Genomic DNA, 72,089 nt, shown 5'->3' on the forward strand with positions numbered 1-72,089 from the left:
AAATTTGAAGAAGATTCCAAAACTATGGTCAATTGTGGAATGAGAATGTTTTGGCCTAAAACTGGTATGTCCCTTGACTCCTTTTCTTTCTATTGCTTCCCAACTGCTAATCCTACATTCAATCATGCTTCCAAATAGCTTCCCAATGAGGAGGTTAACCATAATAGTACAATAATTTGTTGGATTTTTTATATCATGACTTTTGTAAAGAGGAATCACAACAATTTTTGTCCATGTTGAGCATTGTAATTGCACGATGATAATGACAGAAATTTGGGAGAATTTCTCTCTTGAAAAGTCAATAAAATATGAACTCCAAGGTTTTGGGAGGCTATTTTTCAACGGACTAGGTACCTCAATTAAAGATAATTGTTTATGTTCATGGAGGACTATAAAGAAAATTGCAAAGAGATAAGGTAACAAGAGAATAAAAAATTTGTTGAAAATGAAATCTAAATGGACATAAGACACAATGACAATGTGTCTCCAAAATAAATCTTCAAAGGGGATGGTAGGAAACTAACAAAATTTGGAGCAACACAACCATAATCTCATTGATGCAATAATCAACAAAAATTTATAAGATATTATAATTTTTAACAACTCAATAAATAATGCAACCATAGAAGTGCACAAACATGAATTTTTTTGCTATGAACGTACGTGTAAAAATTCACTTCTCTAATTTGTCACTATAGAGGTATTATGTAGTTAATCATGATAAACTCCAAAAACTAAAATTGCACAAGCATTCCAAAACAATAAGACTATTAGCTCCTTTATTATTTATGAATGGTTTGTTCACAAAGAGAACACACATTCCAAAAATAATCACTACACAAAATGTGAGCACCGATACCATACTTTATTGCATAAAAAATGTCAGCCTCAAATACAATTACATCCTTAAATTTAAAGTGAATCCTCTCCTTCATGTAAACTTTAGAGCTAGGATTTTTCCCATACAAAGAGTATTCTAAAAATATTAAAATAAATCTAAATATATACAAACTGACTCCTAATATGGTTTTAAATAGGTTTACACACTATTTTTTATCAATTAAATGGTGCATGGGCCTTTACATGACTCAAAACTATAAAGAGAAGAAGAAGATAGAAGGGAGACATCTCCAAGTGGTAGCTAGAGCTTAAGAGTCTTCCAAAAAAAAACTTGACCTCTTCCATGCATACCTAAACATTTACCACTGCTAAGCTCAAAATATATCATTTTGATGCATGAAAATGCCAATTTTAGAAATTGGCAATTAACTAGCGATACAATTGTAAGTTGTTGGAAATCGTTGCACATGTGGATCTATAGAGGTGTGCATGTGCACATGTGTGGAGGTGCGAAGCTCAAAAATGTGAACTACTTGCAAGAAAAAATATGGATGTGTGTACATGCACACCTGCACCCATGTGAAGGTGCAAAGTTGCACACATTGCGCACGTGCCTCAAATGCCTAAAAATCAAAGTTCCATATTTTAAAATAGTTTTTGGGTTTTTATTAGTTGGGGTTTTGAAGTATTCATTCATATTTATTTGTGCATGTGTGGAGGTTGAAAGCTACAAAATTGTGAAGGTGAAAAGTTGTGAATATGTGAAGTTGCGCACATTGCAGATGTGTGCACATGCACCAAATACCCAAAAATTAAAGTTTTAATATTTGAAAAAGGTTGCTAGGTTTTTCTTAGAATGGGTCTTTGAGCACTCTCGTGTATTTGTTTTTGCACATGTGGAGGTGCAAAGCTGCATAGGTATGAAAGTGCCAAGATGGGAAGATGCAAAGTTATGCATGTGCACACGTGCACTGAATGCTCAAAATTAAACTTCTTACATTTGAAAACAGTTTATGTGTTTTGCTAAGTTGTGGCCTTCAAATAGTTGTGTGTATTTATTTGCACACATGTGGAGGTGTGAAGCTACAAAATTGTAAAGGCTCCAAGCTCTAAAGATGCAAAGTTGCATATGTTGCACATGTTTACACGTACATCGAATGCTCAAAAATCAAGTTCTTATATTTGAAATGGTTTCTAGGTTTTGCTCAGATGGCGTCTCGGTGCACTCTTGCATATTTAATTATGTATATTGTAATGATTTATGCCCTTCTTATAGTTTGACATTGGCATGGGCTTGAGCTTCTTACACTTCTTTGATCTAAGCTTTTGAAGATGTGTGTTGAATCATTCCAAAGGTGCAGAGTTGAGGGCATGTGGAGATGCTTGGACCCAAATTGGAAAAACTTTTCCTAAGTCAAAATCTTCAATTTTCAGCATCTAGGTTTTCTTGCTCTTCGACCATAATGATGTTCAGATGGGCTACTTTGAACTTTTCTATAGTTGTTTCTCCTTCCAAGGGTTTAGGCTTATCTTTGCTTTTGTCACTATAGAGGATGGGGAAACCATCATAATTTGCATAAAAAAACATTGTTAGTGTTTCCTTCAAAATTTCATGCACAAAAGAACTCCAAAAGACCCCTTAAGACCTACTAGTGAGACCCGAATAGTCAACTAGAATAAAAACAAAAAAAAAAACAAAGGGGAAACTGCACAGGTGCATACCTATGTAGGTGCACGAGTGTGCATCATGCTTAGGGGAAAGAACACAAATATGGACATAGGGAGAAGTACACATGTTGCACATGTGCACAAATGTGTAACATGTGCGGGTGGAAGTAACCCATAAATGACTTAGGAAAAATAGGAAAAAACTCAAAAATTGAAAGACTCAAAAGGGAAACAAAGAAAAGCAAACCTAGCCTAGTAACTATCAAGATTATGTGGAAGAAACCATCATCTGACTTACCAAAAGGATATAAGGGTACAAGACAAGGATGCAAAAATAAAAATAAAGAAGGGGAGGGATCCCCATTTGTGAGATAAAAAATGGGGCATGTGTTGTGGAACCACAATAACCCAATTTTTTAGGGAAACATCTTGAGTGACATTATTGAAGATACACTTGATATGAGGTACAAGGAATTCAATGCCCCATTGATACAAATTCATGAGTGGGAAGTGAATGAAAATGAATGAATTACAATCTATTAATACAAAGCAATCATATTTAGTTCTGGTTTGGAATTGTCACTTATTATTCTCTTGTTTAGGAGATTGGATTAAAACTTTTTAGCCCCTGCAACACAAAAAGTATCCATATATATATAGGTGAGAATCATTTGTATTATTATTCTATTGTGCTTTGTCTATGTCATTTTGGTGTTTCTTTTCTTTTGTTGAGTACAATGTGGCAAGCCTTAGCTAGATCAATGGAATAATTTAAAGGAACATTATTGTTGGTGTAAATACATATTTACTATTTACACTTTACTTAAGTTTAATTAGGTTAATGCATTATTTTATTATTTGTTTTGTGAGACACTTAGGCATTTGTGTACTTTCATGAGTTGTCATGTTGACAACACAAAAGTAAGCAACTCTAATTTAGCACATGGTGTCTACAACATTGCAGTTTGCATCATTAACTAAGTTGTCATTTAGACAACACAGTTATTCGCACTCCTAATTTAGCACATGGTGTCTACAACATTATTTTTCATGCTACACCTTTGTAGGCTTAGCCTCACATCATCACACTTACTCCTGTACTTAATGGAGGATAACCTACACCTGGTGGACATTTGCCTAGTTGTATGACTTATCATGTTGTTGATTCCAATGCATTCTAGAAGCATTCCAGAGGCCTTTATTTATAGGCACTCCTAGTGTACTTTCACATTGAATTGAATACATATTGTTATTCAGATCATACTCTTTCTAGTCTACTGTTGTGTTTGTGTTTGAGTTCCTTGATCTTGGGTGATTTTTTCCCCAAGGAAAATTCTTACAATTATATTAGATGATGTACAAGAAAATTTTAACATTACTAGGTTTCAAATATGTTATGGGCATTGATTGTAAATTGTAATGTTTGAATTTTTGAACTAAGTGGTTGTATGAAGGGATATTTATTTGTGTGCTAAGCTTTCTTAGCAACCTATATTTACTTTCATCCATTTTTTTTGTGGCAGTGATGCAATGATATCCAAAAGTTTACATAGATAAACTCCTTTGAGCCAGTTGGAAAAAATAATTTCTTCTAAAGGATTCTTGCAAATATTATAAAGTTTCTCTTTATTTGATGGCAATGTCCTTCCTCTCTTCATGCTCTCTCTGTGGTGCAGATTTTGGATCAAATGTTTCTATTTCCTTTACAATGAGGGGATCTTAACTTATGCAAGAGTCTTCAGGTTGGTATTTGAGTTCCAATCCATTAGGATGACAAGCACTAGTGATTTTGCATAAAAATCCATATCATGTAGCAATGTCTTTGTCTTCAAGTAAATTGTCTATTTATTCTCTAGCAGCTTTTAGTTCTTCCATGTTGAATGGAAATGTTATTGGTAATGAAGTTCAATTAGTTGGAGTAGTTTTCTCAAGCCAGTTTAAGCTAGTAAGGCAAGGAATTAGAGATAAGCAATAGAATAATTTGTTTTCTAGTCAAGTGATCAAGTCCTACACTGCCAATAAGAAAAGACCCTCTAGATTTTTTGTAGGCAAGAATTTTGACCTTAAAAATGTCATTGAAGCTCAACAATTCAATGGGGATATTTTAAGTGCAATTTTGAGGTGGCAGAACAAACAAAAAAGATTGAGAAAGATCCAACTAGGAAAAAATTGCAAGGTTACTTGATGGCGACTTCATTTTATGAGCCCTCAACAAGAATTAAACTTTCATTTGAGTCTACTATGAAATGACTCGATGGAGAATTTTTCACAATAGAAAATTCTTGAGAATTTTCTTTTATGGCAAAATGGGAGACTTTATAGGGCATTGATTCTGTATATGTGGATTAAATATCAAGCTATATCGGCTTTGTATTTTTTTGTTTGTGGGATTCTCTTATTTTTCCCTTGGTGGATACAATAATGTTAGAGTAATAAATTATTTTCTTATTAATTGATCATATTGATTTAATTATCAAGTCACTTGTTATCTCTAGTTTACCTAAGCTAAACTTTGAGCATATAATAATTATTATTTTATTAATTATTATCATGCAACCTAGGTTAGATTCTTGTTAGGGTTTTGATCTCCTTCATAAGGATTGATCTCTCTTTGTAATATGTTCATCCACTTTTGATAATAGCAATATCTCTTTTTTCTAATCAAGAATGTCTCATCTATGGATCTAGAAATTCCATCCTCCATAGCTTTTGCTTCTCTCTTTTTGTGACAAGTGTTTGCATACAGGTGATTCTTAGGAGTTGTGGGGTTGATCTTCATCAACTTCAATATGGTATCAAAGCTCCAGATCTTCATGCTCATGTTCTATTTATGAGAGGTTTAGCTTATCTTTCAAATTTGTGTTTTTTCTTATAGAGGGTTTCATTTTTCATATATATTTTTCAATTGGATGGGGAGTGGGGAGGATCACCTTTTTTTTGGTGCACTTTGAGCCCAAACAAACCTCATCATTGAGCTTAGAGTGCCCAAAAACCCTTATTTTCATATAAAATTTATCCAATTTGAACATAGTTAGAATTAGAGGCAAACAAATTTGCTCCCAGATTGAGCACATTTCCCAAGATGATGATTTTATATTTTTGGCACGAAAATAAAGGTTTTTGGTGTGGAAATCTAGATTTTTTAACACAAAAAAAGAGATTTTTTGGTACACAAATCATGATTTTTTGGCACATAAATCAATATTTTTTAGCATGTAAATCAATATTTTTTGCACAAAAATTGAGGCAACCTATGCACGTTGGCATGAAAATCAAGGCACATTTGCACAAAAACTAAGACACTTTGGCACATAAACCAATATAGTTTGGCATAGAACTCGAAGTATTTTAGTACGGAAGTCAATGCATGCTGGCACAGAAACTGAGGCGCTTCACCTCTGCTTGCCCTTTCAGGTCTTTTTTGACCTACCTATGGTTTTTTGGCCATAACTTGCTCATTCTGACTCCATTTTTTGCAAATGAGATATCATCAGAATGTTGATTCTAAGCCCATTGTGATGGTATTGTTTATTTTGAATTTTGATGTTGTTTGGTTGCCATTTTATGTAGTAAAATTTAGAGGTTCTATTTTGCACTTTGAGAGACATATCTTGAGAGATTCTATTTTCCAAATTATGCTCTAGGCATATCCCATTCATTTTTTTGCTTTCTTACATTCTAGTGGATATCTTGGTTGTTTCAAGTTGGAGATCAATTTTGTTGCTTCAGATGATTTTTCATGGGTTGCATTATCTCTTGTATCAGCCTTATGTCTCTTTTGATGTTTGTTGACATCCTTTAGTAGTATTTTTATAAACACACTGAGATAAAGTGCTACTCTATTGTATGTTTGGATCTTGCACATCTTTGTGTTTGGTTGTACTTGCACTACATTAGAAAGTGCCTTGGGGGGTTTCATGTTGGCCATATTCACCATCTTCATTTCTCAAGTGAATTTTTCTTCCATGACATTAGCCTCATGATGTGTCGATGACATGTGTCATTATAGGTGTTTGCACTTTTTTTTCACTCTCAATGTTCCTGGTTCTTCTTTCTAAAGGAGATATTACATTCAATTTTAGTGTTAATGCCTTACCTCTCATCATTATAGGGGGGTTATGTTGATTCTATTATTTTTTTGGTTTGATGGAACAAGCTATGTATTCAGTATTTGATCCCATATACTAGGCGATGTATTGGTTGGATACCTATGCATTTCAATGAGATGGATCATTTACCATATAGACATTCTTTCATTCCTATTTTTGGAGGCCATAAAGATAGCTTCCATCTTTGATTGATCAACTCTTTAGACTTAGTCTTCTCTACCTAGTCATGTTCTATATAGTGAAGGTTCTTCAGATCAACATTTTGGTAGTGTTTGAAGCTTCATGCTTTAGTGGTGTTCTTCATGATCATATTTTTTTCTTATCTTCTGGGACATTCCTAGTTTGGAGTCTTCTTCAGTCCTTCACTAGTTCTTTCAGTATTATTTCCATCTCTTTTTGGAGTAGGATTTTTCCTATGTGGTTTTCTCTATTTCTCCTCTTTTCAAAGATTGAACTATGCTTGGGTACCTCATCAAGCCTTGTTGTCGAGACCCAAGTTTACTTTCAGTAGTAGTTTATAGATTTTTAGTTACTCCCTAAGTTTATCTTAAGGGGTGATGTTAGAGTAATAAATTTTTTTTCTTATTAATTAAATCATATTGATTTAATTATTAAGTCACTTATTATCTCTAGTTTACTTAAGATAAACTTTGGGCATATAATAATTAATTCTTTTATTAGTTATAAAACTCATGCAAAAATGACAGTCAGAGCAAACTTAAAAAATGTGAAACATATGAAAAATTTGAATAGAACTATTTACTCGTTTAACAAGCAACAAGGCAGATACTTCTAGTCTTCCAAGAAACTGGCATATTTGGCAAATAGATTAAACCCTAGCTCTCAATTATTATACAAACAATCATAGCCTCATCCTCTGGCATCTCACAATGCCCTAGTAGGGAAGCAAACAAACATGGGAGACAATGCATCAACCCTCTGTCCCTCAATCTCACACATTCTGCAAATTTACGGTATGCAGTGAAGACGACAAACCCCTTTTTGGCCCTAATTGAGCACAATGAACTGGAGCATCCTAATATACCATAGAAAAATTACAAACATCAGATCATTAATAAAAAGCCATGTGCTACCATTCAAGAGATATTGGCAAAATCAATAGAGAGGTTAGGGTTTTAGCCAGAGGTAAAATACAATGCAATTAATAGAGCCAGAGCTAAATTGGAAATGAATTAGGTCACTTTGCTCCAAGTCTCCCTAGCTCATAAAAAGGAAAGTAAGCTTCTTTCAATTCCTCAAACCATTAAAATAGATAATTTCCCCAAATTCGTGTGCATTTCTGCCCAAAAAGGCTTTCGACCTAATATCATCTACTCCACTTCAAGTTTAGACAAAAAAATTCTCTTTTTTAACCATACTAAATATGTAGACCAAGATAGATTACCCCTGTACTCTCAGTAGATAGGATTCCTATATGAACCCCATGCGATTTCCCTCAATACCTGTGAAGCACATCTCCGGAAGAAGGAGAATTCAAACTTTAAACCACCACATAACCTTCCTAACACATATGCCCCCCCTCACCACAAGAATATTATCCTCAAGATTCCTATACATTCCTCCCTTCAACCCCCCATAGCTACTCACCCCAATATTAAACTTAAAAAAATTGAGGAACAGATCCTGATTATTAGCAATCAGGATAATGAAGATCACTGGCAAGACTATCAGAATGTCAGTGTTTTTGCATATTAGAATGGACCAAAATAAGAGATGATCAATCTCATTAATTGGCTAAAGAAATTTTGTAAAAAATAGTTAAGTATATCTCACCATTCTAATAGATTAGCATATATACATTGTACTGATGAATATGTTAAAGAAGATTTCCACTTTGTCTCTAGTTGTTATTTTAAAGGTTATGTTGTTAATTCTTTGAATGGATTCCAGATTGTAAGGAAGAATAGTTAAACTTCCCCATACCAACCTGGATTTCTATTCAATCTCTACCTACTGAACTTATGCATGTAGAGATTCTTAGGAAAATAGGTTTCTTAATTGGAAATTTGATAGGAATAGATAGTTCTTATAAATACTGCAATAATATTAAATTAATGATCAACTTTGAAATTAAAAATCTTGAATTCAAACATATTAAGTTAATAACAGACAGATCAATATATAACTTAAACTACTATAGATTTGAAGGTAAATCTATGAAATAATCAGATTAAATAATGAGAGAAATATTACATTTAAAACTTATCAACCAACACCAGATCTTATAGATACCTTCCCTATGATGAATATAATAAACAAAAAGGAATATCAGGAGAAGTTCTTAAATGAGAAAGACCTTTTGGAGCCTATTTAGGATACAAAAGGAAAAATAGATTCAGAAGTGGAGGATGGTGAAATGAGAAAAGAAAAAACAACATTTCTAACTTCAACTATAGAGATTTAAAACATTATCACACCAATCTCCAAGAAATATTAGAAGAAATAAATAGAGATACTACAAGCTACAATGAAAAAAGAAACCCAAAGAAAAGAAAAGAAAAAGTTTCCAATATCAAATAACGGTAAAGAAATTACTCAATTATCAAAAATGAAAGAATGTAAAGGCACTAGTTCACAAATGAAAGTTGCTCTTACCGGTGAAGATCAAAGTTCCAAAGAAATTACTAGAAGAGAATAAGATAAAACAAAACCTAATATTCCTAGCATAAGGATGCAGAGTGCAGTCAAGAGCAACAAAAGGCTAAACAAGAAACAAAAGATAGCATAGAAATAAAAGAAAATAAAAGAACTAAGTGGGAAAGAAAAACTGTTAGAAAAGGAATTCAGGTCTCAGGACAAAATGCTCTCAGTAAATAACAATAGTACTCTTGAAGAAATAGAAAACAAACTTCTTTTCTCTGATGAATCTCTAGAGTGAAGAAATGTTAAGTATATAAAGGAAATAATGGAAACTTCGCTGCAAAAAAAAGAAGAGTCTATGAAGGAGATCATAGAATCCAAAAGAGAGGCAATAAATATGTTCACTAAATTTTGGCAAACATCAACCACAATACAAGACTCTCTTATTAATAATCTTAGTGAGTACAATGCAAGTGAGAAGGATCAAAGTAAGATGAAAGGAAATTTAACACAAGATTTTCATGATTTTATGAATAATAACCCAACAAAGAATGAAGATTTGGAAATGTTTAATTCAAATGAGGTAGAGAAAGAGAGCTTGGAACTATTAACTGATGAATTAATCCAAGTATTTAACTCTAACATTATCGATAAAAGCAGTGACTTATAGAAAGAGGAATTGATGCAACAAGTTTTGAAGCTAGGTAGAGATAACTACACCTTTGATGATTTAAGAAGAGATATGTTAATCATTGAGGAAGAAGATAAGCTAAGTAACAAGACAAGAAGATGGTACAGATATGGACAGAGTATGGAGAATATCAGATTTAGTAGATAATATACAAATAGAAGCTCAGACAATCCTTGCAGAACAAATAATGAAAGAATTAGAAAAAGAAGAAAAAGCTGAGAAAGAAAGAAAACAATATAATAGTGCAACAAATGCATAGGATAACATAGAGAAATTGGGTATTTTGATGAATCAAGAAGGGATAAATACCCCTAAATATGGCAGACTGAAAGATAAAAGAGGAAGGAATTCTCTTAAAGAACTCAAAGAAGCAGATGGTCAGGCAAAAGAATAGAAAAAGATCAGTCAGTTACTCAAACCAGGGAAGGGGAAGAACCTTCCCAAGGCAACATGAAGATTACTACCTGGAATGCTAGGGGTTTAAATGCTCCTAGCAAGAAACGCTTACTAAAGCAAAACTTTTTTTAAAAAAAATCTAAAATTATTATATTACAAGAAACAAAACTAAATAAGGAAGAAGGAATTAAGCTAGAAAAGAAATTAGGTAGTTGGAACATTAACCTACAAGAATGTAGAGGAGCTTCAGGGGGATTAGGTATGATTTGGAATCCTAGGAAAGTAACTCTAAATGTATTAAAATCAAATAATTCGTGGATGAGCAGCAAAATTAAAAGCATAAAGACTAACTTAAAATTAATTTTAATAAATTTTATGGACCTACCCATAACATAGATAAAAAACTTTTATGGGAAGAAATATGTCTATTTATTAAAAATCATAGCAATGAACACATTCTAATAGGTAGAGATTTTAATACTATCATGAACATAGATGAAAAATTTAGAGGCATCCAACAAATCTCCCAAGCATCTATGGACTTTAAAAAATGGATAGACCTTAACAACCTATCTAATATTCCTATTAATAATGGTAAGTATACATGGAACAATAGAAGGAAAGATTTTTCATTTATCGCTGAGAAACTAGATAAATTCTTTCTTAAAGGATAACTAAGAGAATTAGCTTTAGATATACAATCCTTAATTCTACCTATAGTAGGAACAAACCACTACCCTGTTAGAATTGAATTTATTGAACCTACAAAACCTTTCAGAAATCCTTTTGAATGTGAAAAAATGTGGTACTTAGACAATTTTTTTATGGAGCTTATTAAAGTATGGTGGACTAAGGCAAATTTAAAGGTTACAAAATGTACATATTTGTCTCTAAGATGAAAATGATTAAAGAAAATATACTTAAGTGGAATAAAGAACAATTCAACAATGTATTTAAAGAAAAAATAGACAACGAAGAAAGCTTTAAAAAATTAAACATAGAAGTAATTAAAGAAGGAATGAATAATGAGAAATTTTCTCTAGAAAGAGAACTACTCGCCAAATAGGAAAACATTCTAGCAAAGGAAGAAGTCTTTTGGAGACAAAAATCAAGAGAAAAATGGCTAGAAGAAGGAGATCGAAATACAAAAAAAAATCATAACAACACTTTGTATAACAGAGCTAAAAGCAAAATTATAAAAATCAAAGACTCAACAGGTACTGATACTGAAAATCCAAATAGCATAACAAATATTTTTGTAGGTAATTTCAATAATTTATTAAATAATTTTGGCAGTTCGAATATGATAGCTCAATAAAAAATGTTAGAAGCTATCCCAAAAGTGGTTACTACATAAGATAATAAAGTATTAAGTACACCCATATCTCTAGAAGAAGCCAGATATGTGATATTCAACATGAACCTAGACCAATCTCGTGGTCCAGATGGATTCTAGGCTTTCTTCTACCAAAATTGTTGGGATATTATCAAAATTGATCTTTGGAAAGCCATTGAAGCATCAAGAAATGGTAGATCATTACTATCAAAAATCAATAATACCTTTCTTACCTTGATACCCAAAAAAGATGACCTGAAAATCCAGGGGATTTTAGACCTGTAGCTCTTTGCAACACCATATATAAAATCATATCTAAAATTTTAGCTGACTAATTGAAGCCGATTCTCCCTAAGCTCATCTCAGAAGAACAAATGAGTTTTGTACCAGGAAGATTGATTCTAGATGGGATTATTATTATTCAAGAAATGTTGCAATCAACCAATAAGAATAAAATGGAAAGCATGTTCATGAAACTGGATATTCAGAAAGCATATGACATGGTTGATTGGAGGTTTCTATGCAAAACCTTAGAAGCCACTGGATTCTCGCACCAATGGATTAATCTTATCTATCAATGCATCTCAACAACTAAAATATTAGTTCTTATTAATAGTACTCTTGAAGGCTTCTTTGACACATCAAGAGGTATAAGACAAGGAGATCCTCTATCACCTTTCCTATACATCATGGTAGAAGCCTCTAGTAGAGCAATAACCAAAGCTCAAACTGAAGGCAGAATCAAAGAAATTATGGTAACAAAAAATGTCCCTTATATTACTCACCAACAGTATGCAGATGATACCATTCTTCTAGGAGAAAGTACAATAGAAGAGTCCCTAAATCTCAAGTCTATTATTCAATAATATATGGAAGCATCAGGACAAGGAGTGAATGCTGAAAAATTAGAATTTTTTTCATTACTACGAAACTTGAAATAGAAAAACTGATTTGTAATATTATGGGATATAAAAGAGGCACATTCCCATGTAAATACTTAGGGTTAGAGCTAGAAAAAGGTAGTAAAACAAACAAGGGATGGCATATAATCCTTGAAAGAATGGATAAAAAGATAGGAGGTTGGAAAGATAAATGGCTCACAAAAGCTAGTAAAGTCACAAAGATCAAAGCAATCTTATCTACCCTCACAACCTATCCACTTTCTTGCTTACCTCTAACTAAAATTATTGACAAGAAGCTAGAAGCAAAAATCAAAAGTTTCTTATGGAATGACACAGATGAACAGAAAAAATTGGCACTTATAAAATGGGAAAACATATGTAAACCAAAGGAACTAGGGGGTCTAGGTATCAAAAACTTAAGCTAGCAAAATGAAGCCTTAGGGGCAAATTGACTTGGTGACTATTCCTAGAAAGAGATAAAAAATGGTAAAAATTTTATATAACAAATACCTAAATGCAGCCAATCCTTACTCCTTGTTTAGAATGAGGAACCTGCCTAAGGGATCCAAAAGCTAGAATTTTATAGCAAAAAGTAGATCCTTGATTAGTAAATATCTCACTTAGGACATTGGTAATGGTGACAAACTCTTCTAGGAGGACTCCTAGGATGGCCACCCCATAGTAGATAGCTTAGGTATCCCAATAATCATTAAAGATCAATTAGTCAAACTTTGGGGGCTTAAGGTCAATGATTATAAAATTAAGAAAGATATTCATGGTAGCATAAGTTAGGAATGGAAAACTTTGGATAATATTGACTTGGAACCAACAGTAAAAGAGGTTTATGAAAATATCATTCGTAAGAGAAAAATAAAGCAATTAGTGAGAAAAGACAAACTTATATGGGCAACATCAAAAGACAGTAGATATAATGTTTAAAATGGATATAGAATAATCACTCAATCACAAAGGTGGGAAGAAGTTATTCTTACCCTTAAATTTTGTTGGGACTCCTGAAGCCTACCAAAAGAAGGCTTCTTTCTGTGGACTACCTATTAGTTTGTGGTGACTGGTTAGAAAAGTACTGTACATACTTCATAAATTCTTTGGGGCTCGGGGCATCGGCCCAAAAGAAACTTTGGGCTCTATTTTATCAAAATTTTGGGCCGACATGTAATTAATAATTATAACCCTAAAGCGGTAAAATTACTTGTATAAAAGGGCCTAGGGTTAGGGATTGTTTTAGAGTTGTGATGTGAAAATTGGTTCTTGCAACAATATTGAGCTGTAAGGGATTACAGATTGTAATCAGGTTGTAATCACTAGATCGTAATAATATTAGACATGTTGTTTGGTGGATGTAGCCCAGGGATTGGGTGAACCACATTAAGTCTTGGTGTCTTATGTTCTTTTTTGTGTGATCTATTATTTTATGATATTGTTTATATTTGCATGTAATTGTTATTTCTATCTGTGGTTTAATCCTAACAAGTGGTATCAGAGCTAGGTTGTTCTTTTAGTTATCCTCTTTAGGAAAGTCTCACAACTGAGTGGGAGTGATGGTAGATGAGGGTAAGTTGAGGGTTGATACGTTTAATGGGAAAAACTTTTAGTTATGGAAGATGCAAATGGAAGACTATCTTTATCAGAAGGATTTATGGAAGTCGTTGGAAGGCAAAACCAAGAATCAGGGATCCATGTCAAATGACAACTGGGATCTTTTGGACAGAAAGGTACTTGGAAACATTCAATTATGCCTAGCACCATCGGTGGCATTTAATATTACAAAAGTGAAGATGATAGAAGAGTTGATGCAAACCCTAGCGAAACTGCATGAAAAGCCCTCTGCTTCAAACAAGGTATTTATCATGTTCAGTGTTTATTTAATATGAAAATGACAAAAGGTGGATCCATTGTAGATCATTTAAATGAGTTTAACACTATTACTAGTCAGTTATCTTCTGTGGGTATCAATTTTGAAGAAGAAATTAGGGAACTTTTGATTTTGTGTTCTTTGCCTGAAAGATGGAATGGCTTGGTAATGGCTGTGACTAAATTTTGTTCCTGGATCTAGTACCCTAAGATATGATGATGTTATTGTTGTTATTTTGAGCGAGGAAACTCATAGGAAAACCTCAGGTGGATATACATTAGGAAGTGCTTTGAACACACAAAGTCGAGGCAGAACAACTGAGAGATAAAGTAATTCTGAAAATCGTGGAAAATCAAGTGGAAAGTCAAAGGGGAGGAGGTCTCAATCGAGAGGACCGAATGATTGCTGGTACTGTGGGAAACCCGGACATAAAAATAAAGATTTTTGGAATCAAAACAAAAATGAAGGAGATAAACCAGATGGAGACAAGGAGGCAAATGTGGTAAGTAACAAATATGAATAGGATGCTTTGCTTCTATCTTTAGAAAGTGTTGACGATTCATGGGTTTTGGATTTTGGTGCTTCATTTCATGCTACACCTCATAGATGTTATTTCATTGATTATCTTCAAGGGGATTTAATAATTGTTTATTTGTGGGATAATGAACCCTGTCAAATTGTTGGAAAAAGAAAAGTTAAGATGAAGTTGTAGAATGGGAATCATTGGCAACTACATGAGGTAAGACATGTTCCAAGGTTGAGTAAGAATTTAATTTTAGTAGGGTAACTCGATGATGAGGGTTGTGTAGTTACTTGTAATAATAAAAATTGGAAGGTTTTAAAAGGTTTCCTTGTCGTAGCAAAAGGTGTGAAAGTAGGCACCTTATATCTTTGTACAAGTCATATTGTTCCTTCTACTTTAATTGTTTAAGAGAATAATGAATGTTCAGGAACAATTGCTACAATTGAGTAGGGAGAACAAATAGTTGTTGTAGATTCTAATACAACATTGTGGCACAATAGACTTGGGCATATGAGTGAGAAAAGTATAAAATTACTTCATTCAAAGAAAGTTTTACCAGGTCTAAAATGTGTTAATATGGATTTCTATGAAAGTTGTGTGTATGGAAAACAAAAGAGAGTGAGTTTTGTGAAGACTGGGAAGGAAAATAAAAATGAGAAATTAGAGCTTGTGCATACCGATGTATGGGGATTGGCTTAGGTATCTTCCCTTGGTGGCTCTCATTATTATGTTACATTCATTGATGATGCAACGAGAAAAAGTATGTATTTATTTCCTTGGATAGAAATCAGATGTATTTCAAACTTTCAAGAAGTGGAAATGCTTGGTTGAAAATGAGATTAGTAAGAAATTAAAATGTCTCAGATCTGATAATGGCGGTGAGTATTGTAGTCGTGAATTTGAAGATTATTACTCCACTAATGGTATTCATGGACAGAAAATTGTTCCAAGGACTCCACAAGAAAATAGAGTGGCTAAATGCATGAACAGGACTATAATGGAGCATGCAAGGAGCATGAGGTTGCATGCTAGGTTGCCCTTACACATGGGTGGAGGCTGTTAATACTATTAAATATTTGATTAATAGAGGTTCCTCTACTCCTTTGGGTTGTGGTATTCTAGAGGAAGCATGGATTGCTAAGAAGGTGAGTTATTCTTTTCTCAAAACTTTTGGTTGCGAAGCATTTGCTCATATAGATTCTAAAAATAGAACCAAGTTGAAAGCTAAGTCAAAGAAATGTGTATTTGTTGGATATGGAATTAATGAATTTGGTTATAGGCTTTGGGATTTTGAAAATCATAAAATTGTAAGAAGTAGGGATGTCATATTCAATGAGAAAGTGTTGTACAAAGATTTGTTGCAGCAACATGAGAAGAAAGAAGATGATTATGTAGTGTTGGATGATACTCCAAAAGATGATGTTCTAACCATTCTTCATGATGTGAAACAACCATAACAACAAATACCACACACACCAGTGAATGTTAGATGGTCAACGAGGCAAATTAGATCTCGAGAAAGATTTTCTCCCTCTTTGCATTCTATTTTACTAACAAATGTTGGTGAACCTGAATGTTATGATGAAGTTGTGTAGGTGGATACTAAGATTCAGTGGGAGTTTGTAATGAAAGATGAAATGGACTCTTTGCTGAAAAATAAGACATGGGATTTATGCATGTTGCTTGCAGGTAAAAGGGCTTTATAGAATAAGTGAGTTTACAGGTTAAAAGAAGAGGATGGAGGTAAGAAAAGATTTAAAGCCAGGTTAGTTGTAAAAGGATTTGTATAGAAAAAGGGCATTGATTTTGATGAGATATTTTCTCGTGTTGTTAAGATGACTTCTATCAGTACTGTTTTAAGTATTGTGGCTACTGAAATTTTCATTTAGAGTAGCTTGATGTTAAAACAGTCTTCCTTCATGGTGATTTGGATGAAGAGCTATATATGGCTCAGCCACAGGGATTTGAGGTCAAAGGTACAGAGAACTTGGTGTGCAAATTGAAGAAAAGTTTATATGGCTTGAAGCAAGCACCTCAACAATGGTATCTGAAATTTGACAGTTTTATGCATGAACATGGCTATAGTAGGTGTCATTCAAATCATTGTGTTTACTTTAAGAGGTTGGATGATGATAGCTACATTATTTTATGTTTATATGTTGATGATATACTTGTAGTTGGGTCTAACATGGATCAGATTAAGGGGCTGAAATGCTAGTTAGCACATGCATTTGCTATGAAGGATTTGGGGGCAACAAAACAAATCCTTGGTATGAAGATTTGCAGAGATAGGAAGAACAGGAAATTGACGCTATCTTAGGCTGATTATGTTGAGAAGGTGTTGCAATATTTCTCTATGGAGAATGCTAAAGCTGTCAGCACACCTTTACCTAGTCATTTGAAGTTGACTAAGGAGATGTGTCCCAAGATATAAGAAGAGGAGGAGAAGATGTCAAAGGTACCTTATGCTTCAGCTATAAGAAGCTTGATGCATGCTATGGTACGTACAAGGCCAGATATTGCACATGTAGTGGGAGTCGTTAGTAGGTATATGAGTCATCCAAGAATTGAGCATTAGAATGCAGTCAAACGGATTCTCAGATATTTGAGAGGAACATCCAATAAGTGTTTACACTTTGGGGGCTCTACTACTGATTTACAGGCCTATGTTGACTTAGATTTGGTAGGGGATATTGATACTAGGTGGAATACTACAGGTTATGTCTTTATTGTTAGTGGGGCAACAATGAGTTGAATTTCTAGGTTACAGAAGGTTAATGCTTTATACACCATAGAGGCAGAGTATGTTATTGCTACAAAGGTAGCGAAGGAGATGATATGGCTTAAGTTCTTCTTGGAAGAATTGGGACACCCTCAAAAGGATAATTATTTGTTTACAAATAGTCAGAGTGCCATTCATCTTGCAAATAATTTAGCTCTGCATTCAAAGATGAAACACATATAGTTGTGGTACCATTTCATTTGGTCAGTTTTGGATGATGGACAATTAAAGTTGGACAAGATACATACAGACGACAATCCAACATATATGTTTACAAAAGTAGTAATCAGGGAGAAGCTGAACTCCTCTTCAACTTCGGTTGGTCTTCTAAATTGAACATGAATAAAATAATAGCAAATTCCAAGGTGGTTTGATCTAGAGGAAGCCTCATGAAATAGCGACATAGCTACAAGATCAGTCTCCAAGTGGGAGATTGTTGTCTAGTGTGGAGTTTGATCAATCCCCAAGTGGGAGATTGTTAGTTTGTGGTGACTAATCATAAATGTATTGTACATACTTCATAAATTCTTTGAAAAACAATTTGGGCCCTATTTTATTAGGATTTTGGGCCAACATGTAATTATTAATTATAACCCTAAAGCAGTAAAAATACTTGTATAAAAGGGCTTAGGGTTGGGGATTTTTTTAGAGTTGTGATACAAAAATTGGTTCTTGTGGTAGTATTGAGTTGTAAGGGATTACAGATTGTAATTAGATTGTAATCATTGGATCGTAATAATATCAGACTTGTTGTTTGGTGGATGTAGCCCAAGGATTGGGTGAACCATGTTAAGTCTTGGTGTCTTGTGTTCTTTTCTATGTGATCTATTATTTTTTGATTTTGTTTATATTTGCATGTAATTGTTATTTTTGTTAGTAGTTTAATCCTAACATTGCCTCCCAAAAAAGGATTCTAATAGCTAACAGACTCAGAAAGATAGGTATTGAGAGCCCATCAATATGTGTGTTATGTGAGCATGATAGTGAAGATATTGATCATCTCTTATATAATTGCTCATTTACAAAATATTATTGGGAATGTCTTTGACAAATGTTGAGTTGGACTGCTCCTTTACCAGAATATCTGGATGATCTTCTTAGGGGTTGGCCATCTAATAGTAGTAGTTGTATCTATGGTAAACTCTGAAATATCTACCCATCTATCCTTATATGAGAAGTATGGAAAGAAATAAATAGAAGAATATTTCATGATCAGGACATGTCTATATTGAGCTTACTAACAAAATTGAGGCTTGTATTGTTGAAACCTTAAATTGTCACCTTAGGAAAACCCTAGAAGAAGAAGGATCCTTGTCATATTAGGATGGTCTAATGAAAAAGAGTTAAAAAAATCTAATTAATCCCCCTCTTTTGTATAAAAAAAAGAATCAAGATGCTAGGGACAAGTGTAGATGGATACCCCCCCCTCTCGATGGTTGGAGAAAATTAAATTTTGATGGAGCTTCGAGAGGCAACCCTAGGATTATTGGAATAGGATGCATCATTAATAATGATTCTGGCAATTGGATATCTAAAAGGGCCAAATTTGTAGGCTCCACCACAAACAACGTGGCAAAATTAGAAGCCCTCCAAGAAGGTCTTCAAATTTGCTTAAACCTAAGAATTACAAAACTTATTATTGAAGGAGATTCACATATTGTCCTAAATGCCATTAGGAAAAGGGAGACCCCAAACTGGGTTTTAAATTCTAAATTGGAAGAGGTTCTAAAACTTCTAGACCTCTTCAAAGAAATTTAGATTCGACATATTTTTTGGGAAGGTAACATAATAGTAGATCAGTTAGCAAATAAGGGAGTTGACGATGAGAATATATATATCTATAATAATAAGTAGATTGGTAGATTGGATTGATCAAGTGGAGGAAACACCTGTGTAGTTTTTCCACCCTTCTTTCCCCTCTTCTCTTTTAGTCTTAGTAAATATTTTGGTTTATCCCTCATTCTGCCTTACCATTGCTTGTTTCTATTTAGGTTTTTGCCTCCTGCTCCTTTTTCATTCCCCTTGTCATCTTTTTGCCCCTTTGTTTGCTAGCTTGGTCCTTTGTTGTCTTTGTCTCCCTACCTTTAGCTTTTATGATACTACCTTATTTCTCATTTGTGTTTTAAGTTCTTTAGCACTTAGATACTTAAATAATTCATTATTGGTGTAGATAATGGGTCCTATCAATAGGCATCCTCCTACTCCTGTCTAGACTAATCTCATTTATGATTGCAACTGCATTTTATAATAAATTTTGATTCACTAGCATAGTAAAATTAAAAGTATTAGGCTTCATACTGAGTGATATATTGGCATCCCTATAAACATTGAAACAATTCTATAATTTTCTGCTGTGTATTGGTTAATGAATGGTTTGGTAGGAACTCGCTCTAAGAATTGATATCAAATAAGTACTAATTTATAATGACAGAAATTAATTAGAAATTAATAAGCAAAATATATGTATAACTGGTGTAAACATAAACCTTAGTCCTAAGTATTAATGTATCTAATATAATCTACAAGATACTCTTTAGATGTAAAGTCTGGTCTATCGGTTATCGTATCCCTTCTTGGATTTAGAGTGAGTTTTATGGTGGCCTGTAAATGGTAGGGATGGAACCCTATTTTAAGACTTTTTAGGTATAAGCCAGTTGTCTGGTAGTTGTGTAAATATAGATGATATAATTAACATATGGCTCATTTCACAAATATAGCATTAAGACACAAATGGTTAATTGAAATTGAATAACAATGTATGCTAAGTATATGGCCTTTTCCTAGCTATCCTAAAGGAATCCTTTTTCATTAGAACTTATATGACCATGTTTTGAGTTTAGAGTTGTGACTTTCAAGTCATCCTTTCCCCTTCATTTGTTTGGCTTCGTACTTCGTAGTGTACTTTGGTAGGGCAACTGTCAAACTGGTAATCCAACCACTAAATAGTAAGGTGATTGTTTCATATTTTCCTACCACTATCACTTTAATTGTTTAACAACAAATGAGATATGAGCTTTTCAACCTTTTAATCTAATTAAATTTTATTACACATAGCATAGAATTTGCATTTTTATTACATCTCAAGGGATAATTAGTGTTCTGTGTAGATTGAGGATCAGAGTTATGGTAATACATAATTTAATACCCCCTTGTTTATTCTTATTATTGATTAGGAAACTTACTTATTAATTTTCAATACACTAATGCTTAATAATGAGTATGGGATTAAAGGATTGTAAGAATCCCACCTACAGAATAGCTATTAAATTAAACTAGGCTTGAATAATAAGCATTAATTATAAGGCATGTTATTGAGAGTTTTATGGATAATGGTTAGTATAAACCCTTCCTTCTTGTCCCTTCCACATGATCCTGATTACTAACCCCTTGTTGGAAGTTAGCAGTTTCTTTTGATGCAGATTCTCGAAAGAGTAATTTTCCCTAATTGGGCTTTAAGCACATATGGGTGGAATCTGGACCTTGCAAGTTCTCAGTGGATCTTTCTCTATTATAAATAGATTCAACACTTTGTATAGTTTGATGATTTAAGTTTCTATATTCACTGGGGAATGCCCCTTTTAAATATGTATATTATAGGACTATGGTCCTAGGCTAGACTAGAGGTTTTCTTTCTTCGTTCTTTCCTACCAGTGCTCGTTTGAATGGAGCAATTTGTAATTTATTATTTCATATAATATAAATACAAGGCTTCGATAGTTTACTGATCAAAATAAAAATAAAAGTTCTTTTATTAGTTATTATCACTCAACCTAGGTTAGATTCCAGTTAGGGTTTTGACCTCCTTTATAAGGATTGCTCTTTATTTGTAATTTATTCATTCACTTTTGATAATACAATCTCTCTTTTTGCTCATTAAGAATGTCTCATTTCTGGATTTGAGAATTCCAACCTCCATACCTTTTGCTTCTCTCTTTTTAGTGATAGGTGTTTGCATGCATGTTGTTCTTGGGAGCTATGTGGTTGATTTTTCAAACCTTGACAAATAAGAAACATTTAAAGGATACTTGAACATTATAGTTATGTGACATTTTGAGAGTGGAGCTATAAGGCAAGTTGCAATTACTGCCCAAATTCCTATAATTAACTTAGGGGATGGACTTGGTCAACATCCAAAATGGATAGGGTGAACTACTGTTAACAATATTTCAATAAATTGAGAAACTAAGATGATGATTATGTCATTCTATAACCTATTTTGGACTAGTAGTTTTTGACTTTTTTTGCAGTAAAATATTATCTTAGAATCTAAATGAATAGAAATTAGACAATATATTATTCATAAATTTTTTCTAAAAAATTTAGGGACCTTGACCTATAATTTTTTTGAAATGTTCCAAGTTTATAAAAGAAATCTTGAGCTATGAAATTCTCAGTGCAACAATACACATTTGGTGCATTATGAGGGCTTGCACAGACTCATTTTGAAAATCACATGAAAAAACTTCAATGGACTTCGAAAAAACAATATAGAAATACAAATAAAAAGAATATGACTGAAACAAATTTTTATCTAGACAAAAATCCATTTTGCAGTTAATAGAAATAATTTTATCTAAAAGAAAACCCATTTTGTGGATTGCAAAAACCCATTTCAACTTTGATGTTGTTATTGGTAATAGGGTTTTGGCTTTATACGTGTTTGCCTTAATGTTTTATGTCTTTATTCCAGAGTTGAAGCCCATCATGACTGGTACATATAGCCATTTTCTAGCATCTACAATAAGAATGGTTAGCAAAAGACCAGCTAAAAATAATATTTTTCTCTCACATACAATAAACATAACATACCTCCCACAAATCTAGATTCTTTGAATGATGTAGGAGCATCTTGCATCAAAAAATAAAAGGGCAAATAATTTTGTCTTTGTTTGGTTTTTTTTGAAAAAAAAAAGAGAAAAAAATATTTATAAAAAAAAAAAAATAAATTGTGGAGGAGAGAGAAAGTGACAAAAATTAGAAGAAGAAAAAATTAAAATAAATAAAAAATGGAGAAAAGAGGGATAAGACATTTGATAGGCAACATTATTAAAGGTAACTTGTGGCTTGAGAGTTTATTTAATGTGAGGGTTTATTTAACGTAACTTGCTAGTGGTCGACTTGTGGCTTGGTTTGGTATAAGTAGATGGTCTTGTCTTGTCATTATTCATCATCCAGCTTGGAGAAGAGGATGTGGAGGAGGAGTGAACTTTTAAGTGCTAATAGCTATGGCTTGGAAAACAAGGAGATTGCTTGGTGGGCTTGTGAGCACAAGTTGAGATCTTCCTTGGAGGTTTCTACCAGAGTGTGGATCTAGACTAGCTAAAGTTGGGATTGGATTTTGAGGGATCTTGCAAAATTACTATTGTAATTGCTTATGTATTTGGTGGTAACCTAGAAGGCCTTACAACCAGGCATGTTGGATGTAAATCTTATGATTATATTATGAGAATTAGCATTATTTTGGATCTAATTATCTATATTATTATTTATTCTTCTGTTGTGTAGTTATTTGCTAGGGGCTAGGACATTTCCTTTGGGGATTCTCTTGCCTTGCATTGCACCAAGTGGTATTAGAGTGACGATTGTTCCTGAGCGTGTAAATAGATCACCAAGGTTGAGGCAGTTTTCACTAGGACCTTGGGAGGACATGTAGATGGATCTATGGTTGCAAAGATGGAAGATTGAGCTTGTTCTGAAAGATTGATTTGTTGGTGATTTGTTACAGAGGGTTTGCGAAGATCTTGGAAGATGGCTCCGAGAGGATTGGACCCTCAGATGATTGTGAATCTCCGTGATGTGGTGGAGAGGAGGTTTTCTGAGATGTCTACGTGGTTTGAAGCTAGCTTGGCTGATTGAGTTAAGGATGGGGTGAGGAAGGCATTCCATAGGTGTTTGTGGAGTTGGAGTCTACCGATTTGGAAGAGAGTTATGTGGCTAGTTAGAAGACTTGTTCAAGAGAGAAGATGGCATCCCAAGGTCGAGGTTGAAGAGGTTGGTTTTGTTGATCAGTTTGTGAAGTTTGATACAGAACCTGTAGAGCAACTAGAGGTTTTTGTTGAGGATATTCCTAACCTTTTTGATGTTGGGATGGGGATTGGTTTTCATGATCAGTTGGTTGAGTTTGACATGAAGATTGGAGAGCACTCGGTCGTGGATGATCTAGTCATTGTTGGTGGTGACTTGTATGTTGTAGAGCATCTTTTTGTGAGCAATAAGACCACTAGTGTTGTAAGCTTGGAATGTATTCATGGAGATCTACATATTGTTGCTAATATGGAGTTTCTTGCTGCTAGAGTGCATTCATTAGTTGCTGATGTGGATGAGGGTTTTCTGATGAAGCATTATGTTTAGTTTGTTCCTGGGAGTGAGTATGTTGATTGGATGGTTGAGATTCTGGTGTTTGACAAAGTGATGCAAATGTGGATGATTTGCATGTTGGTTTTCTTGCCTTTGTTGAAGTGGAAGCCTTTGGTGAAGATGAAGATGGTTGCATATATTTCTTTTGGCATCAAAGTGTGGGACACACTTTTCTATCTACTTGGGGAGTTTGATGCAAGAGCATCTTGCATCAAAAAATAAAAGGGGAAATTATTTTGTTTTTGTTTTTGTTTTTTTTAAAAGAGAAAAAAAATTGTGGAGGAGAGAGAAAGTGACAAAAATTAGTAGTCAAATAATAAAAATAAATAAAAAGTGGAGAAAAGAGGGAAAAGGTATTTAATAGGTGGCATTATTAAATGCAACTTGTGGCTTGAGGGTTTATTTAATGTGAGGGTTTATTTAATGTAACTTGCTAGTGGCCGACTTGTGGCTTGGTTTGGTACAAGTAGAGGGCCTTGTCTTGTCATTATTCATCATCTAGCTTGGAGAAGAGGATGTGGAGGAGAAGCAAACTTTGAAGGGCTAATAGCCGTAGCTTAGAAAACAAGGAGGTTGCTTGGTGGGCTTGAGAGCACAAGTTGAGATCTTCCTTGGAGGTTTCTACCATAATATGGATTTGGACTAGCTAGAGTTGGGATTGGATCTTGAGGGATCTTGCAGAATTACTATTGTAATTGCTTATGTATTTGGCCGTGACCTGGAAGGCCTTATAGTTGGGCATGTTGGATTTAAATCTTATAATTATATTATGAGAATTGACATTATTTTGGATCTAATTATTTGCGTTATTATTTATTCTTCTGCTGTGTGGTTATTTGCTGGGGGCTAGGACATCTCCTTTAGGGATCTTCCTGCCTTTCACTACACCACTGAACAGTTTCAAACCCTTATTGTTGACGAAAGAAATTCACTCGATGCCACCACTGACTATGACTAGAAAGTAAATACATTTAATTGATGTTTATCCTTTCACCCTACTTGTAGTGAATACATTTAATCCATCCTTATCTACAATTCCCTTCCTTTCGTTGTTTCCCTATCAACTTCATTGATTAAAATTCCTATTGCCATCATCTAATAAACAATTTGGAATTTGTGGAAAGATTTTTTTTTTTGAATAAATAGACCTCAAAACTTATGGTCCTAAAAATTGTTGGGTTTCCAAAATTAATGAGTATAAAAAATCGGGAACATAATTTCCGAACTAATTAGAGTTAGAGTGAATATCAAACATCAAATTAACAGTTGTAAATCAATGGACTTAACACACACATTCTAAAGAAGATTGTTGCTCAGAACCGTTCAATAGAAATTTAGGGAATCTTAAACAAAGAGAAGGGATTTAAATAAAATGGTCATTTGGTTTGATCTTATTAACAAATATAGATGATAGCATGAACTTTCAACAAAAGCTCACCATTGCTAATTGCCATAAATTTTGTGTGCAATAAACCAAAAGCAAGAAAGAAAGAGATCCAAATGTTATGAAATAAGGTAAAAAAATTCACGAAGACCAGGAAAAATAACTAACACATCATTTAACCTTAACTTAATTTTTTTTCATATTTAAAATGAAGTACAAGAGAGGAAGAATATAAATGTGTTCAAGAAGCCATACACAATGCATAAAGATCTAATTAGATTTTATTTTAAACAATGTACTAAAATTAGCTAAATTTAATTTTCCTCTGCCATTAAATAGTAGAAAAACAATAATAATTGATTTTATTTAAATATATATAAATTTTACAACTATGTACAATTATTATTATTTTTTCCCCCAAAGATGATTGATTAATTTAAAAAGAAATCCAACAAAATGCCCATTAAAAATAAACAAAATAAATAACTAAAAATTGGCAGCCACTTAAATTTCCATCTCTCTCAAACAAGGTTTGTGCTGGAAACTGATGGTTTACTAAAGATTTTAAGGGGTTTCTCTCGTGATAAATCAAACAAGAAATTTCTTCATTTCTTTTTACATTGGCGAAGGAGTAGGGTAGCGGCGTGGAGCAGAGCGAGGAAGAAGATGCCGATGCCTCAGCCGCTCTTAAACAAGAAGATTGTTAAGAAGCGTGTGAAGAGATTTAAGAGACCTCAGAGCGATCGCAGGATTACTGTCAAGGTGTTTAGCAATTTTGTTGATCTTATGTGCTTTTGGTTAAGAGTAATGTGCTATGGAAGTAATGCTGATTTGGTCTGTTTGTGGGTTTTTGTTTTTTTTCTTCAATGTATACATCCAGATGCCGTTTCATCAAGCCCACATTCTGTGTTAATATTATTTTTTTCGATCTGAAGTTCTCTGACTTCATTTTTTAGTATTAAGGTTTTCCTATTTCAAGGTTTTCTAATATGGGTTTTTAAGAGTCGTGGTATATATTGACGGAATGCCTGAACGGTGGTTTGCTTCTATTTTGTGATTGTTGTATTGTTTGATCGAGTTTTTTTTTTTTTGACTCCGTCATATCATTTTCCGGATGGAATTGAATTTCCTGCTTTTATTCAGCACTTTAAGCATATAAGTAATCTTATACATTGATTATGTATTTTCCAGATATAAGTAGATTTCCTACTTTTATTTAGCTTTGTGATCATATAAATGATCGTATACATTGATTATATATTACTTATTAGATAGTTTTGTGATATTTTTTAATGCAAATCGTGACATGGATACCTCGGCAGGGAAGTAGTCACTGCCATTGTTTGGTCTATTGCAAACTTGTTTCAGGGGAATGGTTTCAGTCAAGTGGTGCGGATTACCCTTGGAGGCCGCAGTTACTTCTCAGCCACACTGTCGAGATTTTTTCTTGGCCTGTACACAAAGCGTTGCCTTCATCCTTCCCTCTTTTCCTGTTGCTGGGCGAATGCTTCGTCTGGCTTTTGCAATGCGCCGCCCTTTTAGGGTTTGGCGATTCGGCTATTTTCTATTTTGTCAATCCTTATTAAAGTGCTTATGCGTGCTCGAATAATTTATTCGGTTTTAGTCTTTTCCTGTTTATGAATTGACTTTTCCACCCAAAGGAAAAACCACCTTTGTTTTACAGATCCGCATGTATGTATTTTAAATTGTCTATAAGATTTTATTATTCTTGTCTTTTCTCATAAACAACTAAGTATTCATGCACTGCATTATTGTTTATGTAGATCAATAATTGACAAGAATGATGGCATTTAGCACATTCATAATGTTTGGGTTTGATTCGCTATAGAATTATTATTGATATTCAGCAACTCAGTGGCAACCTCGCTGAAACTTGTATAAGATTCAGAAAATTACCAGGTCCATTAGAATATCTCAATTCTCTTAGGAGGCTTTTTGGAGTATTTTGACCTCTTCCTAATGTACCCCTTCTCTGTCACAGATATCTCCATGTCAAACATATCTGTTCATTTCTGACTCATTCTCAGCCTTTTGGTGTATAGCCAATAGATGCATCTCTGAACAACTTCCTGTACGATTAATTCAATTAATAATCATTTGATAGTATGGTACTTCATTATCGATCAAGATTCAAGATAAATAAAAAATTTAAATTGATAGGTTACAAATATTCAAATAAGCCATATCATATATGTCTATGACTCTATGTTCATGATTTCAATGAAAATTGGAAAATCGTTACAATCACAAAATCAAAATGTAGTTCATGATGAGCCATAACCCTTTTTCATTTATAATTGAGTTATGGCTTATTACAATTGAAAAAGGGTTATAGCTTAGCTGACAATTGACTCAAGACTGTTGTGTCTATCTGAAAGTTTCACACAAAAAAATAGCTTGTATCAGAATTGCTTCTTTAGAGAATTGTTTGAACATTCATTTGTCTGATTATGGTTTCCATCTACTTTTCTTAACAATGATCTGAATGTCGCATTTAGATTTGTTTATGTAGACTGCATGAGTCTACTTTGATCATTTGTAGGCAATAGTTTTCTTTTATTCATAAGTTTGAGGACAAATTTTGGGAAGAGACCATTACCTTGGTTGGGCATTTCTCTTCCCTTCAATAGAAAATTCTTTAGGCTTTTAATAAAAATTTAAACAAATGCTCATAGAGATTAAAAAAACAATTTAGGCCTCTTTCTTTCTCCTGGCTAGTTCTCCTGGCTGAGTGACAACAGAAGGATGTTCCTGGGGCTTATCCTTGCCCTCCTCTCCAGTTTCATTGGACTTTCTTCTTTTCAGTTGACTGAACTCTCACACTCCATATTATTAATCCCTCCAGTGCTTATCCAGATAAATGTGTCTTAAGAAGACAGAAACTTGGAGAGAAAGCATGCTGGTTTTGCAACACCATTAGAGGAAGTTCATATAGCCTCTCTTCATGTCATTTGCTTTTCTGCCTTGCACAGCTAGTCCAACAACCTTAGCATGTTAATTTTTTACTTGAATGTGCTTCTTTCTTCTTTCTATTTTCTACTGTTCTTATCCCATAGTACAGGTAGCTTTGTCAAAATTGAATGTCACCTTATCAAAGGAAACCATATCATAGTATTTCAGGATTATGTTTATATTATATAACATTATGGCTGAGGGAAGCTCATAGGGAGTGTTACAGGTCCCTGTGGATGTGCTTAGATGTGCATCCATGCGCATCCATCCAGAGCTGTAATGCTTCCTGTGAGCTTCCCTATGCATCTGCCTCTGCCTCTGGCTCCAAATGCATCCATTCCCGCATCCAGGCACTGGGCAAGAGAATCTGGTAATTAAGGATTTTAAGAATAAAAAATAGACTGTTACATGTCCATGTTAATTTCCTGGCCAACCAAAATATTAAAATAAATAACTGCAGAATTAGGAAATGAATAAGTGATAATAACAAATGTTCCTGAAAACAGAAGGGAAAACAAATTAGTAAACTAAAAAATACATGATTTGAAAAGAAATGTCCGCGGTGTTGAACATCACCCAGACTGAGAAAAGAGAACCCTAAGTGACATTACATGGAGTATTATATAGTGCTTTTAAATTTTAGCAAATCCATGTTGTGTAGATTGTGGACATTTTTTTTGTCTTGCAGTTATTTGTGTGATGAAACTGTTAAAGCCACAAAGTCATGTCTGTTGATTTTCACATCCTTACAAAACAGAGAAGTGGTCTTCTGCAGGGAGGAGCTTCACTACTGACAGAAACCAGGACCTGTCAAAATTTGGCTAAGAAAAAAAATCAATTTTACCATGTTTTGGTTTCAAATTTGATCCATTAACTTTCAGGATCCCACGAATGAGGTATTTTTTAGTTTTAACAAATTATGGCTAACATCATTTTCATTGCAATCCTTTCAATATTGGCCTTCAATGAATGTTCTTGCTCTCAAGTGCCTTACTCTAAGGGAATGCCTGTTGGCAAAAAATGATTTTGTATGATCCCATGCAGATGTGAGAATGTGTGCTTTATCTGTACCTTATTAGTTTGATACCTTACATTCAAATATCAGATCATGTATAAAATGGATTTATAGTGGTTCTATAAACATATTGTGACATTCTAATGGCAATCTGTGTATGCAACATATGCTCTGATAATTTTTTTGGTTTGGTTTAGTTAATAATATCTTCCATCTGAAAGGAATCAATCACCGAAGGAAGAATTGCAGATATAATATCATTATCTGAGATGGATAATTGGAAGTTTAATATATGTTGTATGATGTGGGATTTATAAATGAACTGTTGTTCTGTTTCAATAGTAGTTGAAATGAGACAAATTAAGATCAGTTATCTTGTATGTTAGTGTAGTGTTTCTCACTGCATAAGTTGTTTTGTTGCAATCGTTTGACAGGAGAGCTGGCGTAGACCAAAAGGTATTGATTCACGTGTAAGAAGGAAGTTTAAAGGATGCACCCTCATGCCCAACATTGGTTATGGATCGAACAAAAAAACCAAGCACTACTTGCCTTCAGGATTTAAAAAGTTTGTTGTACACAATGCTAGAGAGCTGGATCTTTTGATGATGCACAATAGGTATGCTTGTTGCTTTTTTCTATAAGTTAATAGATTGTTAATATTTTTGCAAAGAAGTTTCAATCCACAGTTTTTTTATGTTGGGGTTATTTGCTAATTGCCTTGTATGATGTTCTGTCTCTTGCGGTTGCATGAAACCCAATATTCCATAGCTCATTCCTTTTTATATTTAGCAGCAAATACTTTTCCTGTTGGCACTTAACTTCTAGGTAGATTAATCTTATTTTAGTGCTAGACATGAGAGTTTTGATAGAATTTTATTTATTATGATAGGACTTACTGTGCTGAAATTGCACACAATGTTTCAACCCTGAAGAGAAAGGCCATTGTTGAGCGAGCTGCACAACTTAACATCATGGTTACCAACATGCTAGCCAGAATACAAAGCCAGGAAGATGAGTAGAAGTGGGTCTTTTGTTTCTTTGGGGATGGGGATTCAAGAATATTTTTGTTCAGTTGAATATTATTTATCAATTCGTGAACAGTGTATTTAGCATAGTTTTGGTTTAGCTTGTTTTTATGTATTGAATCTGCAGTGCTCAGGAATTTTTTTAATTTTGCCCAATATACAATTTTGGTTCAAGGGAAAATCTTAAACTTTTTTCAATGTCTAAAAACTTTTGTATCACATGGGTAATCACCTAATGTGAGTGCCTATTCTACTACAAAAGTGTTAGCAAGCGTAGGATAGATGTTAAATATCTTTTTGACTTCATTTTCTGTTTTATTTTCTGGGTGGTAAAGGCTTTAGAAGGTTTGAGAAACTTCAGTTATCTTCACTGACAATTTTTGCTATGCTTGCTGAACTTCTTTACTGAGTAGTGAAGCATTTTAATGCTCGGAAATGCATTGCTTCCTTGAAGTATGTTTGAGATTTTGGGATGGAGTGGAGCCTTGAGATTGGAAATTTCTTCGTGGAAAATATTATCATTTTAGCACTTATTCAACAAGTTTGTTTAGGTGTTACAGAATTTTTTATTTTTATATTAAGTATCAACAAGACAAAAAAAAATTACAATATCCACGAAATAGCAAATAGGGAGAGAATAGATTCAGTGTCAGTACGGGGACCACCAAAAAATGCAAGAGTAACCTGGGACAGCTACACCAAGAGCACTTGAATAATCAAAGACCCACATATTTGCAGAAATTACATTATCAACAGTATTAAATGGCAGCTACAAAGTTCAGATATTGTCTTCCTCCTCTGAAGACTAAGACTGGGAGGTAGGGGGAGATACCAAGGCTTGCACAGGCATTCTCTCATTGAGAACTCTAGCCTCTCTACTACTGGAGGCTACTGGTGGTTTGCCTTTAACCTGTCGGAGACAGGAAGCCAGCGCAGTATTGAAGTCCTCATGAGCAGGTTCAGTTGTAAATCCATATGCAACATCCTTGCTTTTCTTGTGGCGTTAAATCTATAATGATGCTGCGAGAAATGATCTATGGATTGGTAAACTCAACAATTTTGCATATTGGTAAAATGTGGGCATGTGGGCAAATCTGGGTGGTTTCATAGGAAAAGGGTAATTAAGTCTAATGATGCATTTCGTCTTGGTAATTAATGTTAGGATGTGAAGTCCAATGGTCACATGTTTGTTCATTTTCCCATATCTCATTGTATTGGAAGGGCTTTTTTATAAATGTCTCCATGCAAGATACTGATTAGTACTAGATATTTCTCTGTGTAAGAGTGGATATAGGCAATTGTCCAACTAATATAAATCAAATCTCATGTTTTTGTTTCATTTTTCTATTTTTAATTGAGTTTCTTTGCTTGTTTTAAATTTATAATTGGAATTAGAGCGAAGGTGAGGCTAGAGCAAAGATAGATGAAAATGAAGTCGACTGTCATTAATGAATTTATTGAAAACTGAAGTTTGGTAGAGAGTGATGGTGAGCTTGCGAAGACCATAAGAATTCACCATGTGCTTTGGCGGGATGGCTAGGGAAATAAGTTTGAAGCTTAATCGGAAGAAGATTTTGAAGCTCTCAAATTTGAGCTTAGTGTAATTCTTGAAGGCACAGATGATGTGCAACATAAGAAAGCCATCATAAAAAAATTGTGGAAGAGGGCAAAGGAGAACAAAACTGGCAAGTGGGTAAAGGATTTAGTGTTGATCATTTATGAAATGGGTTTCTCTGACATCTAGTTTCAGCCTAGATGATCCAAATGCTTTTTTGCTTCCAATGTTCATAGGATGATGTAGTCGAGTTACCATGTGCATGCCCTTTGAGAAGAAATGCTTGTGAGAGACGAGAAGTTCATTGTGGAAGAAGATGAAGGGGCAGATAGAGGAATAGAGAAAGTTACAGGATAGAGACTCAAACATTAGAAGAGCAACCTCTATTTAGCATAGACAGAGGCGTTAAAGCTTCCAACAAGTTTTGTTCTTGATAAAGAGGAACAATTCCTCTACCGTGCAAGATGATGAGGACAACCCATTGTAGAACAAAGAGGATGTGAATCAATTTTCTAATAAGGACTTGTACTAGTCACTTGCCACAATGTGGCATGATAAACGCGCCCCATGACTCTTCCAATTGTGAGGAAAGAAATATTGATTGGGTTTCTTATAAGGATCATGGTGGGCAAAGTCATTCACAACTTGTGAATAAAATACTCCCTACACGCATCGGTCAAGATGCTTCAAAACAACCTCACATCACTAGCTTTCAATGCACATGGACTGGGCTCCAGCTCATATCATTGCAAACCAAGAATAAGAATGAAGCTCTCCATAATTTTGATACCTTGATGATGATTATCGTTTCAAGAATGAAAATGCATCTCTCCATGATTTTGGTCTCCTCAATGATGGCTTTCTTTGGTCTCTCTCTGTGGCACACAATGGTTTACTACATGTCGCTCCAAGGAAATCTTGTGGCATACAAACAATCATGGTGGTCAGAAAGATCCTTCAATCATTGCCAGTCATGATAAAGGCAAAATTAGTGATGCTTTGCGGGCTCAACCAACTATAACTAAGACTGCAAACTTAAGTGCATAATATAAACATTGGGAACCATGTTGTTAACAAAGACCTTATTCAACGTCTTTGTCATGCTAGTTTTAGAGGAAGTGTAATTGAAAAGCTACATATTGTGTTATGCAAGGTCACAAGCAATTGTGGATTCATGATTGTCAGGATGGTTTTTGCTCCTTGAGGGAGCTAGAATTGTTTTCACCTATGTGCCTAAGAAGAATTTGTACTTTGTTGGAATTGAGGATGTTTTTACTTATTCTCACGGTGTGACTATTACTATAAATCCAAATGAAGTTGTTGCTCTAGGAGCGTTTGTTTAGGTTGGAGTGTTGGTGGCAATGTCAATTATATTGTGCTTATAAATGTCACCCTGATGTCACATGGGTTGGAAACTTTTGGTAGTGAAATGACAAAAACCATTTCGCAGAATACCACTATACCCACTTTGAAATCTAAGGCGTTTTCTATAGTTGCCAATGGTTAGACAAGTGTTGAAATGACCATTTGGTAAGAACATGAGTTTGTAAGCAACAATAAGTCTCTTGGGAGTTCCGGTTGGATGGAATACCACCCGCTCCTCTAGGGGTGCCTCAAATAGAAGTTCAGGTTGACATTGATTAAAAGGGTATCATAATGAAATACAAACTCATAAAATTGGTTAACAACTAACAAGATAACAATGCACAATAACAACAAAGCCAACACATAACATAATGATTTTTGTTCTTAGGAAAATCCTTGATCAAAGGGGAAAACCTTAGTGGGGATGCTACCTACTAGATATTGTACTAATATATAAATTCCTTGTTAAAGGATTTGACCCTATTAGGAGTTAATTACAATGTATTTAGTACACTTGTCCTTGTTAAAGGACCATAATCCATGTTATAATGTTTACAACACTGTTAGGAGTTTTAATGAGAACAAAAAAGCTCACGGCTTGAGCACACTGCTCCAACACGAAAGGTTAAACCACCTTCTAGATAACTAATCCAAAAGTTTGAACTGACTAAACAACAACAAACTTGTTTTTATAGTTTTTTTGAAGTCCACTAGTAATGATAGATTCCACTCATACTTGTTCTCAAAGCATCTGTGAATTAGTAGTGGTTAATCACAATGAAATACAAGCTTATAAAATTGATCACCAACAGGATAGGATTGCACGATAAGAAGAAAGCCAACATCATAACACAATGATTTTTGTTCACGAGGAAAATCCTTGATCAGAGGGCAAAACTCAACGGGGATGGTACCCACTAGTTAGTTTACTAATATATAAATTCCTTGTTAAATGATATGACCCTGTTAGGAGTCAATTACAATGCATTTAGTACACTTGTCCTTGTTAAAGTACTGGAAACCCTGTTAAAAGGATTGATCCTTGCTAAAGTACCCGAAACCTTGTTAAAAGGTTTACAACATTGGTACGAGTTGATGAGAACAAAAAGGCTTGTTACTTGAGCACAATGCCAAGACATGAAAGGTTAAAGCACCTTCTAGATAACATTACAAATGAAGGAAATAACTTTCCTTTATACCAATTACAAGCAAGCAATTAGGTCAACTTGTTAAGACTTCCTCAATGTTCAAATAAATGTTAGGACCACACTAAGGCATACACGCCCTTTTAAGCAATTATACAACTATTACAAATATTAATTTACATGCTAGAATCCATAATTAACTCTTGTCAATTAAGATCAACACGCTACACTATCCAGTCAATTGCTAATATAATATATCACATGTTACATGTTTGACTGTTCCAGTTGATCCCCAAATATATACACACACAACAAAGTCTTCTAACATTATCAATGCTCGCAAACATTAAGTCTAGCTTGTCAGTAAGTTATATCCAAAATATTACAACCGCCCCTAACATAATGATATTAGCTAATATCTTCTAACTGATCTCTTTCCTCAAGAAAGATATGCAGTACTTTTGATCCCATCGGTTGCTTGGATCAAGACAATTTGCAACCAAAAAGGTAAATCAAGTGCCTACAAACATTGTTAACCAAATTTGATCAAAAGAACTCTTATACTTAGCACTGCTCAATTGGACCACTCCCCTTTGTAATCACAAAAAATGGTCATCCAGACTATGAGCCCCCTTTCTAGCATTTTTGCTTAATTTATCTATTGCTTATCTTTAATGAAATCCTCAAAAATCTATTTACTCGATTATAACCTATTGTTTGACCACTTTATCATAAGTCTCTTATTTAATTAAAAGAACATGTTCTCTTTTAATTAAATAAAAAGACCCACTTCCCACTTATCCTAAGTGTGCACACAAAACATTATTCCAATTTTAAAAACAAGAGGTATGGGCATTTTTGTCTATACATGAATGCACAATTTTCTATTTTTAAAATAACTTTAATTCTCCTCCACTCATTTCTTTCCCTCTCAAAAGTCAATTGTTGATTGTGATTGGTGGAGTTGTTTGTGCACATGGATCACTCAAGATGCATTGTCCTTTCTTGATTATGCCTCTTTTGCCTCTTAATCTCTACCGTCCTTTTATCTTTAAAAGGAGGGCTCTCTTCACATTCTCTCATCTTAAACTCTTTATGTTGTAGGATTTCTAGGAGCTTTGAAGGACTTGGAGCACTCATGCATTTGCATCTCATATTTGCTTTCTTATGCTTGAATCATGACATTCTTAGTTTAGATTTCTTCTATGCTCATAACTTAAATCACCTAGTCTAAATAGGAGGCTTTGCAATCTTTCATACTTGTTAGCTTGCATCTTGCATCTCATTTGGTTTAGCTCTCATCTTGCATTGCATGAGCATTGTTGATTCTTGGATGCTAGCACTCTTGCTTCCATATTTGAATCTTTCATTCTATGGTGCACCTTGCAAGGGTTGCATGAGCTAGGTTCATTTGAGATTCATCATCTCATAGCCTTTGCATGTCATAGATAGGAAGTTATAAGCCGCCTCTTGAGATGTTTTCTTTCATGGGTATTCTCAAGTATAAGGGTTTATAAAAGTGTGCCACATTTTTTGTATACATAAATGGCGTCCACCATGGGGCTCGAGCCCACGACCTTTTGATACACATTTTTGAACCTTTCACATCAATCTATTCATATGAACCCGCCATATAAGCTTTCTTCATCTACAAATCTCAAGTCTTTTGGAGGCTATTTGGATGATCAACTTAAGAATATAAACATAAGAAACCATTTAAAAATGAAGATCACCATGTCTCATCTAATTGAATACAAAAAGAAAAGAGCTATTCAAGAGACCATAAAGGTCCACTATTGAAATAGCTAAATCAAAGCAAATATAGGTTCTTGAATCCATTATTAAAGAAATGTGTTCTAAAGCACCCAAAGGAAAAGAAAACTCAAAATCTATATGGATTCCCAAGTCTCTCTTGAAAGACTTGAGTCTTGAAAATAAATTGAAGTTGACATTCAAGCTTCCAAAGGCTTCCACTCCACCACCTTCCAAGCATCTTCCTAAAAAGCTTCCAAAGCTTTCCACTCCATCTTCTTCTTCTAATATCTTAACACTAAATACTTTGAAACCTCAAGTTATTCCCTCCATGATTCTTTCGTCATTCCACCACCCTTCAAGGTGTGTGTCAATGTTGATCTTGCCTACTTTGTCACCTATACTTATACAACATTTTCAAGCTTACACTTACCTGCTATCCATCCTCCTAGCCTCCCAAGGCATGGACTCTTCTTATCCTCCATATACTTTTTCTACTATCATCTCCCTTTCGTCACCATATCAACACCTTTGAGCATACCTTTCTATGGTCTTGGCTTATTATGACTTATTCTTCTAATAAGAGCACTATTCATTCTATCTAGAAAAAAAAATCAAAAAAATCAAAAAAAAGGAAACAAAAAACATGCCTTGGTGAAAACTTGGTAAACGGGTGCCTTGGGTAGCAAAAGTAGAGAAATAAATCCATCCTATGGTGAAAACTACTTCTTGTGGTGCCTTAGGCAAGTACTATGATGAAAACCTAGCAAATAGGCATCGTGCGTAATTCTTCCATCTTTCTACTTTGATCTTGACAATGTTGAGCTATCATTGTGTATTGGCTATCTTATCCATCAACTTCCCTTTTGTACTTGCTCATTCATTTAGAGCCTTTATATCTAGCTTCATTCTTATTGCTCTATCTTATCGTTGTCCTATCGTAGCACTCGTAGCACTCAACTTCATCACAGGGCCTTTAGTAGCTGCACTAATCAGTTGTTATTGGAATTTTTCCCTGCAAGGACAGATACCTAATCTTTTCCGTGATGTCTCTTGCTTTCTTCTTCTTTTGTTGTACTTGTTCTTTTGTGGACACCATTTGGTGCTACGTTTGTCTGCTATTTTCTTGGTGTAAGCTTCCAGTCCCATAGACTCTTGTTGTGGTCTTTTGTTGGACATTAATAATATTATCTTATCTTATCGTATCTATCCAATTGACCCCTTGGTCTTGATCACATAAATCAAAACATGGTTCTCACAATCCTCTTGACATGTCCACTCTTTTGGCCTATGTACTTTCATGACATCATGTCACTATCCTATATGTTATCTCACTTATTAGCTTCCACTGCTTATCCTATATGCAATCTCACTCATTGGCTTCCACTACTTATCCTATATGTAATCTTGCTTGTTAGCTTCCACTGCTTATCTTACATGCTATCTCCTTTCTTGGTTTTCTTGGCTTGTCCAAAACATGTTTCATATGACTGTCTTTCCCTAGCTTGGGTACTCTTGAGAAGTCTATCCTTGAGGATCACATTCTTCTTGCTCCATCTATCTTAGCTTATACACCAACTTGCTACTCCATCATATCCTATACCTTGCCAGATACTTGAACAAAATGATGTGATCTTGCTTAAGAGCTAGTTAATCCTACCCAATAGTGAAATCATGGAAACAAGTGCTACTTGAGACCCTTGCACTTATGTCTATCAACATATCTCTTTGCGCTCTTAACCATTCATCTCATGTTGCTTTTTCATTGCCTAGCTTGGAACTAATTCTCATCTAGGTCTAGGAGGCACGAATTGCATAGCTTATCATGGGTCTCCTTTTTATGCTGAAGTTTTTTTGGCAACTCTCAAACAAATATTTTTCAACACTTTCCCTTGACAACGAGTGTTTTTCAACACTTATCATATACTTTAGCTATAGTCTAGGATGTTACGATACTTTTCATTGGCAGACTTGAATCCTAAAGAGATAGTCATGTGGCTTACACACACACACAAACACTAAAATTGGTTGAGACTTGATTAATCGACTTATTTTACTTTGTGTGTTGTCTATGATGATTTCTTTGCTAAGTATTCCCTCCCTAATGGTCTCTTGAGGATGTAATGGACTAGAGGACTGGGGAATGGGGCATGTTTTCTTTTTCTTTCTGCTTGTGGGTATACTTTGTCGATCTTAGGTGTCTTGAGCTTCTTGCTTATTGCGCTTGATGCTTAGGATGTACAACGAATCATCCATGTCTATTGTTTTTGCAAGTGCATGCTTATGGCCATCTTAACATTTTGTGTCTCAATGCAAGCATAATCTTGCTATGTTGAACTTAGGGAATCTAACTGCACTATTCATTGTTACCTATATGTCTTTGATGCATAGGTTGGATTCTCACATTCTATCCGATATGGATCATATTCATATCCTCATAGTTCACACTAGTGATGATTGTATGATCTTCCAATGTTCTTAATAAAGCTTTATGATAAAAACTAGGACTTATCTATATAACCCTTGCAATTGCACCTTTTGCATACTAGCTTGCATTTTAGGGTTCATTTTAGCTTAGTTTTGCATTTTTGAATGTTGAGAGTCTTATTTATCCACAGACATATTGGCTAACTACATTCACCTTCTCTTGCTTGTTCTCAATCATATCTTTTTATCTCATTTTGGATTTCGCTCGCTTCTTTCGCTATCCTGTCATCACAAGGGGTTAATCTTATCCTAACATTTATCTACCCTTTTGACCTAATTTTTGAAGTCCTCATATTTGCACAAACATTGCACCAATACCTAATTTCGACGTCCTAGATCCATTTTTGGGAGTGAAATCAAAATCTGAGTTCCTCTTTATGGTCGAAATTGTGTTTTAATATTCTTCCTTCTTCTGTATAGTTGGCTAACCTTTTGAGACTTAATCTCCAAATCTTTCTGAGGCAATCATCATTTATTCATTTCTTTATTATTTCTACTCTCTTCCATTATCATTTTTACTCTCTTCCATTCTTCTTGCCCATTCTATTTCATTTCATTTTACCTTCCTCTTTCTTTGACCTAATTCTAATGCTATATCTTTCTTGGTTGAAATCAATTGTGTTGGGGCATCTCTTCATTGCGTGGTGGTCACTCTTTGGTTTTACTTGCTTATTTGTCATCATGGACCTTGCTTTATCTTGATTTGATCGAATCTAGCTCATTTTTGCACCTCCTCTACCTCATTTCAATTTGGATCCCAAGGGGGCGGGAATATTCTATCATCACTACAAATTGCTTTTCTACTATGGCTATTTATTTCTCAAGAGCATATGCTTGACCTTTCCATTTTCTCTTGATTCATCTGCTTTGGCTACTTAGCTTGATATATTAATGCTCATCTCAGGTATTGATATTGTCTATTTTTCTCATAATGTTCAATCCTGCCACTAACAGGTTGAGCGTTTGAGATTTGCTCTCTCTCTCTCTCTCTCTCTCTCTCTCTCTCTCTCCCTCTCTCTCTCTCTGCATTTCGTTCTTTGGAATAAGTTTGTGCTATTTGGTTGACTTCTTCATTCTTTGACTTAATGTGTTCCCAAATTGATCACACATTAATCAAAAAGGGGCAAATGTAATCACCCAAAAACAGTCATCTAGATTATGAGGCCCCTTTCTAACATTTTTGCTTAGTTTATCTATTGCTTATCTTTGATCAAATCCTTAAAAATCTATATTCGATTATAACCTATGGTTTGACCACTTTATCTTAAGTCTCTTATTTAATTAAAAGAACATGCTCCTTTTTAATTAAATAAAAAACTCCACTTCTCACTTATCCTAAGTGTGCACACATAAAACTTTATTTTTTTTAATTTTTAAATAAGAGGAAAATATGTTTTTCTTTACACATAAATGCACAATTTTCTATGTGAGAAGAATCTTCTATTTTAAAAATAAATTTAACTCTCCTCCACACATTTCTTTTTCTCTCAAAAGTGTAATGTACCCATCTTTTTAGCATATTAGTGGAGTTCTTAGCCTCTACGTTCTCCGAAGGCTAAGTGGAGAAATAAGGAGAAATTGATTAAATTAATTTCTTATAAAGTCAAAAAAGAAAAAGAAAAAAGAAAAGAAAAGAAAAAGTGACTTTATATTTAATTAATTTAATTTATTAGAGAGTGTATTAATTATTGGAAGGGGGAAGCTTCTAGTAATTTAACTTTCTAGAAGCACAATTAATTATTGTATTGCAAGAGAGAAGCTTCTAGCGAGTGCATTAATTATTGGAAGGGAGAAACTTCTAGTAATTTAATTTCCTAAAAGCACATTAATTATTGGAAAGGGAGAAACTTCTAGATAATGCAATTATTAAACATTTTATTTTCCTTCTAGAAGGGTGAAGGAAAAGTATAAATATAGGTGAGAGTTTCATTGTTTATCATCCGATTTTGTGAATTGCATTTGTTATCAAGTTGAGAGAAGAAACTAAGGTTTCCGATTTCAGTCAGTCACTGGAGAACGTCAACTCTTTAGTGTTGCAACCATTTGAGGTGGTGAAATATCTATTGAATTTGGTATTTAGGAGAGCTTCAATTCAAGAGTTCTATTTGTGCTTAATTGGAGAAAAGATTTTGACTACTACAGTACACATGCACGATGCCAGGTTGTAGTATCTATGTTTGATTCATTTCCATTCTCTGGCATCACTATTATCATTGTACTTCATCAACATATGATTTTGTTGTGATAATTCAGAATCAAAATTTTGGCATTACTATAGTCATTGTTTTGCATCTAGTTTCCATGTATTTGCACTGATAATACCAAAAGAATTGCACTTGCATATTAGTTCCTTGTAAGAGGATACCACATTCGTATCAAAGCTTGCTTGCCAAGTGTATGACAAAATGTCGAACAACTAAACTAGAGAAGTTTTTTGTGTTTGAAGAAGTTATAACCAATTGAGGTTACTACATTGGTATTAGAGCTTGCTTGCAAAGTGTTTGACAAAATGTCAAACAACTGAAGTATAAAGGTTTTTGGTGTTGGAAGAAGTTATAACATGTTGGGGTTACCATATTGGTATCAGAGCTTGTTTGCAAAGTGTTTGACAAAATGTCAAACAACTAAATTAGAGAAGAATTTGGTATTTGTTGAAGTTATAACTAGTTGGGGTTACTACATTGGTATTAGACCTTGACCTGCCATCCTGTTGGGTAGATTGGACATTGAATCAGTTAGTTAATCATGTTTACTTCAAATACCTAGAAGTAATGGGACAAGAACATGGATAAGCTTAAACAAAGTTTGAAAAGGTTGGATGAAGATCAGGAAAGGATAAATGAATTTATTTTAGACCCTGCAAAACTAGACAAAGTGGCATGACGTATGGTTTCCATTTTTAAGAGGACTACATCACAGAACGAAGAGAAAGAGGAACAAGAGGTCTCTATAGTATCTAGAAGCCTTTATGATATATTCCCAGCAGTTAGTGACCATCATCCAACTGACCTTATGGAGAGCAAAAATTAGACCTTAGAAAACGAATCAAAAAATTCATTCGATGACAATGAATCCCAAGATCATGATGTGGATGGACACGCAGTCACCTTGGAAGTGGAAGTGCTTGAAGATACTGTTATATTAGCAGCTTCTACCTCACCAGTTGAGCTATCCTATGAGGTGCATAGCAACAAAACTCTAGATATTGAGGTGTGCATAGATGATAGCATACACGATGTTGCTTATCATATGGTGAGTGACATTGATTCAACCTCATATAACAGTGCAGATGACAAATTGGAAGATTTGTGTGGAAATGTTTCATCACAAGGGGATCATCATTTAGCAAGCCAATTGAAGGTTAATGACAGGATGGTTGCCACAACCTTTGAGCATTTTGATGTTGCTCATCAAATGTTGGCCACCTATGGTTGGAGTACTCCTTTGAGAGATGAGCACGGTGATAGTGTTTTTTCCCTTGCAGAGATACATGCACTCCGAGAAGTGATTGGAATGATGAAACAAAATTACCTACATCTACTTGCAGATAGAGATTTTCTTCTCGAGCGGGATTGCATTTGTTATGTTGCATTGCAAGGAAAGGAGGAGAAGGTTGATAAACTCACTCATGAGCTTGAGGTGACTATGGACTTGTTGCAAAGTTCCCAATTGGCCCTTCAAGAGTCACAATTACAGATTGAGAAGCTTACAGAGGAGTTGAGTTTGGTACAGTCTCCACTAGCTGCAGATATAGTACAGTTAAATACAAAGGCAGTTGATAAGGATCTTATATCCACAGGCTGTAGTGGGGATGTGGTTACATCTATCATAGAAATAGGTACAAAAGTTTCAGCTGGGATGAGTACCTTGGTTGTATCGAGTTATCCTGAGATTAGCACCGTGACAGTTGATACAGGACAATTTATTGGTAGCTCTTGTGTCACAATGGTAGATTCTCTTGAGAGTTGTGTGGTAATACATGACGCTACTCTGTCATCCACATAGGGCATTCATAGAGTGTCATCTGGTTGGGAGTATGGCTCTCATGTTGATTTGTTTCCATCTTCTGGAAGCAAATTTGTCACTTCATTCCATGCAGCTGATTTTGGATGCCAGCTTGTTGTTTTTTAGAGTTAGAGGGATCAACTGCTTGATTCAAGTGTTGTTAATGATGAGCCATTGACAGAGGTTGGCACATTTTACCACGAATATACAGTGAGGAGTGCCCATCACTTTTCTTTTGACCCACGCAAGAAGGACTTGATGATGCATCAGTATGGATTGGTTCCAGAATTATACCATCCTTTGTGGGATGGGTATTCACCATCTTCGGAAGATGGGATTAGCGGCTGCAAGCATATGACTCAGCTTTTTTTGGGGGATTACTTGTAGGGACAACTATCAGTTATACATCATGCTGATATGTATCCAATAGGGTTTGCTACTCTTATGTCACAAAGTTTTCTTATGGGTACATGGTTACACGATGACTATGGTGTCATTTGGCATGATGGTTTGGTTAGTTATCACATCCATGGGAGTTTAGTGGGAGTTGTAGAGAGATGTTGTGTTATAGACACTCCCATCTATTTTTATTGCTATATGGTGAATGGATGTGGGGTTCGGTTGTTTTGGGATCTAGGTGGTGACATGTTCGACATGATGTATTGGATGGGTCCCATTGGTTTGCTTCACCACTTTTGGCATGGTGAAGTTGAGGTTAGAGTAGTGCAGAGGAAGTCAGAGGGCATTGGAGTGGTGCTTATGTAGGAGAAGCACCCTATTGCCTATGAGAGCAGGGAATTAAGAAGGTCAGAGTAGAGATTCAACATATATGATAAGGATATGTTAGCCATTATGCATGCTTTGGCTAAATTCAGGCAATATTTGGTAGGTAGCAAATTTTTTATCAAAACCGACCATAATAGCCTAAAACACTTTTTGGGGCAACAAGATCTTAATGATAGGTAGCAGAAGTGGGTGAGCAAGTTACAGTCCTATGACTTTGATATTACATATTTTAAAGGGACACATAATGTAGTTTGCTAATGCTTTATCACGTAGGCCCCATTTGAGCTTATTGACAGATATATCAGAGGTTTGGAGACACTTGATCCTTGCATAGTATGCAAAGGATGCGTGGACAGCCGGATTCATAGATGGAACTATTCAGGACAACAGATACACCCTTGTGAATGAGCTCATCATTTACAAAGGGCAGATATTTTTGGTTCCAAGCTCAACGGTGAGGAGGATGGTTCTGAAATCTTTTCATGATTCACCTATGGCAGGACATCCTAGTTTCTACAAGACATACCGACAGATTAGAGAGCGCTTCACTTGGAAAGGGCTCAAAGCAGAAGTACTTCAGTATATTAGGGAGTGTCCCACCTGCCAGCATAATAAGTAGGAACATTCCTATCTAGGTGGTTTACTTCAACCACTTCCGGTTCCTGATAGAAAGTGGGAGTGTTTATCTATGGACTTCATCATAGTACTGCCTAGAGCCCAAGGCAGGGACTGCATATATGTGGTTGTGGATCGCCTTACGAAGTTTGCACACTTCTTTTCGATCACTGCTACATAGGTGGCAGAATTATTCTTCAAGGAGATATTCAGACTACATGGCTTACCTCAGAGCATTGTGAGTGACAGAGATAGCAGGTTTATGAGTCATTTTTGGCAGGAGCTATTCAGGTTGTGTGTGACAGAGCTCACTCCGAGTACTAGCTACCACCCTCAAATAGATGGTTAGACAAAGATAGTGAATAAATGGCTGGAGGGATATCTTAGAAATTATATAGCAGGGCAATAGAAGGCATGGGTAAATTGGATTTATCTCTGTGAGTATTGCTACAATACCACTTATCACATGTCTATTCAAATGTCACCCTTTATGGCCCTATATGGGTATGAGGCACCCAATTTTATGGATATGCTTTTGAGTGATAGTAGAGTGCCTAGTGCAGGTGATTTGTTACAGGAGAGTCAAGACATTGTTAAGACTCTCAAGGATAATATAACCAAGGCACATAATCAACAAAAGCAGTATGCAGACCAGAAGAGGATAGAGCAGACTTTGAGGTTGGAGACATGGTGTATCTTATGTTGCATCCTTACCGTCAATCCACTCTCAAGAAGAGTGGTGCCGAGAAATTTAAGCCATGATACTATGATCCATTTAGGATTATTAGGAAAGTGAGAGAGGTGGCTTATGAGTTAGATTTGCAAGCAGAGAGTAAGGTGCACAACGTTTTTCATGTGTCATGCCTCAAGAAGGCGCTAGGACATCATATTGTTCCTTCTACAGTGCTCCCACCCTTGGATGATGAGGGAAAATTGATATTGGTGCCAGAGGCTATCATTGATTTTAGGGAAAGGAACTTGAGGCGATGCATTATAAGGGAGTATTTGGTAAAATGGAAGAACCTACTAGTAGAGGTTGCGACATGGGAGAATGAAGAGATTTTGTAGCATCCAGACTTGAAGTTGCTTGAGGACCAGCAATTTTAGGAAGGGCAGACTGTAATGTCCCCATCTTTTTAGCATATTAGTGGAGTTCTTAGCCTTTACGTTCTCCGAAGGCTAAGTGGAGAAATAAGGAGAAATTGATTAAATTAATTTCTTATAAAGTCAAAAAAGAAAAACAAAAAAAAAATTGACTTTATATTTAATTAATTTAATATATTAGAGAGTGCATTAATTATTGGAAGGGGGAAGCTTCTAGTAATTTAATTTTCTAGAAGCAAAATTAATTATTGTATTGCAAGAGAGAAGCTTCTAGTGAGTGCATTAATTATTGAGAGGGGGAAACTTCTAGTAATTTAATTTCCTGAAAGCACATTAATTATTGGAAAGGGAGAAACTTCTAGATAATTCAATTATTAAACATTTTATTTTCCTTTTAGAAGGGTGAAGGAAAAGTATAAATAGAGGTGAGAGCTTCATTGTTTATCATCCGATTTTGTGAATTGCATTTGATATCAAGTTGGGAGAAGAAACTAAGGTTTTCGATTTCAGTCAGCCACTGGAGAACGTCAACTCTTCAGTGTTGCAACCATTTGAGGTGGTGAAATATCCATTGAATTTGGTATTTACGAGAGCTTCAACTTAGGAGTTCTATTTGTGCTTAATTAGAGAAAAGATTTTGACTGCTACAGTACACATGCATGATGCCGTGTTGCAGTATCTATGCTTGATTCATTTCCATTCTCGGGCACCACTATTATCATTGTACTTCATCAACATATGATTTTGTTGTGATAATTCAGAATCAAAATTTTGGCATTACTGTAGTCTCTATTTTGCATCTAGTTTCCATGTATTTGCACTAATAATACCAAAAGAATTGCACTTGCATACTAGTTCCTTGTAAGAGGATACCACATTGGTATCAGAGCTTGCTTGCCAAGTGTATGACAAAATGTCGAACAACTGAACTAGAGAAGTTTTTGGTGTTTGAAGAAGTTATAACCAGTTGAGGTTACTACATTGGTATCAGAGCTTGCTTGCAAAGTGTTTGATGAAATGTCAAACAACTGAAGTATAAAGATTTTTGGTGTTGGAAGAAGTTATGACCTGTTGGGGTTACCACAAAAAGTCAATTGTTGATTGTGATTGGTGGAGTTTCTTGTGCACATGGATCACTCAAGATGCATTCTCCTCCTTTGATTATGCCTTTTTTCCATCTTAATCCCTACCATCCATTTATCTTTAAAAGGAGTGCCCTCTCCCCATTCTCTCATCTAAGACTCTCATGCTAATGTTATGCTTCCAGATTTCTAGGAGCTTTGAGGGCCCATTTGGCTGCAAGAATTGCTGAATGCAGCATTCATCTATACCAAAATAAGCTCTCTTATGGTATTCGTGCATTCTTAAAATAATCTCCGGAATATCATTTGGTTGACCTGGAAGAGGAGTCGAAATATGCGTATTCTATGTTTGGTTGCAACAATTGAAATAGGAATTGGAATAAGTTTTGTTTTAAAATTTTAATAATTAAATTATTATTATTTAGTTTGGAAATATTTTAAATAAACAAGTTTTTTTATTTATAAAAAATGGTTATTTATTTATTTATTAAAAAGCCAAATTATTTTAATTAGACTTTTTTAAAAAAAAAAATGACTTTATAATTGAAAGAAATACCTTAATCTTTGAAATTCATCGAAATTCAAAGGACATATTATATTATATATTATAAATTTAATTCTAAATTAAAACGAATTAATTTAATGAGTATAAGATTGAAAAATAAATTCATTTTATTTTTAAATATATTAAAAAATAAAAATACAAATAAGTCGAGATCATTAATATGATATTTAAATGATCTTTTAACATGGTTTTAATAATAAGACTAAACACAAGATTTATTTGTAAAGATAAATTTATGAAAGTTTATAAAATATATCAAATTTGATATTAGTCTTTTTTGTCATTAAAAAAAACACATATTAAATGTTAAATAATGTTGACCTAGTTTATATCTTATGATGAATGGAGAAAATAGTTCGAAAATGCATTTGAGTGACAAAATACAACAAATGACAAAGTCACGGACCCGACAACCCATCAAATTGGATTTATTAAAAACTGGAATAAGAATGAGCTATTCTTATTCCATCTTTTTTTAGGAATTCTGCTATGCTCATTTTGGGGTCAAATTAGGATAAGCGAATCTAATTCCAATTTTTTATTTTACAAAAAACGTCAAATTGATGAATGCGGATATTCAAATTTTTCTATTCTCGCCCAATTCCTACAACTAATCAGGGTCTGAAGGAGTTGGAGCATTCTTGCATTTACATCTCATATTTGCTTTCTTATGCTTGCATCATGACATTCTTAGTTTATATTTCTTTTATGCTCATAACTTAGATCACCTAATCTAAATAGGAGGCTTTGTAATCTTTCATACTTATTAGCTTGCATCTTGCATCTCATTTAGTTTAGCTCTCATCTTGCATTGCATGAACATTGTTGATTCTTGGATGCTAGCACTCTTGCTCCCATCTTTGAATCTTCCTTTCTATGGTGCACCTTGCAAGGGTTGCATAAGAAAGGTTAATTTGAGAGACATCATCTTATAGTCTTTACATGTCATAGATAGGAAGCTATGGGCCACCTCTTGAGATGGTCTCTTTCATCGGGATTCTCAAGAATAAGGGTTTATAGAAGTGTGCCACATTTTTGGTATACACCCCTTAGGAGTAGTACCAAGCATCATCTCTAAGCATATGAATGTGCTATGATATGTATTGGATTGATGCATCCCTGCATCAAAGGTGCAGTGAAAATATCTGAAATTTTTTCCTTTGTGCTTATATATTCCCATCTTACTTCATTCTCTGTCACTTTCTTTTTGAAAAAATGATATTTTATAAACATGTACTTAGTCTTTGAATGTAAAATAGGGTTCGTTGGCATGTTTATAGTGCTTGTATTATCATAGTACATAATAATTGGCTTATTAATGGATATATCAATATCCTTCAACATATGTTTCATCCAAATCATTTGGGTGCAATTATTTGCAACAACAACATACTCTGCTTCTACAGTAGACTGAGATATATAATCTTGCTTCTTACTTAGCCATGAAACCAAACTCCCACCTAGGAAGAATGCTCCTCGACGCTTTTCATGTAATCAACATTTCTTGCACAATTTGCATTAGTATAAGCATATAAGGTAAAATTATTAGATCTATCATAATATAAACCATTATCCATTGTTCATTTCGAGTATTTGAAAAGTCTCTTCACAACTACGAAATGAGACTCCTTAGGTTTTGCTTGATATGTAGCAAGAATTCCAATTGCATTTACTATGTTTGGTCTAGTGTGAGTTAGATATTGTAATCCTCTAATCATATATTTTTACCTTATCTAGAAAGTACTAGGAAAATCATCAGTAGAACTAGTTTATAATTTTTCATACCAAACTTTTCCAACAAATCTTTAAAATACTTTGTTTGAGATATAAATATACCATCCCCATTCTGAGTTATTTGCAAACTAGGAATATATTTCATTTCACCTATCATAAACATGTCAAATTCACCATTCATTTCATAAGAAAACGTATTGCTCATTTCATCACTACCACACAGAGTAATGTTATCAACAAATACATCAAGATTACTTGTCAAGTATAAGTTTATTATTTGCACTACCTTTCTTGAAACCCAAATGTAATAAATACTTGTCTAACATTTCATACCAAACTCTTGGAGCTTGCTTCAATTCATACAATGCTTTCGTCAATTTGTTCACCATATCTTCCTGACATGTCAAAGGAAATTTGTCAAGTTGCTTAATGAATACTTGCTCTTCCAATTCTCCATTTAAGAAAGCAGATTTGGCATCCATCTGATACACTCTGAAATTCTTGTTAGCTACATATGTTAGAAATAATCTAACTACCTCTATTCTATCCACAAGAGAAAATGTTTCATTAAAATCAAAACCTTCTTTTTGAGAATAATCTTTACATACCAATCTTTCCTTGTTTCTCACAACTTCACCTTTTTCATTCATCTTGTTTCTCAATACCCATTTAGTTCTCACAACATATCTTTAGGCCTAGAAACCAATTCTTATGTATTATTATTTTTAATCTGTTGTAACTCTTCTTTCATTGCATTTGCCCATGTTTCATCTTTACATGCTTCATTTGTACTCTTCGGTTCAACTTGTGAAACCAAGCATAATTTATTTTTCATTCTTTCTCTAGTCATTACACCACTACTTGCATTTCCAATAATTTGATCACCTGTATGATTTTAGGATACATATGTTGACGTTCTCTATTCTTTCCTAGTTCTTTAATTTGAACATGATTCCTATTGTCAATCTCAAAGAATTGCTCTTGCATTGCATTCTAATTATGATTTTGATTTTGATTATAATTTTGAATAATGCTTGCCTCATTTGCTTCTTCATCTAATTCATATCAAATATTTTTCTTGCACCTAAAAATCTTTCACCAATCTTTACATTCGCGCTCTCAAAAATCTTCTTCAATCTTAGATTATAACATTTGTAAGCTTTGCTCTTAGTAGAATAGCCAAGAAATATCCCTTCATCACTTCTAGGATCAAAGTTTCCAATGTCATCATCTCTTCTAATGCATCATTTTCTTCCCAAAATTCTAAAGTACCTGATTGTAGGTACATGGTCCAACCAAAGCTCATAAGAGGTTTTACTTGTTCCATGCCTTATCTTAACTATATTCTAGGTATATACTATAGTATTTACTGCTTCTTTCCAATGAACATGTGGCACATTTCCTTCAAGCATCATGGTTATTGTATTAAGGATTGTCCTATTTACTGTCTCTACCACACCATTCTATTGTGGTGTCCTAGGAGTTGAAGTTTGTTCAATAATACCATTCCACTCATAGTGTGCATTAAATTTATCAGATGTAAATTATCCTCCTCTATTAGGCCTTAAACATTTTATCTTTAAACCAAACTCCTACCTTAGTTTTTTAAATCTTGATTTTGTTAAAGACTTCATATTTTTTTTTTAGAAAACCAACCCACATCATTCTAGAATAATCATCAACAAAAATAATGAAGTATCTCTCATCATAATTTGTTCTCGTCTTTGTAGAAACGCAAAGATTTGTATGCACCAAAGTCAACTTCCCTTTAACAAAAAATGCCTTTCTTTGAAAATTGTTCCTTGTCTATTTACTTAGCACACACTCTTTGCACATCATGATAGAAATCTTTATAATTTTATGCAAATCTCTTACTACATTAGAGTTATTGATTCTCGCTATGTCATTAAAGTTTACATGACAAAACCTTCTATTCCATAACCAATTTTCATCAATGTTAGCAACAAAACAACTCACGTTAGAAGTATTCAATTGAAAAATATTATCTTAGGTCTTAGTACTAGATGTGATCGCATTTCCTGATTAATCTTTGATTGAACAACTTCCAAATCTAAATTGCAAATGATAACCATTATCCACAAGATCTCCAACACTCAACAACTTATGTTTTAGACCATCAACAAATGGAACACCATCAGTATTAGTTTTACCATCAAGAGTTATAGAACCCTTTCCCTTAATTAAGTAAAGTGAACTATCACCAAATTTGACAACACAACCATCATATGTTTTCAACTCAACAAACTTATATTTTTCACCTATTATGTGATTTAAACACACATCATCTATAGTCCATTCTTATTTCTTCTCAACATCTGGAATTAAAGCTCTCTCTCTCTCTCTCTCTCTCTCTCTCTCTCTCTCTCTCTCTCTCTCTCTCTCTCTCTCTCCATTAACAAGACTTTCATTTTTAATAACATCAAAATCTATTTCAACTTCATCATCACTATCCTTGAAGTTAATAGAAGGTTTATCTTCACTAGCATACTAGCATACTTTAGGAATCTTTGACTTATAAGGCTTAGAATTGCACATAGGTACACTGGTCGGACATCTATTTGCAAAGTGACCAATCTTTGAACATGAATAATAGGTGATTTCCCTTCAAACTTTTCCTTACCTCTTTGTTCACTTTATGTGGTCAAGGCTTTAAGTTCATCCATCTTCATTTCTTCTTCTTCTTCTTCTTTCTCTACCCAATCCTTACCATACTATCCAAGGTTGCCACAAGTTCAACTAGTGTTGGCAATCTTTGTGAGTATTATTTTATCTTTATGAACAACATCCTTAAAAGCATATTCATTCTTAGGTAAAACATACTTTAATCTAGGAGTTTTAAAGTCTTGCAAGTTACCAATCATTGTCTCCATGTTGAATCTTGGAATGATAAGAATCACTTTCTCAATTGCATTAATCTTTTCCTCATAGGCTGGTGTCAAATATCTAAGAATCTTCTGTACAATTTCATCTTTCTTTATAGTTCCACCAGTATTCCTCTAACAATCTTTGTAACTCTATGAACAGAAGATTTTATTCACTCATCCTCTTGCATTCTTTCACTTTCCAATATTGCAACTTTTCTTTCTTTGTGTACTAGTCTCCTTCATATAATGTTTCCAATTGTCCAAATCTCATTTGTCGATGTTGGCATTGACATAAGAGTTGGAGGATATTGTTAGTTTTTCTAATGGATTGTGAGGTGTAGTTAGAAGTAATGGAGTATTTAGTTGTCATTGATAGCAACACAATTAATGCACATAGATGGATTTATCGGTAAGACAAGACACTGATTGGTGAGAAGAAAAATAACCAAGTTTTGCAACCAGTATGAGGAGCAACTATAAGTTAGATATGTTGGTGGCAATTACAATGCAATGTGAATCGAGTGGAGCAGTCATATGTAAAGCTTCAATATGATGTACAAAGACTATGTATGTGATCACAACACATAATGATAATAGGTGAGCAAGGTATTCTATGTGAGTAGGTGTTGTGGGATATATAGCTTGTGTTCTTGAGATACTGATGATAGATCATTGGTAATCGGTATGATCATTCTGGTAAGATTAGAAGGTATGATAATATGTCTTAATTAGTTGAAGATGTGATAAGATAGCAGTTGTCTGATGGAAACAAGGATGAACAAAATATTCTAGAAGAAGTTGGAGAAGGTCAATCACATTTTGACTATTCTTGGGAATATCACATGAAAACCTTAATATTGATCAAGGCAACAACCAAAAATGTGTTAAGTACATCGGGATATGTAAATTGCATATGGTATGTGTATGACAAGTTTGAAATTTTAATGTATGGAAAAGTGTTTGATAACTGAGTGGGAGGGGGGGGGAGGTGTTGAATTAGTTATCCTCAATTATCCATAGGCCCTTTTCAACAATTCACCACACTTATAACAACCTTAACTTATTAGTAGTCAACTCTATAAACAATGTGAACTTATTCAACTTTGTGCATCAAACATATTTAACTTCTTATATTGAGTATTAGCTTCATTAACCTACCACATTAACTTGCTTGAACATCATCTCAACACTTCATGAAGTCAAGTAAAAAACTCAAACCGACTATATACTATCATAGACTGAGTTATCAATTTTCCAATTAGTTTCACATATTGATCATCTCTTCTTTAACGCATCTTCATTCTTTGCCTTTCACTTTTCTATCCAACATCACATCCTTCAAACGATTGAGACTTACATGAATTAGTACAGTCAAACAAGTTGACATCAATGACAATATATCAATTGATCTTACTCTTCTACATACACTACAACTCGGTTTCGACCATGTTCCTCATCAACATCTCTTCTATTCAATAGTCTCTCCTTTTCACTCATCATCTTTAGTTATGTCCAAAACATCAGTGAATCAGTTGTGTCCAACAATCTCTCCGTTAGGCATTGATGACAACACTTTATGAAATATACCGTCCAATACCAAACTTCATTAGCATACATCTTTAAATCTCAACATTTGATGGTAACACTTAAAATCACTACAATACTCTCCCTTTGATTATGCTTCTTTGTCTCTCTCTTCAACTTTCCCTTTGCCTCTCCCTTTGACAACAATTAGCAATATGTTTCATCATGTAACTCATGCTCCCTACAATACTCTCTCCCTTTAGTAGTATATTTTATCTTATAGCTCACTCTCCCCTTGAAAACAATGCCAAACATTACAATAAGTCTCAGTTATAAACTTATCTATGTTGTACCTTGCATGTACCAATTTCTTCTATTTCAATACATCATTTTCCTTCTTCACGACTTTAGGACAACCTAAACAGTGAACTCTTGCATCAATTCATAAATAAATATTTTGATAAAGCGTGAATCGATGCAATCCCGCATCTCCTCTCAATGAACATTAGATAGGGGAAGGACCTCTAATTTATGTCTTAAATATTCAAAGGTATCCTTAGGTAATGGCTTGGTGAATATATCTGCAATATGTTCCTTTTACTTCACATAGTCCAATCTTAATTGTTTCTCCTTCACTTGTTCTCTCAAATAGTGATAATTGATAGATAGATGCTTTGTCTTCGCATGCATCATCGAATTCTTTCAAATTCTTATAGCATTTGTGTTGTCATAGTAGGTTGTTATAGGACCAATCACTTCCTCTTGCACACCTTCCAGTAATTGTTTGATCCACACAATGTTGGAGCAATTAATATAATCAACTACATATTCTCCCTCCATAGTGGACTGTGATATACAACTTTATTTCTTACTTATCCATGTCACAAGCCTTTCTCTTAACAAGAAATCTCTACCACTAGTACTCTTTTTGTCATCAACATTTCCATCTCAATCAACATCAGTATAAATTTTCTACGCGCAATCTCCATCTTTCTTATACCATAAACCATGATCCTTGTTTCCTTCCAAATATCTAAAGATTCTCTTCACATAAATCATTGTGCGTCTCATCAGGATTAGAAGAAAATCTTGTCATAATACCTACAACATAAGAAATATATGGTCTTCCATAGACAAATTATTGTAGCTTACAACCATAGATATGTACAATATCTCATTTACCTCTGTTAGTGTATTTTTTTAAAATTTCCTAGCGGGTTATTTATTTTTTCCTATATTGCTAGTTTTTTCCTACACTTTTAATAATCTTGCTTAGGTTAATAAAGCATGTCTTATTTAGAAAGTGGTTGCGAGGTGTCACCTTCCTACATGTGAGCATCCATTAGCTATCTTAGGAGGATACTTTGCTATCTTTAGTTCGATAGATGGTTGCTCCTCATTGGTTGGTGTTGCCACCTCCTCCCTCTTCCTAGTCTATATAAGCATGCTACCTGGCTTGTATTTGGGACTGATTTCTTTTGCATCCTCTTAATGCTATTTTGCTTCCAGCATTTGCATTACTCTCTTGGAGACTAACTCTATGTTGCTATTTTGATTTTGTATTATTTGCATTCATAGTTTAGATATCTATTCTTTGCACTAGTTTTCTGGGTTATCAATCTTTTTAGATTCTAACATGGTATCAGAGCTTTTCTATGTACAAGAATATATTTTAGTTTCCTTATTTGATTGATTCGGGGGGGGGGGGGGGGGGGTAATAAATCTCATAGTAGTTTTTTGAAAAATGAAGTATGCTCTTCTCTTGCATCTTTGGATGATCTTGAGAATCAGAAAAGTTTTGACAAAAAGGTTTTTAATCTCTGGAGTTTCAATCTCAAATCTGACAACCAACATGCATATTTGAAGTTTTCACTCAGTATTGCAGGTTCCAACATGCCATTGATGGACTTAGGAAGCTGATTCAACATTTGCATATCATCTTTTGGTTGCTAGGGTCGTTTCTTGGTTTTTGGAGCTATTTTTTATTGTTAAAGGCGTCTGATTTAAGCTATAGCTACATCTTTTGTACATCAGCAAGAAAAATGCTTTTTGGGTTTTGTTTGCAACACCAAAAAACTATCTGAGTATCTTTTAATTTTTTCATGCAAGCTGTATATTTTGCATAATCGAGCACGGAAAGCTACAACCATACCCCTCTCTGTTGGTCGTCGCAGATTTGAACGCAGTTTTCAAATGCCTCGTTCTTGCTCATACAAACTCCAATTTTGATGATTCTTGTTATGAGCTTGTCTATTTTTTTGTTCTCTATCCACTAGTGGAGTTGTTTTTTGGTTTTCATGCATAATTTTTTTAGAAATTATAGATTCTCAGCTGTGACTGTGCATAGTTCTCGTTTTGGAAACTTCAGAGGATCGTAACTTTCTCATACGACCTCAAATTTTTTTTTCTAAGTGCATGAATTTTTGAGTAGATCATAGTGGTGCTATTTGTTTCCTTGATTATTGTGCCCAAGTTTCACTTTCAACATATGCTCTTCATGAGGGTTTGTAATGCATTAAAATCAAGACCACTAAGTATTTCTTTCTAGTGGTAGTTGTAAATGCACTAAAATAAAGTGTCAATCCATATTTCTTTGGGGGGTTCTTTGATTGAGTAAAAAGGGGGGGGGGGCATTGTCGTGGTTGGGTTATCTTCTTTTTAGCATTTCTTCTCTGCATTTCTTCGTCATGGATCAAACAAATATGCCCATCCTAACTCCATACAATTACTTTGAGTGGAAATCATGCATGAAAATTCACTTAAGGAAAACTAGATTAAATAGGATAACTATGGGACTTGAAACTGAACCTAATAAAGATGAAGATAAGCCTAAGTGGTTTAACAAATGTGATGAGGCATATGGAACATTGTGTTTGTCTGTTTCTCTTGATTTTCTATTTCACATTGAATCTTTGGATACACCAAATGAAATATGGTTAAAGCTGAAAACACTATTTGGCACACAAGATTCAACGAGGGGTCATATGTTGGAAAATGAACTAATTAGTTTATGTCCAGGCGATTTCAACACAAACTAGGATTTCTTCACTAAATTGAAGTCACTAAAGCTATAGTTAAAACAATGTGGAATTGAAAAGCAAGATGAACAATTGATTCTTAGTATTCTCTCCAAGCCGAGTTCATAATATTATGTGTTTGTCTCTACCTTCTATGCTACTAAGGGTGCACTTGGTACTCAATTCACCATGCCATCTTTAGATGATTTTGTTGTCAATCTCACTCGAGAAAATGACAAATTAATCTAGATGGGCACTCTTAAGTCCTGTAAGTCACATACCTTGGCTACCAACCAAGGCACAAAAGAACAAAAAGGACAAAGTAGTAACACCAATAGTAAGGATGAGAAACAAAAGAATAACAAGGAGAAGCAGGATTAGATACCGGTTGCTTCAAAAGCAACTATTGATACGCCATCTTCCAAGGGCGATAAGCCTAAGAAAGAAAAGGTCCAATGTGCCTATTGTAAAAGACCCGATCATGATGAACATAAATGTTTGAAGAAACAAATTGATCACTTGACATACATTCTTGAGAAGAATAATATCAGTGTTCCTGAGTCTATCAAACAAAGTTCTAATGAAAGGTCTAACAATGCAAAAGAAAGTAGCAAGGGGAAAGGAAAGGGCAAGGCTCTTGTTGCAATTGCTTCCTTACCATCCACTTGGGTTCTTGATTCAGGTGCTTCGCACCACATGGCTTCATCTAAGGAAGAACTTGCATCCTTGGAGCCGTGTACTATGCCTTCTATTTTGATGGGTGATGACACTCCTATTGAGGTGTGTGGGAGAGGGTCTGTTGATGTGGGGGATGACACATTTCATGATGTTCTTTGTGTACCCTCATTGTCAACTAATCTACTATCAGTATACCAGATCACTCACACAGGTTTAGACAAGCGGGTCGAGTTCACTCCTAATTCAGTGGAGATACGTGAGTTGCACAATGATTCTATAGTTGTAGTTGGGAGAGCAGATCATCAATCGTGACTCTATCTATTTTCTTAGTTTGTTCCTGATCCTCCTTCGACTGTTTTGCTAACTCACTCTAATGATGTGAGTAAATTATGGCATAAGCGGTTTGGCTATCTTAACTTCCGCTACTTGCATTAGCTTAACCAACAAAGCATGGTCACAGGGTTGCCTTCTACTTTGACATTGGAGTCACTTGGAATACATAACAGATCTTTTGATGAGTCAGATTCACTTGAGTTGTCTTCTACCTCCACTTCCAATGCAAAGAGTGATTCAAAGTACTCACCTCCTTCCTCTCCTAGTCATCATTCGCAGGTTGATGATTCTCCTCCAGATTCTCCATCTTCTGGTTCACTTTGGGCTAGATATACCTTGCAGTCTGTAGGTGATTGGGTTGGGGATCCATTAGACATCAGGCAGACTCATTCACAATTCTAGGATGCTCCACATGTCTTCATTATTACTGCCTCAGATCCACAGTCCTTTCATGAGGCTTCTGGTATTCCTGAGTGAGATACATCTATGTAGGAAGAGTATAGTTCCTTGATGAGGAACCACACTTGGGATCTTATCCCTCTTCCTAAGGGAAGAAAACTTGTTTGATATAAGTGGATCTATTAGACAAAATTTGCAAGCTTTGCTAGAGGTGCGTGATGCTTCATCTTTTGGGGGGGCCTCTTCCTCTCACTTGGAGTCCTGTTTTTTTTGGGGAGTCTCTTTTCTCTCTCTTTTTGGGGACTTTTATGTACATGGGTACCTCATCAGGCCTAACTTGCTAGGACCCATTTCTATATCCACCTAAGCTTCGCTTATGGGGGGGGTGTTAGTGTAGTTTTTCTATTTCCTAGTGGGTTATTTATTTTTCCCTATATTGCTAATTTTTTCCTACACTTATAATAATCTTGCTTAAGTTAATAAAGCACGTCTTATTTAGAAAGTGGTTGCGAGGTGTCACCTTGCTACATGTGAGCATTTATTAGCTATCTTAGGAGGATACTTTGCTATCTTTAGTCTGATAGATGGTTGCTCCTCATTGGTCAGTGTTGCCATCTCCTCCCTCTTCCTAGTGTATATAAGCATGCTAATTAGCTTGTATTTGGGATCGATTTCTTTTGCATCCTCTTAATGCTATTTTGCTTCCAACATTTGCATTACTCTCTTGGAGACTAACTCTATGTTGCTATTTTGATTTTGTATAATTTGTATTCATAGTTTAGATATCTATTCTTTGCACTAGTTTTCTGAGTTATCAATCTTTTCAGATTCTAACAACCTCGGTATTATCTTGCTTCCATCCCAAATGCATTCAAGATCTCCTTGATATATTTGGACTGAGTGATGTATATATCATCCTTGACTTGTTGAACTTACAATCCAATAAATAATTTAATCTCTCCAAATATTGACATGTCAAATTCTTTCTTCATTTCATCAGCAAATGTCTTTCACATAAGTTCATGTCCTCCAAATATAATGTCATCAAAAAATATTTCAGCAATCAGGTTCTTATCTTTAGATTTATTCTTTAGAAAAAAATTATTGTTCTCACTATACCATCTTAAAATGGACACACTTGCCTTTTCAAACCTTTTAGCTCCCTCTTCATAATTCCCTCTTTGGACCATGCATATTCATGTGCTCAATCTCTTTTTTCTCCTATCTTCTTCCTCTTTCCACCCTTATCTTTCTTGCACCTAACCCTTCTTATTGTGGCACCCAACCAGAATTAGGTCAACTTAGGTTGACCTAGTCCTCCCAAGTTGACCTAGTCCCCAATAGTCTCGAAGCTCGGGGCCCAAAAGGCCTCGAGGGTTTAATTCATTTTTTGTCGTTACCTAGTTGACCTATATTGTTTCCCCACCCACAAGATCATAAATAACGAGACTTGGAGGATTCATTTTCATATCTCTCACCTCAATCATTATTCATGCATTCAATCTCTTGCTCTCAAATGAATATTTATGCCTTTTGCATTCAAGGAAGTTCAAGTATTCAAGACTTTCAAGCATTTAAGAAAGGAGATTTCTATCTAGCATTGAAGAATCCTCTGCGAGCATTTCCTCTTCAAGTTCTAGCTTATTGTTGGTAATCAAGGGAGGAGATATAAATTAAAGCATTCATCATCTTCTTCATTGATGCATTTTTATATCCATGACACCATGGTGGAATTATGGTAGGTCTATTGCAAAGAGGGGAGATACCCTACATTCCTAATTCAAGATATACATTACATATACATACATACAAACAAGGCGAATCATAACATTTATCTTGGCTTTCAGTCATTTACATTTACATTTCTCAATTAAGGTTAATTTTTTAACCTAGGGCTTGACCAAGGAAAGACCTCATAAAACCCCAACCACCAAATTTTTCTTTTTTGTGTTGATTTGTAGGTTGGGAGATAAAAGGATTACAGATCTAGAACCTACTATTCACAAGCTTTCTAGAGTCGTTAGTTGCAACTCATCGGACTATGTCAACCTAGTTATAGTATGTCTTCCCAAATTAACCTAGTCCTTCAATCTCAGATTCTGTGGAGATTTTTGGGTTTTGTTCCTTTCATCATTTCATTCCAAGATCTGCAGACGGATATTTAGATACAATTTAGATCTATGAGTTTTGGAGCAAAAATGCATCTTCCTCTACACATTTCAAGGTAATTCATTTATATTTTATTTCCTTTCATGTCTTTACCCTATATTTATATATTAATTGAGCTAATTGTCTTTATATAACATCTAGATTTACTTTATTTAAGCAATTAGTTCAATTTCACATTCACATTATCCTATTAAGGGTCTAAGAGTAAATTTCCTTGTATCGCATCCCTATTTATAATTCAAATATAATATTAGCTCCCTTCTTCCTTTGGGTAGAGCTAATCTAATTTAGATCATAAGTGGAATCATATTTGGAAATCCCTATCTTTCCCTCACATATACATATTTGAATGGCTTAGTGACCCCATAAAATGGAGTTCTACAACCCTATTTAAAGTGCTTCTATTTTACCACTAAATTTTTTGGTGAACCTAACTTGTGCCACTTTCCTTTTGGAGTTAGATTGTTTGTTTTAGGTGTTTACCTCCTTTTGTTAAACTTGACTTATTTCCCCCTTCTTTTTGATCATTGGAGTTAGATCTCCCTTATGTGCATTGGGTGTTTACCGTCTTTTGTGAACCTGTTCACTGTTAGATCTTTCTTAAGATTTCTTTTCTTTTTACCTTCTTGTGGATTTTAGGGTTAGATCCCTTGATCTCCTTTAGTTCCTTCTTTTCGTTAGGTTTTTTTATTGTGTATCTAAAAGCATTTAGAACTCTTTTTCATAGAAATTGCAAAATTGAGTATGCACTTTTCATGCTGTATTATTCAAATGTTTATGTAATCATGCATACATTTTAATGAATCAATGATTAGTGGGATTTAATCTATATACACTTATCATTTTCTTATATTGCACAAGTATTTTAAAGATTTTTTCAAACATTATTCCCTTATCTTTGACATTAAACATCACCCTCCTATCAGCTTAAATTTACCGTATGAAGATGAGTGGCAGATTGATATTTACCCTTATCCTATTATACACATTGACTATGGGATGTATTAATTAAGGATGGTCTTATATCTTCTTTTAATCCTCCCCCCTTAACAGACCTCACTTCAATGCATGATTATTCCTCTATGGTGTGCTTTATTGATAGTTATGTTCCTTTCATTGGTAATGCCACTATTTGGGACAAACCTCTAGATGCTAATATTGACTATTCTCTTCCTCACAAAAGAGTTGACATTCTTGATACCTTCTCCTATCATGTTTCTTCTTCTCCTAGTATATATCCTTCTCTTGGTGGTATTTTAGAGAAAGAGGAAGACATTATAAATAATTTCATTAATGCGACCTTGCCTTCATTTGATGCTCCTAGAAGAGATGATTCATTAATGGACATCGATAATCCCTATTCTAAGCTTTCCTTGGAAAAAGAGGATAATGGAAATCTCCTTAGTACTCTCTCTTCTAGTGATGAATCTACAAAGAAGCAAGATCTTAATCAAGGTAATCTCACTCAACCTATTCTCACTCTCAAGGGTTACTCTTCATCAAATAAACCTCTTATCACCCTTAAGCACTATCCTCCCATAACTCTTAAAGGGGGACATAGTGATTCTAAGGATTATCATACAGTTTCTCGCACCTATCGTACAAAGAATAATCCTTAGTCTACTACTTCTCTTCCACCTTTTGTATGCCCCACTTGGGAACCTAGGAGAAATAAACCTAACATGTTACAATATTTACTGAACTATTTTTTCTTTTAAAAAGTTTAAACAACAAAAGATAACAATAATGCAGAGGCAGTATATACACACACATCAAGTACACATAAGCAATTACAAATATAGTTTCCATTCCTCAAGGGTTCCTTCATGTTGAGTCACATGTAAAAAGTACAACAACCAATAGATCACCAAATGTCATCAATGAAAGTAAATCATCAACAATAAATACATCCAACCATAAAACACCACCAATGAATAACTGACATTCATCAATAAATAATAACTGACAATAAATACACCATCAAAAGTAATATCCCAAAAGTACAACACCAATAAATATGTCACTAATAAATACACCACTAGAGGCAAACAAAAAGAAAACATGAAGAAGACTCAAGCTACATACTATGGAGTGTCATCACATGAGCCAACTCTAAAGTTACCTTAGCAGTCTCTCAGGACCCCAACCCTCTAGTGACGCTATGTGGAACCAGAATACCCTCTCGTGAAGATGACGAAACTAGTCATACCTCTCAAGTTATCATCACATTATCATCATTAGCCTATACAAGCACTCAAGGCATGGATGAGGAAAAATCTCTAACTGATCTTTTTTATTTATCTCAAGACATCAGGGAGAAAAGTATTTTAATTACTATGTTATCACTTGTTACACAACTTACAATGAGTTACTTTGGCAGGCACTTTGAGACCCAACCCCCATTGCAAGCCACTCCCATAGACATGCACCTAGACTACCTTCCCAAAACTCACAAACCATAATTGTGTCACATACCATAAAAGTAATATTGATCTAATTTGGTTACTTAACAGGCAACCAAAAACAACATTGGTTCTCAAAACCCAATTTCTTGTAAATGCTTATCAAAACATATCTCATAAAAATAAATCTCAATTTAAATTATAAAATACATCATGGCATCCATTCAAAAAATCATAAAAGCGTCTCTGGTGCACATCCTAACTTGGCGAACTAAACTACCCACCCAAAAAAAATTCACGAAAATAAACATCACAAGACTATAAATAGAATATTTAAGAAAACACAATTTTCAGTCATATGATTTAATTCCATCATTTTCTCTTATTTAGTTTGAGCCATAAAGATGTGTTTTAAAAAAGTAGGAATATACATGTTAATATAAATTGTTATGCTAATATACTTATTTTAATCAATAAGTATTTAAATGTCAAATCTCTCTGTCTCAATTTAAATAAAAAATACATCATAGCATCCTGTCAAAAAATCTTAAAAGCGTGTGCACATGCTAAATTGGCGAACTAAACAACCCAAAAAGAAAAATCATCACAAAAATGAGCATCACAAGACTATAAATAGAATATTTAAGAAAACACAGTTTTTAGTCATATGATATAATTCCATTATTTTCTCTTATTTAGTTTGAGCCATAAAGATGTGTTTAAATATAAAGTAAGAACATACATGTTAATATAAATTGTTATGCTAATATATTTATTTAAATCAATAAGCATTTAAATGTCAAATCTCTTTGTGCATATAGAATATCATGTAATATTATCATGTTTTTACTTTAAATAAGCTTAAACCTTAAATGGTCTAATTAATAACATAAATGTATATTATTAGATTAAAAAGTAATATAAATTTCATTTCTAAAATATTAATTTGACTTCTATTTAAGTTCAATATTAATATTTACTTTTCTTTTAATTCATAAGGGAACTAGAGACAACTCAAACTTGAAATTATAATTTCAATTAAGTTATTTAGAATTTCTCTCATAATATTTAATATTCATAACTAGATGATTATATAATGAATTTCACTATAACTTCTCTTAAAATATAACTAAATCACAATTATATATTTATTAATTTGTAACTTCACTTGCATTAATAAATATATAATAAGTTATATCCCACTTAAAAAATTAAGAGTAATTGATATTATGAGAAAATAAATATTATTAATTTATTTATTTTTCAAAATAAATAAATAATTTTTTTTGTTAATTTAAATTTTTTTGAGATTAATAATTAATCATTAATTTTTTTTTTATAATAAATAAATTTGCAAATTAAATTATATTTTTATAAAATAAAAATAAACATACAATTCGTATTTTCACATGTCTTTGATCTCTCAAATCATGCAACCATGCTATACTTAGTTTTCTATCTTTAGTATATTTGTTTTCACATGCATACATAAGTTTAGTTACAACATGCTTTCTTCTCAATTAATCTTTTGTTTTTTCAATAATTTTTGCAACCAAATTATTTTAGACATAAAAAGAATACTTATCTTTATTTAGAAAATTCATGATAATCACATAGTTCTAATGAGAAATTTAAAGTTGAAACCTGAACCATTCAATTTGTTGTTCTCTTCCAATTTTTTATAATCAAATTTTCCTTATATTAGAAAGGATTTTAAAATAATACAATCATAATGATTTTCTAGATTTTTCTACAATTTTCCTCACTCAAATTTTCTTGATTAATAAGTTTTACTTTTTTTCAAAATCTACAACATAATCCTTTATCCAAAAATTAATACAATAAATTAATAAGTATTATGCAAACACTCAAGAAGACATGAAGTAGACAGATCTTTCAATAAAATTCTACAATGAGTTTTAAAACCTTATCTCAAAACCACAACTAAAATTTAAGACAATCTGTAAACTCATGCAAATGCAAACCCTTTGAAACTTTCAACAATTTTTAAGCTTCCATTCTAAATTTTGTTCCACAAAACTTGTGTGTAGAAATGAGCTCGAATCTCTTAATAAAGAGTTTGACTCTACCTAAGGTTTCTGATTTTCAAACATGCAAAGGCCTCCCCTTAAAATTAACTTCTATTATTTAATCCTTTCATGCCCACTTAAATAACTTTTTAATTAAAATATCATTTTATTTTCTTTTCCTCCAGTTTATTAATCACTACAAACACTATTTAAAGCATAGTTTATTATTTAAATTAATAATAATAATTAAAGCTCATTATTTAAATGCAACTCTAATTTGATTATTATTAATTAAATATTTATAATAAAATAATATTAAATCTTTAGTCTTTTAATTATCTTTTTGTCCAACTTCTTAAATTAGACTTTTAAATTAAATCTTTTAAACTGAAGCATTAATAAATATCATAATATTTTAATTTCTCTTTAACCAATTTTCTAAATTAGACTTCTAAATTAAGTATTTTAAATTAAAGCATATATATAATTAGTTTTAAATTAATTAAATATTATTATATTTTAATATTTTCTTTTTAATCAAATAATATTTAATAATTCTCAATATTATATGATTAGCCCAAATATTATAATTAAATCATTTACCAAATAAAACATATAGTCAAATCCACATAAAAGCAACATTACCAAAACTAACCAAAACTCAAAATTAAACAACACAAACAAAGATAAACTCATGGGTTTAAAATGGGTGGAAAGTCAGATACATGCCCTCATTCTGAGGATAAATAATTAGGTTATAGATGGGATTGGACTTGAACAATATCTCCCCATTCTTACCATTGAGTTATTGTGATAGGGCACATTCGTCCTGGCAATTCAGGGAAGTTGATGCCTGGTACTTGCAAACCCATATAAAAGACAAGCATGTACATGTGCATATATATCTAAATTAAATAGACAATGGCAAAGAGTGGTACATCGTGTAGATCCTGACTAGCAGGTTACTACGACTCCTTCCCTCGACCATATTAGGCATGTCAAACATAAATATAAAATACACACACACACCATACACATGCAAGTATGAGGCAAGTATAATAGTAAATCCTAAATATAAATAACATCATATTCTAACATGAATAGCTCATCATCACGAGGACATACTAAACATCTTTCTAAGGCACACCATATGGCATCATTATAAAAGTAATTTTATTAACTAAGATAAATTAAAGCATCATCTCTACTAGAAAGAAATTATTACAACCTGACGTAATTAATTACTCAACATATCAAAGTACTGCATTTCAAATATCAAATAAAGGCTAACACATCTATAGAAGAGTCATTTAGAACTTTAATAATTAAGTCTAAAATGATAGCAATGGAGGGGTATCACACATTCTCAACCCATTCTCCCCCCTTCACCTTCTCTTTCTCAAAATATTTGGTTGGATTATGATTTGGTATCACAGTTACATAATACCCATGCCAAGATTCCTCTTTGGGAACTTCTTCAAACATCATCTACATATCATGCAGTCTTGAAACAAGCTTTATCCACTCTTCCTACTATGGCTAATAAAGATAACATCAATGCATTTTTACAATACATGAATGCTACCCTTGGTCCACCTCAAATTGTGTTTACTCATGATGATTTACCTCCTAAAAAGTTTCAAGATCACTATGACGCTCTTATGGTAGATGTTATAGTCATGGGTAACCTTATTCATTGAGCTCTAGTTAATAATGGATCTAGGCTTAATGTTTGTAGAATGAATATGCTCAAACCAATTAAGGTCGATCTTTCAAATATCAAACTCGATAGTACCTCTATTTGGGGTTGTGATAATATTTCTAAGAAAATTGTAGAAACCATCACTTTACCTATCAAAGAAGGTCCAATTTTTCTAAATACTCATATTCATGTTATGCTTGGACCTCTCTAGTATAATATTATTTTAGGTAGACCTTGGTTACATGCTATGCACATTGTTCCTTCAGCTCTTCATCAAAAAGTAGAGTTTCTCTATAATAATGTCATGTATACTCGCAATGCAAACACTAAGGAAAATAGTTGTCCAAATGTGGATAAACAAAAAAATCATTAATCTAATGATGATCCTCCTTCTACAAGTACCCTTTTGGGTGATAATTAGGGATCCTTAGATTTCACACCATCCTTTATTGAAGAATATAGAGTTAAGGACTTGTCATTTGTGAGAAATCATGCAACTCCTCTCTCTTCACCAACTATTTTTCTCATTCCACTCATGATGAACCTATTAAATTTGGAGATAAAAATCATGCGCCCTTCGACAATGTGGGCCATAGGAACTCTTTTATCACCATTGTCAATCATAATTTAAGATGTGTACAACAAAGTATTGAATCTCATTTTTTTACCACGTCCTCTCTCATATCTTCTTCTACTAATCAAGAACCTCTCTTACCTAAACTTCTTCGTGCTAGGGTGATTACTAAGCCTAAACAAAGAAAGAAACATGGTAAAAAACTCATGAATCTTCCATTTTTCATGTATCAATGTTATCATGATCACTCTACTATTGATTGTCAAGCTTTACATTACAAGATCTGACAACTCATTAATAATGGGGATATTTACATATCTCCTTATAATGAAATCTTTTTACTTCTAATTAATTCAAATAACATTTAAGCTCCTATTATGTTTCTTCACACCATGTAACATTATTGACCTTTTTGGAAGCTCATTGTCATACATGGTTTGATTTGTGAGTAGCATAATAGGTTTGTTTATTTTCTCTTATTCCTATACTTGGGGGACAAGAGAATCATTTCCTCCTTTTTCACTTTCTCACAGATCCGCTATTTCCTTCGGTTGAGTGTTATTTGTTTATCATGTCACATCCAATCTTATATTATTAGCAAGTGGGTTTTCGTGGTAGATAGATCACTTACCTTGGAGACTCATAATAGTGTATCCTCTTTTTCAAGGATTTTTTTTTTCTTCTTTCATGGTGTCTTTGCATTCTACCCTTGTATGACCTCATAGGAGTTGTGACCTCTTTGGTTTGGAAAGGGTGTTGTTTGTGGATACTATCTTTATGTTGGAATTTCTTTATCCTTCTTCATCACTTCCTTAAAATGCCAAAATAAGACATTATTTTTCAATCTTAAGGGTGGGCATACATGGTCGCCTATTTTTATTTTTCAAAGCACACCATATAGAGTACACTAGCATGACACAACTTGCTATGGCTACCTACTCTCTCTTTTTATACATGCCTTGGAAAGGTTGAATAGCACACCACACACTTGCTAGACCATTTGACTTATCCAATTGTATACACAAACCATTCTCATAATATAGGAGTACTATATCATGAGAGTGTAAATAAAATTTGTGGGATTGACTATTGGGCACACAAACCCATTAGATCATTCAATTCTATCCCATTTTGTATGATTTACAATAAGGAACACAAACCATATTGGGAAAATTGATCACACCCCCTTATCTCTCTTTCTTTATTTTTGGTAATATCTCTCTTATTGTGATTTTGGGATTTGATAAAGACTTAAGTTTCTTAGGGGCAAATATAGATTTTGAGTATGGCTTAGAGTACTTTATCCTTTTTAGCTTGGTATGATTTCTAGGTTGTCTTCAAATCAATGCATTGTTCCTAACTTGATGATTTCTTTGTCTCCTAAGTTGTGATAAGATCATCTTTTATTTTTGATCTACTTTACCATGAGCTTGAGGCAACTCATACTCCTGCTAAAGTGGGGGCTAAATGTATCATCTTAAAATGGACGCACTTTCCTTTTAAGACCTTTTAGCTCCCTCTTCATAATTCCTTCTTCGGACCACAAATATGCATGTGATTGATCTTCTTTTCCTCCTATCGTCTTCCTCTTTCCACCCTTATCTTTCTTGAACCTACCCCTTCTTATTGTGGTACCTGAGACTTTACTTCTAGGACTAGGTCAACTCAGGTTGACCTAGCTTGGACTAGGTCGACCTAGGTTGACCTAGTCCCCAAGTAGTTCTGGAGATCATGGTCTGAAAGGCCTCGGGAGTTTAATTATTTTTTTACCATTACCCAATTGACTTGTATTATTTTCCCACCCAGAAAGTCATATATAAGGAGACTTGGGGGCTTCATTTTCATATATCTCACCTTAATTTTTGTTCATTCACTCAAGCTCTTACTCTCAAGTGAATATTTATGCCTTTTGTATATGAGGAAGTTCAAGTATTCAAGACTTTCAAGCATTTAAGCAAGGAGATTTTTATCTAGCATTGAAGAATCCTTTGAGAGCATTTCCTCTTCAAGATCTATCTTATTTTTGGCCATCAAGGGAGGAGATCTAAATTGAAGCATTCATCATCTTCTTCATTGATGCACTTTTATATCTATGGCACCGTGATGGAATTATGGTAGATTCACTGCAAAGAGTGAAAATACCATACATTCATAATTCAAGATCTACATTACATTTGCATACATACAAATTGTATGTATGTGAAAACCTTGTTGTGATGTGGAGCCTAATCAGACTCAAAGGTTTATTTGGCATGGTTTTCTCCCCATATTGTTTCTACGAGGGTTTGGGGGCAGTGCCCCTGCGGGATCCTGGGGCAGTGCCCCAGGTGCACTCCCTATCGTAGTATAGGGTGGGGTCGAGGGGCAACGCCCCCATGGGGGTTTTCGGGGGTAGCACTATAAAAAGGCTTAGGGTTAGGGATTTCATGATGTAATGGTGATATTGTAGCTTCTTGTGGTAGTATTGAGTTATAAGGGATTACGGATTGTAATCAAGTTGTAATCACTAGATAATAATAATATTAGACTTGCTGTTAGTGGACGTAGCCTAGGGATTGGGTGAACCACGTTAAATCTTGGTGTCTTGTGTTCTCTTTTATGCGATCTACTATTTTTTGGTATTGGTTATATTTGCATGTAATTGTTACTTTTTTCTGAGGTTAATCCTAACAAACCTAACCTATCAGGAGCATGCGTAACAAGCAAACATTAGTTGTACATGTATATCAAAGATTCTAGTAAATCAAAATACAACTAATTCTACTTGAGTTTTAAAACGTAATGCAACTGAAAGATAAGTGTCCTCATGCAACCTCAGAGCAACTCAACAAGGGTGCCCACAAGAGGCCTTGTTGGTGTGATCAATGATGAGGGATGTGGATGTGCTCTCCTCAAACACAAATATGGATGAATCCCTTCAAACCGATCGAATGAATACAAGAATGAAAATATAAAACTATGGCTAAATGTATGTGCAATATCTTCAAGAAATGGCTATGAGTAAGCCAACCTCAAAAGGATCCAAGGATGTGAATGTGGAAAAGAGATGCAATGAAGAAAGATAACAATACTATTCTACCATGAAACTATGCTAGAACTAGGAATTGAAAAAATGCAAACAACTACCAAAGGTTATCTCTAAGCATGAAAATCTCTAAGAAGTTCTAAGCATAAACTAATATGATAACAATGCATATGGAGGAGGTGAAAAATTATTGAAACAAGGGCTCTATTTGTAGGCTTGAGAGAGGCCTTGAGGAGGTGGCATCTATGTGGCATCCACATAGGTGCCACAAGGGAGACACATGGATTAAGGGGACAAGTCATACAAAGGTCAACATAAGTCTTTTTTGTGATTAAGATGGCCCAAGGTGTGCTCACACATGTGTGAGCAACCTTGTAGAAGGGAAAGGGGGACAATTGTGTAAGAGTGTAAGAGGCTTTTTGGAGGAATTAATAAAAGGGGGGCTTTATTGGATTTTGAGTTGCTAACACGTGTGAGCAACCACTTAGGGACTAAAAGGTGTTTAGGAGGGTATTTAGGATAATAAAGTGGGATTAACTAGTGGGTAGGCTTAGAAGGATGAGAGTGATGGGTGGTAGGCTAGGTTTTAGGTGGGATTAGGATTAAATAAAATAGGATTTGATTTAATCATAGGATTATAGAATTTATTTAAAGGGGGTTTATGGAGCACTATGCATTAAATAAATTTAACACATTAGGGGGAATATTTAAATTAAATTTAAATACATTAGGGAAGTGAACCTATTTAATTAACTAAGTAGAAGAATATGACAAATATAATTAATTAATAAATAATCAATTATAATGTCAAGGGAAATATTAATAAATTAATATAGTGTTTTGGGATGATTTTAAGCGTCTAGACAAACAAGGTAAATCCTAGCATTTATCTTACCTTTCAATAATTTACATTTCTCAATTACAATTAATTACTTAACCTAGGGCTTGAACAAGGCAAGCCCTCATCAAACCCCAACCCCCAAACCTTTCTTTTTCGTGTTGATTTGAAAGTTGGGAGTGCAAAATATTACAGATCTGGAACATACTATTCACTAGTTTTTTGGAGTCGTCTATTACAGATCATTGAACTATGTCAACCTAGTTGTAGGATGTCTTCCCAAGTTAACCTAGTCCTTCAATCTCATATTCTAGAGAGATTCTAGGTTTTCTTCCTTTCATTATTTCATTATGAGATTCATAGACAAATATTTAGATACATTTCAGATATGCAAGTTTTGGAGTGAAAATACATATTCCTCTACACATTTCAAGGTGAGTCATTTATATTTATTTGCTTTCAAGTATTTACCCTAGATTAATATCTTAATTGGACTAATTTTCTTTACATAGCAGCTAAATTTACTTTATTTAAGCAATTAATTCAATTTCACATTCACATTATCCTATTAAGGGTCTAAAAGAGTACATTTTCTTGTATTGTATTCCTCTTTATAATTCAAATTTAGTATTAGCTCCCTTCTTCCTTTGGGTCCTAGCTAATCTAATTTGGATCATAAGTGGAATCATATTTGGAAGTCCCTCTATTTCCCTTACATATACATATTTGAATGGCTTAGTCACCTCATAAATTGGAGGCCTACAACCCTATTTAAAGTACTTCTATTTTACCATTTAACACTCACTAGTTCTGAAAAAAGAAATTCTCATCGAATATAAATGTAACATTTCATACCATGCTTGGGGTGCCTACTTCAGTCCCTACAAAGCCTTGTGTAACTTACATACTGTGTTCTTCTGACTTGGGTCCACAAAACCTTCATGTTGTTCAATGTAGACTTCTTCTGATAGAATTACATTTAGAAATGCAGACTTGACATCCATTTCATAAACTCCAAATTCCTTGAAAGTAGCATATGAAAATAGTATCCTCATACCTTCTAATCTAGAAACATGGGCAAATGTTTCTCCATAATCAATTCCTTCTTCTTGTGCATATCCCTTGCAACATAGTCTAGCCTTGTTCCTTGTTACTTCTCCATTTTTGTTCAACTTATTTTTGAAAATTCATTTAGTCCCAATCACATTCTTGTCTTTGGGTCTCGAAACCAATGTCCATGTGGTGTTTTTCTCAATTTTCTCAATCTCATCATTCATAGCATTAATCCAATCTCCATTTTCTAGTACATCTTTAACTATTCTAGGCTCAAACTCATAAATTAAGCATGTATTATCTCTCAACTTACTTCTTGGCATCACTCCAACATCATTGTCTCCAATTATCTATTTTTGTGAATGGTTCCTCCTGGCATACTTTGCTAAGACAGGTTTGGTTCTATTTTCTCCAACATTTTCTCCACTTGGTGGGTGCTCAACAGGTTGCTCAGTAGCATGTTAACAATGCTCGGTTATTTCTTATTGTCACTTGGTGAATTCAGTCTATTGCCAAGGTAGTGTACTCATTGCATCTTCTTGAACATAGACAAACCTCTCATAATCTTTAGGTTCTTTCTTACTTTCTTCATCATTCTTTTCTACAAGCTCATCAATTCTCACATTTGCACTTCCAAAATGATTTTAGTAGCCTTGTTCAAAAATTTATATGCCTTGCTCCTTGTGGAATAACCTAGGCATATACCTTCATTGGCTTTAGAATCAAATTTTCCATTTCTAACATCTTTCAGAATATATCATCTACTTCCAAGTATTTTAAAGTAACTCAC

At 34.0% G+C, this 72,089-nt stretch overlaps 1 protein-coding gene and 1 pseudogene across 1 annotated transcript; both read left to right on the top strand.

Annotated features, from left to right (window-relative positions):
- The first annotated feature begins 4,192 nt into the window (after positions 1 to 4,192).
- Positions 4,193 to 21,869, top strand: LOC149529124 (aspartate carbamoyltransferase, chloroplastic pseudogene; annotated as a pseudogene).
- Positions 21,870 to 26,079: 4,210 nt separating this feature from the next.
- Positions 26,080 to 30,683, top strand: LOC149529125 (large ribosomal subunit protein eL32z-like). Its single transcript, XM_089809079.1, has 3 exons — positions 26,080 to 26,224; positions 29,885 to 30,066; positions 30,340 to 30,683. The coding sequence occupies exons 1-3, from the start codon at positions 26,129 to 26,131 to the stop codon at positions 30,467 to 30,469; spliced, it is 408 nt and encodes a 135-aa protein (XP_089665205.1). The 5' UTR covers positions 26,080 to 26,128; the 3' UTR covers positions 30,470 to 30,683.
- Positions 30,684 to 72,089: the final 41,406 nt, after the last annotated feature.

Source organism: Cupressus sempervirens, chromosome 11 (assembly GCF_028749045.1).
Source record: "Cupressus sempervirens isolate cs-2001-9-10 chromosome 11, ASM2874904v1, whole genome shotgun sequence".
Taxonomy (NCBI): Eukaryota; Viridiplantae; Streptophyta; class Pinopsida; order Cupressales; family Cupressaceae; genus Cupressus; species Cupressus sempervirens.

Bases quoted from the DNA above. Each gene is read 5' to 3' on its own strand.
- LOC149529125 (XM_089809079.1), top strand. From the start codon at position 26,129: ATGCCGATGCCTCAGCCGCTCTTAAACAAGAAGATTGTTAAGAAGCGT. The intron at 26,225-29,884 runs GTGTTTAGCAAT...ATCGTTTGACAG, and splicing joins ATCGCAGGATTACTGTCAAG to GAGAGCTGGCGTAGACCAAA. The intron at 30,067-30,339 runs GTATGCTTGTTG...TTATTATGATAG, and splicing joins CTTTTGATGATGCACAATAG to GACTTACTGTGCTGAAATTG.